The sequence below is a fragment of the Patella vulgata genome, chromosome 6 (genome assembly GCF_932274485.2).
Source record: "Patella vulgata chromosome 6, xgPatVulg1.2, whole genome shotgun sequence".
Taxonomy (NCBI): domain Eukaryota; kingdom Metazoa; phylum Mollusca; class Gastropoda; family Patellidae; genus Patella; species Patella vulgata.
Window position 1 is genome coordinate 18,668,925 of NC_065884.2, and position 60,948 is coordinate 18,729,872.

At 35.9% G+C, this 60,948-nt stretch overlaps 3 protein-coding genes across 6 annotated transcripts; 2 read left to right on the forward strand and 1 right to left on the reverse strand.

Moving 5' to 3' along the window:
- The first annotated feature begins 10,872 nt into the window (after positions 1–10,872).
- On the forward strand, positions 10,873–31,847 carry LOC126823998 (excitatory amino acid transporter). 3 transcript variants are annotated; one of them, XM_050553072.2, is made up of 11 exons: positions 10,873–11,153; positions 19,777–19,851; positions 20,380–20,502; positions 21,204–21,288; positions 21,687–21,729; positions 22,006–22,132; positions 22,673–22,799; positions 23,660–23,893; positions 24,323–24,517; positions 25,093–25,227; positions 28,548–31,847. In XM_050553072.2, the coding sequence occupies exons 1-11, from the start codon at positions 10,994–10,996 to the stop codon at positions 28,771–28,773; spliced, it is 1,530 nt and encodes a 509-aa protein (XP_050409029.1). In that variant the 5' UTR covers positions 10,873–10,993; the 3' UTR covers positions 28,774–31,847. The 3 variants fall into 3 exon arrangements, with proteins under 3 accessions (XP_050409029.1, XP_050409030.1, XP_055957993.1); XM_050553073.2 differs by lacking the exons at positions 10,873–11,153; positions 19,777–19,851 and having other exon boundaries at positions 20,439–20,502; positions 21,204–21,729; XM_056102018.1 differs by lacking the exons at positions 10,873–11,153; positions 19,777–19,851; positions 20,380–20,502; positions 21,687–21,729 and having other exon boundaries at positions 21,201–21,288.
- Positions 31,848–32,587: 740 nt separating this feature from the next.
- On the reverse strand, positions 32,588–50,128 carry LOC126824655 (nuclear transcription factor Y subunit alpha). Of its 2 annotated transcripts, XM_050553953.2 has the most exons (9): positions 49,903–50,128; positions 46,608–46,935; positions 45,152–45,319; positions 42,636–42,686; positions 41,024–41,150; positions 39,946–40,205; positions 38,887–39,060; positions 38,183–38,287; positions 32,588–37,818 (listed from the first exon to the last, which is right to left on the reverse strand). In XM_050553953.2, the coding sequence occupies exons 2-9, from the start codon at positions 46,878–46,880 to the stop codon at positions 37,594–37,596; spliced, it is 1,383 nt and encodes a 460-aa protein (XP_050409910.1). In that variant the 5' UTR covers positions 46,881–46,935; positions 49,903–50,128; the 3' UTR covers positions 32,588–37,593. The 2 variants fall into 2 exon arrangements, with proteins under 2 accessions (XP_050409910.1, XP_050409911.1); XM_050553954.2 differs by lacking the exons at positions 45,152–45,319; positions 46,608–46,935; positions 49,903–50,128 and adding an exon at positions 43,823–44,554.
- A 29-nt stretch (positions 50,129–50,157) lies between these two features.
- LOC126824656 (secretion-regulating guanine nucleotide exchange factor) lies at positions 50,158–60,430 on the forward strand. The gene is made up of 10 exons (XM_050553955.1): positions 50,158–50,357; positions 51,111–51,243; positions 51,973–52,140; positions 52,905–52,987; positions 54,566–54,650; positions 55,087–55,188; positions 56,838–56,900; positions 58,296–58,460; positions 58,874–59,026; positions 59,607–60,430. The coding sequence occupies exons 1-10, from the start codon at positions 50,283–50,285 to the stop codon at positions 59,771–59,773; spliced, it is 1,194 nt and encodes a 397-aa protein (XP_050409912.1). The 5' UTR covers positions 50,158–50,282; the 3' UTR covers positions 59,774–60,430.
- The last annotated feature ends 518 nt before the right edge of the window (positions 60,431–60,948 follow it).

Genomic DNA, 60,948 nt, shown 5'->3' on the forward strand with positions numbered 1-60,948 from the left:
ACTTTACGCTGTGATCAATTAGGAACTAACGTCCACTTCACGTTGTATATAAAACTATTTCCAAGAATCAATTGACTCTGAAACACTTTTTTGGTTTAACTATGTTTATATATGAAATACAGGAAACTACACACACAACTATGGCATTAACTATAAGCTAATTATAAGTTCGCTAACCCCTAGCTTGGGTTTTACGGCGTTACACTCTTCTTTCTAAGTCTACATGATGATCTCATTCGGTCTGTAAGCCGAGGAGGCTGTGGGTATGTTGTTCCCCTAGAAACTCCGAATGATGTCGGTATCCCAGCCTCTAAGCCGAGGCGGCTAGTCGTGTAACTAGGAACGCCGGAAATTTAACATAGCTCGTTCTCAAATAAAAGGATTTGGTGGGGAACAATTACCATTTTGGGGTAAGTGTTTCGTATGGGCACCGTTTTACGTCAACATTATTCTGTTTAATTGGACTAATCTGTTCACGTGATGACTGGACGATAGTATTATAACCTACTTTCAGCAATTGATGATGGCAGGGATTGTCTAGCTGTGAGTTAGTCTAAGAAAGTTGAATCTTGCATAATACCTACTTAGCCGTTTTCTCGTCACCCATGTGTTTAACCACTTCAATATATTTAAAGGGACAATAACACTCTTGCTGGCTTGAAAGATCCAGAAAAATAAATAATATCTCTATCTAAGTACTAGATGTTTAAGTGTCCTAACTGTTGTGTAAATTATTCATTACATCCTATTTTACTTGTCCAGAGGGTTCGGAAATATTTTTAAATCGAAGTTTCGTTTGAAAAGGTTTACGTTAGACGTTTCAAACCATTATGTTGAATTTTTCAAAATTTTTAAATAAGGTGTGTTAAGATGAAATTTGTATCATCAATTAATTGAAATATTGTAAAATAGTACAATTTGTTGACCAGAATAAAGATTGGGACATATTATTCAGTTACAACAAGAGTGGTATTGAGCCTTTAACAGAGCACCTTTCACAGAACTAAAATAACTCCTATAGTATTACAGAAGTCGAAATAAGAGTAGGTCGTAGCGCCGTTGCCGGGTAAAATTTTCCTCATTGCAAACTGCATGGTCTAAGCCCGTATTCGGTAGGCCAGTCGGTGCAGAAAAGTAAAACGTTAAATCCCATTTCATTTCATTCATTACGTATCCACTATGGTATCACCCAGTCTCGTCAATTTTAAACTGATTTTAGCTACAAGCCAACATTATGTTTTGGTTCAAATTCCGAAACCTGAGTAGATCTGTATAATCCTGTATCACCATTAAGATCATAATGAATTATGTTTTTATTAGACTTGTTAGTGTTGGAGATAATACGATTTCTGCTAATGATACGCTATGTACTCATGATGAACCTGGCGGATTCCATGGCGTGAAGGTAATCGCTTAATAATTACCACAGTTAATCTCAACAAACGCCCTCATGAGATGACCAATCATGTTTATACGTCAGGAATAATTAAACTACAAGGACAATGTACATCCACCATGTGATTCAGTTCAAGTCTATATTAATAAAAGACCATCAAATTTGCACTTCAAGCCAGTGGAAAATCGGCCATAATAGTCAGACTAAAGCTATTATACTGATCTCTGACAAGAACCGAAAACAAAACCAACAAGAGCGGGGGTTTTGGATATGATATGTAAAATATGTGCAATCTATAACATATATTTCCTTGTTAGTCACTTTTTCGAATACTTTGGGTGCTATTGACAGAGAAACGCTCTTACCGGTTCTTATCAGTGATTAGTAGGACTGTAATTGTAAAATGGATTTCCAAGATAACCTTTGAAATCAAATACAGTAAAAACAATATATAAAGTTAAAGTAAAACTGTCTGATTTTTAATAACTGGACGTATTTATCTACCGTAAGATAAAAATACTTGTACTTTATCTAAAGAGAGAGAGAAATGGGGTTTAACGTCCATTCGACACAAACTAGGCCATTTCGGGACTAACACACGGTTCATTTTTATTTCAATAATTCGCTTGCGCGTAGGATATTTAGCAGTGGGAGGAAACCGGAGTACCCGGAGAAAACCTACGAGGTTGGAAGGATACCCTACTCCTTGTCACGTTGTACTTTATCTACTTTAATCTATACAAAGAGCAATACAAAATTCAAATACAGACAAACCCTTACATGAATATGATTACAGATGATTCGTCTCATCTCTTACAACCTTGAGCTTTGCCAAAACAATACAAAAAAAACAAAACAAGGGACGCAAAGTTATTGTCTTTGTCAGCCATGGTGGCTCAGTGAGTAAGAGGTTGGCTCGCCATCCTGGAGGTCCCGTGTTTGATTCCTGTGTTGACCGAGAAAGTTCATCGGGATTTTCCGACGCGGTCCACTCTTGTCAGCAGTGCAGGACGAAGGACCTCGCAAGGGAGAACTAATAGTCCTAACAACGTATAGTCGATCGGATGGAAAGCAAAACCGAGGTCCCATGTACGCATTGGCGTGTACGTAAAAGAGCCCCTGACAGTTGGAATTCAATATAAGAGTAGACCGCAGTATGGTGTATGCCCGTCTTCATTATCCCAGTAGGTGCAGAAGAGTATTCCATTAAACCCCATTTCATTTCGTTATTATTTATGTAGTCTGACTTTAACCATTACTGCGAGTGAAACAGGATCAAAGATGAAATCAATGGGCCACAATTAATGAAAGATTTTTGATGTTAAGAGTCTTGTGTGGATGTACCGTGGCTGTCATTTTCTACCGACAGATTATTCCATCGACTCCCCATGCCTTGTATTTCAATCAGACTTGCTTCAAACTCAATATCCGTATTTTCGTTATCTATAAACCAATTTATGTTTGATCTAGACACAAACATAATCATAAATTCTGCTAGAATCAGACAGTAAATAAGTGATTATTTCAATATATCTTGTTTGTGTTAGACTACACAATTATATACTGCCGTGTCTATTGGTTCTATGGTGTTCGGCACATAGTCTACAATTAAATCATATTGTATACACATTTAATTCCAAGGATATCGCATTCAGTATAAAGGTTTATTTAATTGTCGTCGATTGAACCGTATTCCTCCGTTTAAATAAAATCATGTTCAATATCAAAGTCCCGATGCGCCATTTTCAATTTTCGCTAAAATATAAAATTTCTCGCGGCTTAATACACGCTAATATGTACTCAGACTGAATTTTTAACATTTAATAATAAAATCAAAATACCAATCTCTGGCCTTGGATTCAATCGGATTTAAAAAAAGGCCTAGGACTAAATATTCGCGGACAACAATAAGCACTTGACCGTTGGAATTCAATTGCTCTTCGAGCAAAATTTCCCCATAATAACACTGTATGGCGTATGCTTGTTTCCACTATCCACTTTGGCGCAGAATAGGGTCAGAGGGCCTGGCAATTCTGTACGGGCAAAATTTCCTTCATAACAGACTTATGGTGTGTGCTTGTTTCCATTATGCACAGAACTAACACAGTTATATACGTTGGTACAGAACAGGACGAATGACCTGGCAAGGAACAGCGTATACTCCTCATTCGGATGGTAAGAAAAAACGAGGCCCCGTTTACACATTGGCGTGCACGTAAAAAATCCCTTGTCAGTTGGAATTCGATATAAGAGTAGGCCGTAGTGCTACTGTTCCTGGCAAAATTAAGCTCATAGCACACTGTATGGCGTATGCCTGTCTTCATTGTCCCCGTTAAACCTCATTTCACTCATTCATTTTATCTTATTTATTTTAACGAAAGCAGAGTGTAATCTTACAAATCAGATCAATGTTTAAAGTTCATTGAAATTTCTAAATATCATAAGGCACCACCTCAGTACAATTTTGTTATGTGTAGGTTTCGCGACGAAATAACCATCCCCAGATTTGACGAAGTTTAATTTTATACAGAAAAAAATAGTAAATTTGTGTATAGAATGTTTCGCGAGGTCTTTTTTTTGGAGGTGGGGGGGGGGAGGTGGCACCCACCGCTAGATTTAACTATGTCTTATTTTATGCAGGAAAAAAAACAGAACAAAAGTCTAAATAGCAAAATATACCACCTCACTATGGGGCAGGAGAGTGCACACGGTTTGGTGCAAAAATACTGAATAGTTTTCGAGTTCTAGTCTGGAAACAAAAGGGGGGAAACGTGCGAACGGAAAACAAACGAGGGTGAAGGTTATATGCCTTCACAGTATATGCCTGCTGGGAAATAAAAAAAATCTTAGTCATGCGTTTTGAGAAAGTTTTATCTTCAGGGGACCAGATTTGAGAAAGGTTAAGAAATAAGCAGATTATTTGGGGTTTTTTTTTTTAAAGAATTTCTATCCGTTCTGCCAGTAAATAATTTTGATACATGTATTAGGATGACAAATGGCTTGTCATCTATAATATACAATCTGTAAATACAAGTCCCGCATTCAAGACAGTTTGTTATAACACACCACTTAATAATATAAATAAATGATTTATTGGACACGGGGTCTACAGAAGAAAGAGATAAATGCCAACATGTGATATGACAGACAAATATTGATGTCCACTATTAGACTTTTGTATTCCTGCTTCAGTCAGTTCTGGCGCTATTCAAAGGAACTGGCAATCACCCTGAAAACAAATGTACGTACCGGTTGTTGAATGGACAGAGTTCAGATGTATTTAACCCATTAAGTGCATACATCATCACCATATGGTTGGACAGCCAAATGGTCAAACACGTGCGCTTTAAATCATAAGGCCTGTCTTTGACTCAAGTGTTTTGGTTTCGATTTTAAGCGTGTACGTGACAAGGAGTGGGTCACCTGCCCAACCTCGTGGGTTTTTTTCCGGGTCCTCCGGTTTCATCTAACTGCTAAGCTAAAGACCCCTATGCGCAAGCGGATTATTGAAATAAAACTGAACCATTGTTTGAGTCGAGTGAAGGTTACATATCTCTTCAGATTGAGAATGATTGTAGTTTCGATTCATTCAAACCTGGCAGTGTGAACGATGTAACTAGGCTCGTCGGTGAAATGTCTGCCAAAACATGCTCGATTGATCAAATGCCAACTAATCTAGTCAAAGATTGCATAGGCGTTTTAACCCCCATTTTATTATCTATTATAAACACTTAAAATTTGTGTCAGGTGTGTTTCCTGGTGACCTCAAAGAGGCTATAATTCGACCGTTGATAAAGAAAATCGGTGTCATTATCACTCGCCATGGTTTAGACCTATGGAAAGGCTTCTCGCTGCCAATATTAAATGCTCTGCTAAAATGTCTTTTCTATTGATTACGTGTAAAAAGTGCAATGTACAAAGTCTTAATACCGGTAATGATAAAGTCAAATTACCCCTAAGACCAAAGTTAAATGAAAAACGTCAAATTCAATGTGTCAAATGTCAAATGTTTTATTGGAAAATGCTGTTTTTTACGTGCCTACTTTTGACATTTCCCTCATCGCATTTTACATTTGCGTTCTGCCGCATCTCATTTGTCCTTCACGCTTTCTACATAACATCTTACGCAGAGCACCAAGTTTAATATGCAAATGTGGGATATCACGTGACTTAACATATACGGAAACGAGGTCGAGATCAACCTGGCACACTATAAGCCAGCTCACAATAAGATATTTACATTGTTTGCGATATCACCTCGGTGGAAGCGGATGTTAAATAAAGCTATTTCACACAGTGGAGCCATGGACGCACACATGTTCTTTAATAAACCCCCTTAGACCTTAGTCTTCCACAGTACATTACATTGTAAACTATGCTTAATGGGAAATAACACCCGTATAAATGTATGTTAGCTGTAAATGAGAGTATTTTCCCTTTTTGGATAATCAGACTTCTAAGAAAGAAGCATGTTTCTTTTATGAAAGAATAGATGTATGAAGATAATAAATGTATGAACTATAGAAATATCTTCATTGTGTACACCCCTACAACATGGTGGGGATGCTAAATTGGCGACATTAACCTTCTATAAAAGGAATTATTTAGTATTTAATGGTCAAATAACTTGTATTGAATATTTCAAACAGTGATTTTATTTTCATAGATTTAAATTTAACCATGCGTTCGACAAATGATTTAATAGATTTCCAAGAAGACAACACTACTTTCACGACTGATAGCCAGAATCTCCATTTGTTCATGGATGTAACTACACCAGATTTAGTGTCTACATCCCAATCGCCGCAGAAGTCGGGGGGGGGGGGGGTGGATGGCTGAATGGTTAGCGTGCGCGCGCTGTATCATACAGTCTGTCATTGAGTCGACTGGCGTGGTTTCGAATCCCCGGTTGTACGTGGCAAGGAGTAGGGTCGCCTGTCCAACCTCGTGGGTTTTCTCCGGGTCCTCCGGTTTCCTCCCACTGCTAAAGACCCCTACGCGCAAGCGAATTATGTAAATAAAATTAAACCATATGTTAGTCCCGAAATGATCTAGTTTGTGTCGAGTGGACGTTAAACCCCATTTCTCTCTCTCTTTCGCCGCACAAGTCTTCTGTACCAGCTGCGTTTTCTCAAAACAATGATTTGAAATATGCTGCTGAAGGTTGTCCCAGTCGTTGACCACAGTCGACGCCGTTCCTTTTGGACCCACCCTTGACAACATGCGGAATACCACCAGTCTTCCAGACCCATCAGCAACGTCCAAGTTTTAATTTGCATAAAAATGAACACACCAACGACCCTGTAGGCCTATCTATGACAGCCAACTATCAACCATTTGCCACACGATTTAATGGCTTATATTCGAGTGATGTCCATTCATTTTTAGCTGTATTTGACTCGTATACGTCGTTATCTCATGGTATTGATACAGTAGCCAAGAAAAAGGCGGCCTTTCACCTTCAGTTGGATGGTCCTGCAAAAATATGGGATGAACAGTTGACAACTGGCGATCTACAGAAAATGTCCTGGACGCAATTCATTGAATGTTTTAAAAGCCGATTTCATCCGTTACATAATCCAGCGCTTATAGCCGAATTCGCGAAGTTTGACTCTCTAAACTTACAACCACACACATGCCAATTGAATTTTTTCATTGAAGGTGTACATCCCCTACAACACACATTCATTCGTTGAAAGGCTAGAATTATGTTGGTCGATGTCTAAAGATTTTGGTGACGAGTCTCCTATCTACTGAAAATCACATCTAATGTTTTCTTGCGAGTGTTTCCTCCGAGTCTTCCGTTTTAATCCCACTATTAAAGGTCCGTGTGCGCAAGCGAATTACTGAAATAAAATTGAACCATATATTAGTCCGAAATAGCCTAGTTTGTATCGAGTGGACGTTACCTCCTCTCTCACTCTCTCTGAAAAATGACATTCCTGTTGTGTTTACTGTGCCAGGGGAGATAAATCCATTCATTCTCGCTTAATGTCGGATGGAGAAGCGCAACACAAATTTATAAGAATTCTTCCAACGAGAGAAAACGCATCGGGTGAGTATATCCTGCCTCGTGCACTTCACCTTGCAGTAATAGTTGAGACGTGTATTTCAGATGCCAAAAGACGTCATGGTGCTTTTGTTTAACCATAAATGTTAAATGTTAGGTCTTGGCCAATAAATTTTCTAAAAACACTCTCAGTTTTTGTGAAAGCTTAAGTAATTAGACTATCAATGCCGCTATTGTTTGCGTAGGTATAGGGTGCAGGGTTTCCCTTGTGCGTAACTATCACTCACATAAACTAAAAGATAGCTAGCTGTATCGGCTGTCTCTAATATAGGTTTCCATCACACGATTCGTGCTACGATTGAAATCGTGGTTTTAATCGTGGAGTCATGGGCGTCACACATGGGGGGCCGGGGTCCCCCCCAATTGTTTTTTCTAGCAGGAGGGGGGGAGGGGTCTGAATAAACTTGGACCCCCCACCCCCGCCAAAAAATTTTTACATAGTAGGCCCAAACTCCTATTTATTTACAACAATTATTAGGATTAGTTAAAATTCTATCTGTACAAAACAATGTACAAATTAAAACACAAACACTCATGTTTACATTTTGTAATCCCTTTACAATACACAAAATGTACAAAATACTTTAAATATCTATACAACTTTCTTGTAAATGTCAATGTGCATCTTCATAAACTAAAGTTATGTAATCAAGTTTTGTTTCATTTGGATCCTCCTCATAAAAATTCCCCTATTAAACCCTCTTTGTCGTGTTGTTCATAACTCAAGCGTAACATTCAATATGTAAAAGTCTTCAAAAAAATATGAATACGGCAACCCCTTACTTAAACATGATAAACATTGTATTGGTGTGATGTTTTAGTTTAACCCCGTAAAATTTGCCAAAACAGTGTTTACAGAAGACTGAAACTTTAAAAAAAAATTATGGGGGGTGCCCCCCCCCCCCCCCAGTGGGAGGATGACTCTCCCACACTCTCCCTATCGCGCTACATCTGCTGCTGCGCAGCCTCGTGCCTTCAGCGTCACAGATTGTCAACATTTTATATAATTTCATTTGCGCCCCCCCCCCCCCCAATATATATTTCACGGCTACGCGTCTGCGTGGATTATGGTATCAGGTTTTATCGTATACTGAGGTCAGTCGTGGCAATCGTGTCGAAACGTATCCGAATGGATTTGTACGTAGCAGATCGTGGATTCAATAGGGACAATCCTATCGTAACGCATCGCACAACGTTGGGAACCTAGCATTAGTTCATAATGGCGGTTTCCTTACTGCCTTTGGCAAATCTAAATCCCAAGACATCCAAACCCTTGTAAACCAAAATCGAACGGGCAGGGAAGAAGAAAAAATGGATGGGGTGTTGTACATTCCCTTGTGCCAAGAGCTGCTGCTGATACCTAATGTGGGTCAACGTCGATCGTAGTAAGTCGCGATTTCTTACCCAAAACTAATTAGGTTGCGAATTTGTAGATAAACAAAATGGCAGGATTGTTAATTTGTTTTATGTAGTGTATGATTACATAGTGTATGATTACATGCTTTATAATATTAAATTAGTAAAGTTTTAAGTGGTAGTGTTATTTTATTGTTCATAAATATTATTGTTTCCCTATATGTAAGTTATATCAGGAAGAAAACTAACAGAGGACCAACAGGGGGATTGAAATTAATTTACAGAGGGAAAGAAGATATCGTGGGCAACCTAAATTGTTTTGACCAGATGCGTTAGTCAGTGTTGTCTTTCCGTTATTAAGAATAAAATATCAAATTACTTTGAAAACAACAACTCACTTGACCTTAAAAATCATTGCACATATTTGATAATATATTCATACTTCGAACGATTATCACAACAGGCCATTCTCCGAAATTAAGATCATTGAGATCAAGGAGATTGTGGCAATAGACAGAATCGGTTCTTGGCCTTTGTGGACTATAAACAGCCTGTGACATCAACGGGACCTTTTTTGATTTTCTTTTATATCCACGTATAAGATTCTGAAAAATTACCGTTTTTTTATAATTATTTATTTACATCCATGTACGTATTAACATACTCCACATTGTGTAAATACTTTTAAAGGAATCTCAGTGTAGAAAAGTCGGACGTTGAACCCCAGTTCTGTTCATTTCATATTAAAGGAATCTACAATGTCATAGATTTATTCATGGGCGTGAAACAGGGGTGTGTGTTAAGTCGTGTACTATTTAATATATGTATTAACGACCTGCAGTTTTATGTCACTAATGTAAATACACCCCCTCTCTCTACAATATCTTGATACCGCCCACCTGTTCTTTGCAGATGACCTGGCCGTGCTCCCCACTATTTAATCTGGTTTACAAAATAGTCTTGGCCATCTTAACAAATGCTGTGCCGTTTAGCTTATCACCATACCCTAACTAAATAAAAAAAAATCACGATTTTCATAATTGATCAACAGAAAAAAAACCAAAAACAAAACATAAATTGTTTCGGCAATTATGTGTATCTTGGGGTCTGCTTTTCCAACAACTCCGAAAAACAAACATCCAGACCAAACTTGGTTTGTCTGTGTTAATGAAGACGGGCATACGCCATACGTTGTACTATGCGGGGAATTTATTTCGAACTGCAACTATCATGGGTTCTTTTACGTGCACGCCAATTTGTACACGATGAACTCCACAAGGCTTTCCCCATAGTAACCTAATCTGCAAAGCAATACTATTACAACCATCAAAACATTTACATTTTCAAAGAATAATTTGCTAATAATAGAAATTGTCCTGTAAAAGTGATGGATTGTGGTATACTGTAGGTGCACATAAAATGTTAAAATTTGAAGTCATCCACTATTATATACGTTCATCAGGCGCGGATTTAAGCCCCCCCCCCCCCATAACAAAATCAATAACGATCATAATTTGACATGAACTCGATGTCAACTTGAATAAAACTGCTTTCAGTAGAGATAACGATCGGCGAACAGCTGTATTGACAATATGATCTGAATTCTACTGGGATACTTAGTGTTACTTTATGCATTTTATTGCGTATATTACGTATTTTATCTAGGTAATCACCACTGATGTTTTTTTATTAATGCCGAGATTGTACGCACAGGCCCATTTCTATGTTTAATTCTAGATTTTAAAAAATCGGCCCCTAAACTCGTTGTGTAACAAATGACACGTGTGACAACACCATATGATGTTTTTGAGAGAAGCGCTTTGTGGCTTTTTAATCTGTAACACATGTGGCTTAAAACGACAACACCGTGGTCCATTATTATCTCTAATAATCTTGACCTGCGTCTTATATTATAATTTATTCCATCCTGTGCGGCTAACGTTTCTCATATTCGTGATAACTTAAACAGTTCATTGTATTTCTGGCTACACCATATTGTAATACTAAACGGTCTATGTATCACGTGACAGTCGAAGAGGATCTGGTATGAGTACTAGTCAATCTGTGTTGCTCTAATTTCTGAGACACAATCAGCTTGTGCTGGGAGTATGAATGACTGACTTCGGTGTTACAACTTTTACAACTAACTGTTTTAAACTCAGGACAACAGCATGGCTAGAGGTGGAGATGCGTGCACTAGACAATGGTGGTTAGGAGTATTGCAGAACAATCTATTAGTGATTTTAACGGTCCTTGGAGCTACAGTTGGGTTTGCTCTCGGAGTTGGATTAAGGGAAACGGAAATGTCTCAAGATGCAATAATATGGTTAGGTAGGTAGTTGTTGTTTTTCCCTCTTAAATAGAAAGTTAAGAATGGAAGTAGAAACTATAAAATCTCTTAGAGGGATAGGATACATGCCCTCAGACATTAGACCTAAATAAATTGTTTTGTTTGGTTTATTATGGCATAGGTCGTAGGCCTGGGGTTCTTAGCTTGGTTTTATGTCGTGTGGATCGTAGGTCTTTTTATATGTAAAATATGAAAATGTAAATCTCATAGCAGGGATACGCTCAAAAACTTTAGTAAATTTTAACTTTAACTTTCGCTTTTGCTGTTTTTTTGGGTTTTTTTGGGGTTTTTTTTTTCGATTTTTGTTTGGGCATGAAAATGTGTGTGTATGGGGTGGGGGGGGGTATAGTGAAAGAACAAACTCACTTTGGCAAAGGTAGATCTCAAAATGACGACTCTCGATTTTTACGTAAAGGGTCTGGCAAACCTCCTCCTGCAAAAATTTCTGGATCCGCCCCCGTTTTACATTTTAAAAAAAAGCTTGATTTATTACATTTTTTTTTTAAAAAAAAGGGCGTTCGCTCGAAACTCGGTGTTTTCCTGTTCTTTCAGGAATATTGTTTCGCCCATTTTTCAAACACACGTGGTTTAAGTTAAATGAGGCGGTGGCTCACTAAGAAGGAGGTCCGAGGCTCTCTCCCAGTGTTCACATAGTAAGTTGCCCGGGATTTTCCAGAGTGGTTTTCCCTTGTCATGCCCGGGATTTTCAAGTGTGGTTCTCCTTTGTCATTGGTGCAAATGACCTGGTATGAAGAGTATGTAGCGGTTCGGATGGTACGAAAAGCTATCTTTTGTTGAAATATAGAAGCTGCAATAATAGTCATTGCCAATAAAACCACATTTAAGGCTTAATCCTAAAACTGTAAAACGTATAAAGGTCATAAGGTTAACTTATGTATTTATTGCCGATAAGTATCATTAATAAAACGGTCATGTTTACTTCCACAGGTCGTTAAGTAATGATGAAATACTTAATATGACAAATCGTTTAACAGTGCATTTAAACGTTTGGCCCGTTTATGTTAACGACAAAGGCTCAGATCGCAGCATAGACGTAAGCCATTGGTTAAGTTTGGTCTCCTAATATCTGAGGATGTTTCAGAAACTGTTATGTTTTAGGTATACTTCCGGATAACATATTATGCATTTGTTGAGTTTCATTTTCTAATAGCACATTTGGGACATTTTAGACTAAAACTTGTATTTCTATGATTGTCTATATGTTTAACGTCCTACTATTCCGCACCGACTAGGCGAATGAAGACGGACGTACACCACTTAAATGTATACACGAGGCCTCAGTTATCCGTCTAATCCATACACAATATAAGTGGAATTTTGCCCGGACAGCGCAGCGGTGCTACATTCTACTCTTATTTCGAATTCCAGCTGTCAAGTGTTCATTTACGTGCACGCCAATGTGTACACGGGAACTCGGTTTATCACACCGGAAAATCCCGCGGATCTTTCTCGGCCAACACCGGGAGCCAAAAGCCGAGACAGCCTGGTTAGCGAGCTAGCGTCTTACTCATTGAACCACCGCGGCTCCCTTTTACCTCTAAATAGTAAGTGCAGGAGGACGGCACTACACGTAAAACAAAATTCTACAAGATAAACCTGCGGACAGGACAGAAAATAGACATTGCACCAAATATCAAATCAAGTGAATTGATCCGGGAGCCAGCCGTAAGCGTCCACTGCGCTGTACAGTAGTGACACAGACTTCACTCAAATTTGAAAACAACCAGGAATACAAAAGTAACAGTAAAATCTGAAGGACAGTGTAACACGTGTCGTCACTACTGGTTTTAGCAGTAGGGCTATTGAGAGAGAGAGAGCTCAGGTAATCAGTCATGTTTATCTTTGGCTGGCCAGAGTGATTGCTCCATTCCCATTCCCGGTCAAGTTTTTTGAACTCTGGGCAGATAACATTAAACTTTAAAATAAAACACCAAGATATAATACGTGACGACAATATTACTAAGTGTTCAGGGGTGTGTAGTTAGTTCAAACCTCACATTAAACTTACTCTGTCAACAATGAGACACTAAGCTAGTTGACCGACATTTTAATACCTAAATGGACGATTTTAGTCGAAACAACAATTATGTATACTTCGAGAATTTATTGAACTATTTATTCCCCTTTCATTTTATAAAATTGAAAAGGTTTATTTTAGTCTTTTTGTGTATGGTAGACATGAAACGAAGTAGAACCTCATAATTATATACTAATTTTTAAATATGGCGGCCATTTAGGAAGGAAAGAGATACATTCACGAAGTAGATATTTCATGATGTGCCGAATGGTTCAATCCTATGTTTTCAAACGCCCTCAAGTTTCTTCAAATTCATCAGCTTTCACGTAACTTCACTAATGTAAACAATATGAATTTCATACGATATGTGGGTGTGTTTCTGCCATCAATTTTTTTTAAAAAAAATAAACGATGCTTTATTCATAAATGAATTGAGTTGGAGAAAATGCATGGCATATGTAACCCCTCTTCTTTTATTGAGACGAGTGGTGTGGTTTCTATCCCAACATGTCCTGTCCCAGACGTCGTTTCCCCGGGTTTCCCATCCTCTGATTGGGACCAATGCGCCTAAGTATGGTGGCTGATTGGTATCATGTCGTAATGTCGTGATGTCGCCTTTCATAACGCGACAACCCAACTACCCGACAACCCGACATCACGACATTTCTACCCGACATTACGACAACCCGACACCACGACATTTTTACCCGACATCACGACATTTTTACCCGACATTACGACACTAAAAATGTCGTAATGTCGGGTAAAAATGTCGTGATGTCGGGTAAAAATGTCGGGTTGTCGTGATGTCGGGTTGTCGCGTTATATCTTGACCATGTTGTACATAGAGGATATTTGTCGTTTTAGAGTGAATAACATATTTTATTTCATCGAGAAGCAAGAAAACTTATATTTTCACGAATGCGTAGCATGAGTGAAAATATAAACGTTTTCTTGCTTAGAGATAAAATAAAATATGTTATTCACGACAAAACGACAAATGTTCTATTTATTTTATGATTTTACAATCATTTTAGGTAAAAACAACATGGACTACTGCTAGCCAGTGGAATAACACTTTTATTTCACTGATAAATCGCGGTATTCCACTACTGATCATAAAATAAATCTCTATATTCGTTTAAAAAACAACTTAAAACACATTTATTTAATCAGGCTTTTAACTGACTCTGTATACAATCGTTAACATGTTCATAATCTTCTTGTTTATTTATGATTTTCCTAAGGCTAAGCAGAGATAAGCAATTTGATTGGTCGATGTTTTGGGACACAATAACCTCTCATGAGAGAGAGAGAGAGAGAGAGAGAGAGAGAGAGAGGTTTAACGTCCACTCGACACAAACTAGGTCATTTCGGGACTAACATATGGTTCAATTTTATTTCAATAATTCACTCGCGCGTAGGGGTCTTCGGCAGTCGGAGGAAACCGGGGGACCCGGGGAAAACCCACGAGGTTAGACAGACGACCCTACTCTTTGTCATGTACAAGCTTGGGCTGGAAACCACACCACTTGACTCAATGACAGACACACAGACAAGGGCGGCTTCATAATATGTTCATATTATGAAATGAAATGGGGTTTAACGTCCTACTGTTCTGCTCCGACTGAGCTAATGAAGACGGTTCACATTATGAATGTGGACGTATACAAATGGATACGAATGCAACTCAAACTGCACTGTGAGTGTCATAGGCGTCCGTGGCCGAACTTGTTTGGGGGGCCAGCATATTTTCCCGACAAATATATTTCTTTAGAGTCCCTGGGCGCCGGAGGCGCTAAGCGTCCGACGAGGGGTCTGGGGGGCCTCCCCCATAAAATTTTGAAAACCAGACGGCCGTAGACGCGATTTCCAGGCATTTCGAATACTTTCTAGTAATTTGGAGTGGGTAGTAAATTATGTCAGTTGCAGCATAAAAACTGGTAAAAGTCATCTTTAAAATACAAGCTCTATTACTACGAAAACAAAGAACAAGTCGAACGATTTACTTTTGCCACATTTTTCATTTTATGAGACTTCACATTTTTTTATCAGGGAAGGCATAAACAGAGAGTTTATACTGCTTTTCAGATCACTTCTATCACTGGGCTCGTCCGGTGCATGGAGTTGGATGCCAGTATACAGGAACACAGTCAAGAACTGAGAAAGGCCATGTGTACGTGCTAGTTCTATTCAGATGGCGTACGTGTTCATCATTGACTGGACTGCTTTCTTTCCGCTTCCATATTATTAAAAATATTCAAAACCCGACAGACGGCGCGACGCTTCCCGACAAACTGAGCATTCATTCCCGACAAGACCATAGCCTTCCCCGACAAGGCCATACCCCTACCCCCACCCCATTTTCAACAACTCCTCGGCTAATGACCGATCTCACAAGATCTCACAATTCTGAGCTCTTTTCAGATTTCTATTTTTTTTCATGAAAATATTTCGGGGGGGGGGGGGGGGGGCGCTGCCCTCCCGCCCCCCCCCCCCCCCGCCTCGTACGCCTATGGTGAGTGTGAATCTACTTCCACTTGATCAACCATTTTCTTAATTGCCAGTTTTTTGTTATGAATATCATCGTGGCCGCTTATAACATTGATCATGGAAGTCGACAACTCGACATCACGACAACCCGATAACACGACATTTTTACCCGACATCACGACATTTTTAGTGTCGTAATGTCGGGTAAAATGTCGTGATGTCGGGTAGAAATGTCGTGATGTCGGGTTGTCGTGTTGTCGGGTAGAAATGTCGTGATGTCGGGTTGTCGCGTTATGAAAGGCGACATCACGACATTACGACATGATACCAATCAGCCACCATACCCAAGCGAATTACTGAAATAAAAGATATACAAATTTTAATGTTAGTCCCGGACTGATCCAGCTAAACTCCTATACCAATCAATCGTCCGCCGTAGCCTCTCCAGTCGATAGATTTGGTCGACGAATCGACGGGTGAAACTCTGTGTTTAAAATAACTTGATTAGTGATACAAAATAGTTCTATATTTGTTTGCACTAAAATATAAGAACAATTCGTTTGTCTACTGAATAAAGTCTACTGTTATCATTAAAGTAATCTGATATCCACATGTGTATATGAGAACACAAATAACTGGTTTAGTCGGTTAAATCCGTTGAGCGGCGCGGTTCTACTGTCGCCTGGATTGGACGAGAAACCTCAGCAAATGATAAATGTATCCACATATATTTGAAAAAAAAAACCCCAGAAAACATCAATTTCAAGGCATAGAAATTCCTTAGTGATATAAATAAACCTTGTCCTCATAAAGTATAAACAGGAAGGAAATGTATACCGGTTGGTTTAATCTTACAGCCAACACTGGTGCATGTTTCATTTAGAGGCAATCTATCTTTTTTAAAAATGGCCTACATTGAAATTTGAAATGATATAATAAATAACACGTGTTTTATAGCAAAATAATATGGTTGGTATTATTTGTTTCTCCACTGACCTAATACAAATGTTAAAGCGTTATGAATTTTCACAGTGGATATACCCCCGTCAGACCGGATTAGTGTCCTTACTGCTAAGATCGCCATACGCGTGGTAAAAGCATGGTGGAAACGCCAGATATCGTGCTGTGGTATCCATGGTCGCCAATGATCGCCGAGTCACGGCGTTTGTTTTAAGCATATTCAAAGCAAACGCCAAGGTTCTGAAATCTGGCCTGTAAGCTGTGACAACGGGCCTTTTTTCAAGTTTGTAATTCTTTGGGACATTTTCTCGTATTGTCTTCACGTTTGCCGGCGATCATGTGTATTTTTTGGTCGCCTTATGGTCGCAGCAGCGCAGTAAGGACGCCACCCCGGTCTGACGGGGGCGTTATCTAGATAGTTACCTGTAATCACAGGAATACCCAACCAATATCATAACATGAGTATTCCCCAACAGTTGGTCGTTGGGATACTACGAAAAAAAAACAACCCCGTGTACACATTGACGCGAACGTAAAATTACTTTTAACAGTTGGAATTAGACGAAAAGTAGTCGAAAACGCCGCAGCCCAGGGCAAATTCTTCTACCTATCATTGATGTTGTTTCTATGTCACATGTACTATCCCAGAGGTAATAACTGCCGGAGACTCTTGATTCTTGATTATTATGACTATTCTCTCATGAAACTGGCTGGACATACGAGGTTTTGTTCAACATTTGAGAATTTCAGACAAATGAAGTACTCTAAAAAGGCAAAGCCCCACTAACCAACAGATCCGGAGTTCGATCCCGGTGTTAGATGAGAATGTTTCTCGGTCAATGATGTAAGACGGGGGTCCTGGCAAATATAGTGTCTAGTCGTTTGGATAGGACTAAAAAAGCAAGGGTCTACACAGCGTGCTCATAAAAGAACCATTGACAGTTGGCATTAGGCCTCATAGTCGTCTTCATTTTACTACTTTACAGAAATCAGATGTTCTAATTTAATCTAGTACTGATCGCTGACGGTCATGTGATCAAAACAAAACATTAATGTCATCATAGTGGGTCTTACATGCGACGGAAACAGTTATGCTACAGCTGAGCCGACGGATTTTAAAGCAGGGTGGCTGTCATTATAAAGATATCAACAATTATCTGTGAAACATTTATTGGGTTAATTGGTGACCGAGAAAACTACGATACATAACTAGACAATTAATTATATACTCGACGGGAAGCATTGTGTTAAAGGGATAGATATATATTGTCTAAATTCTAAAAATAATTCAGACATATTTACTGTAATTATTGACACCGACAAGGGTGTTGCTGGCAATTAATAAAGTGAGTTCTCAGTTTTAGAAATACAGCATCGAGCGTATACACCATGGCAATTCCGTATTCTAGTTCTTTGGGTGAACACTACAGAAATAGATTTTATTTGCGATGCTTTTACAATCATTTCTAGTTTGTTGCCAGAGTTACATATTTCTAAGACCCAAAGCCTGGCATTCCAGTGACCGAGATTTTTAAATTTAACACTATTTTCACCATGTATCCTCCACTTCTGCTATCACTCTCAAGTACAACATGGACAAATGAAATGAAATGTGGTTTTATGGCACGTCAGCTCCAACCCGGCTATATTGCGACAACATGGACATGGAAATAATGTAATTTTAGTAATCTATAATATATGCAATGTGTTTATAAGCTATGCAAGTTGAAGACGAGAGGGGAAATTTACCGTCAGATGTAGGAGAATAACCTTGCATGCTGGTGTACCGTTTGTAGGTCAATGCCATAAGCTGGTAAATAACGATATCCATTAACATAACAGTACAGCAAGGTCATATAACATATATATTATAATAGGTCATTACATGTGAACCATCTATCCATTTGGTTAAAGCTCCCTTCACACATAGCGAAGACCTCGCTACGCGCTTGCTACACGCAGAATTTCGATAGAGCGCCGTGTGGTCGCGGTGAAATGCAGATAAAACCGCCAAGTCTTACTGTGAAGGCAGCCACGCTATCCGTACGCGCAAAACCTCGGAAATGTTCACTCTTTTCCACGTTCTCAGAAATGTTCACTCTTTGCTACGTTCTCACTAAGCGTATATCACGACCCACACAGATATACAAGCTCGTTGCTTTCTTATCACGCCCCCTCCACAATTACACAGCCTATTACACGTCCTCATTATTGTCGTCTCCCACGCCCGCTCGTCACCCACAAAGGTTAAAGATGTCATCCGAAATTTGTACACAATTTCAAACGACTTCCCGCAAGTACATTCGGAGCTGTGGCCCTTGATTATTTTGCAAAGCCTTATCATCCGATTGACTTGCGATTTACACACAGTGTTTATGTTCATGAGAGAAGACTCCTATTGATTTCTGAATAATTAGTTTTGATAATTACTTCATGGTTTGTTACCCTTGACCAGTTGAAAGTGTCATGTAAATGCCTGGCAACCTTTGTTACAGAAAACTTCCAGAACGGTGTTTATTCCAATCTGTTCAAAAAAAGTTGTTCGTAGAACATTATCCTTGGGTGGTGCCCATTCCTATTAAATAGGTTACTCGGTCTCAAAAGAAAAGATCAAATTTAATGATTATATAAATTTGCTCAGCATGTATCGTGGGATTGTTTTTGTGCTACCGTATCCTTGCAAAATTGGTAAAAAAAAATCTGTTTGTTCCCATCCGTAGGGATATGGACATTTTCTTCAAACTTGAATGTAAAATTGAGAATTTATTAATATATTGATTCGCTTATCATGTATTTGACCACTGGTTAGGATTCAATAGTCAGTACCTGTGTTGGCCAAAAAAGAAATCCTCGTTTTTTTCCTTGGTGGTTTCCCGTTGTCAGTGGTGCATGATGGATGGCCTGGCAAGGTACAACGTCTAGTCGTTGAGATGGGACGAAAATCACGAGGTTCGATGTCCAAATTGGGACCCCTAACAGTTGGAATTTGAAAGAGTAGAGCCGCTGTCCGGGCAAAATTGTCCTTACAGCACACTGCATGGAATATACCCGCCTCCAATGTCTAAAGGTATCCCAGGAGAAATTCATATCTTATATTGTATTTATATTTAAAGGTATCCCAGGTGAGATGTATATGAGAAGTTTAAAGATGATGATTTTACCTTTAATTATTTGTAGTGTTATAGCAGGTATGTAATACAATAAAATTAAGCATTCAATTTTGTAAAAACATATTCGGGTATTTTAGAAACTGCTTTTGATAGCAACGAAGTTTTGATTTTCTTTTTATAAGCTCACATTGAAATGTGGTCGCGTATTATTGTCGCCCCTGTCCATCTATCTCGCATCCATAATTTCTTGTGAAAACTCTACAGACTACATTTATTGTCCGATCCTATAGTTTACATTACTGAGAAGATAAGGCTTACTGAATTTCAACAATTTCCGTTAATTACTTCTAGAGTCGTGTCCCCTGTTCTCCTTGTAAAATCTTGTGAACGCCCTAGCAAAAAATTAATTATCCTATCTACTTTCAATTATTTATGATAATTAGTTTAAGGGTCGTTACTCTTGGTTACGTTTTAGTGCCATGTAAATGGTCCAACTGCCGACAAAAATAATACATATGCTGCATCCTTTACGGACAGCGCGGGCGTATGTTTCGTTGCCTGGCATGAAATCTTGTATACAATACATATGTTATTCTATTCATACAGGAACGGCGTCACTGGATCCCAAGTCAAATGGCAAAATCAGTGTGGTAGCGCTGGTTTACATAATTATTACAAATTGTTTACCGTGTCTGGTTGGCATGGGGATGGCACTAATTATAAGACCAGGTAAATGTACTTTATTACATGTTATTCCTGGAAATCACTGACGTTTCTTATGACGACAATATTGTCTTCTATGCAGTTCATCAGATAAAATGCGTTGTTTTTACATGAAAGACAGTCTTGTTCTTTTGCTGAGTTATGGCAACATTGAATAGCTTGTAGACGCATTCATAGAAATACTGACTGTTTGGGTTAACGACCTCCTTCACAGAGATAATGAATAACACTACTCGTCAAAAAGTTCCGACTGCTTGCTTAGTAACGACTGTCAATTTATAAAGCCGATCCCGTTTTACATTTAAAACCAAAACGGCATATTAAATATCACTGCTTCGGATTCAATCTGATTAAAACCCAGATTCTATTTCGTTTCGCATTTTATAGGTTAAAATTTCGTTTTACTTGTCTTTACTTCATGTAGTAGAGGCCATCGAAAGTATAAAAAAAAACGAAACGAAATATAGATCTGTATTTTAATCAGATTGCTTCGGATTTTATCCTGAACTAATTGTCTCTAGAGACGGACGTTATATTGACTCTAAGCTTGGTAGCGAGTAAGCTACGGTTAATGCATGCTAAGACTAAAGTTCAGTTGACCAACACGGCTAGTATAACTAATTAAAACACGATTCACCACTTAAACCAATAAATTATTGTTTTTATCATAACACAGAATAAAGTTTTAATGATGTATGATTATACAGGTGAAGGCGTGTCTGCATCAAGTAATCAAAGAGAAATAAAGGCACCTGTCATGGAAACAGCTGATATATTCGCAGATTTACTCAGGTTAACAATATAGTTTTGTATCGGTGTTGTTAGAATTTCTGTAAATAGTTATTTTATCACGATTAGTTATTTTGATTTATTTACGTTTCCTAATTTAAAGTGAAATATTAGTATTTCGCTGGAACAGTTGCATGATATTATATGTGAAATGCCATAAGTGTGTCAAATAGCACCGTGTATATTTTCGTGTATATTTTTAAACAGTAATTATTAGAATAAGTATTCTAAAATACTAATTAAAAGGGTTAGAAAGATCAAATATTTCAAGTGGTGAACTAATATCAAGATGATATATCTAACTTTTGAATGAAATGAATATCGTTTGTTAATCATCCACACCGTTCCTTCTTTTGATTAGTAGTCATTAGTGTTGTTTATGTATAATGTATCTTCTACAGGAATGTTTTTCCCGACAATATAGTAGCTGCTTGTTTTCAGCAGGTAATAAAATAACAGGCCTTAGATAAAGGCCTACAAGGCCCTTATCCGCTGTTTACATTACAATAAGTGTGGGTGTGATTGTGTGTGTAAAAAATAGCCTTAAATAGTTCTTTAAAAAATATATAATATTAAAAAGAAACACAAAAACAAACTTGATTTCAGTGAGTTCTTTCAACAAGTGGTTGTATTTTTCATTAATGTGTTTGAATTAGCATTATATTTTTTTAAATTTAAATTAAATCTATTTTGAATATTTGCCTTTCTTTTTATTTATAGTCACAAACAAAGTATGAAATATTAGAGAAACAAGTACTTGAAATGAATACAACAAGTGACCTTGTTAATTCAACTGTAATCACTAAACTCAAGAAAATAGGAATCGCCTACTCTACCAATGTACTTGGTAAGTATAACAAACAGGCTCAATATTTCTAAATGACATTTATTTAATAGAAATATTCCCCTTTTTGGGGTAATAGTAAAACGCAAATTGAATAGAATGGGCCAAGCATAGAACCCCGTGGAACACCACGGGAAATGTGGGTTATACTGCTATATCAGTACATATATATGTATCCAAATATAAATGTCCACAACATGTCTAAAGGTAAGATGAAAGACTAAAAAGAATCGATCCCAATGAAACACCGAAACGATTACCCCCTCCCCCATACCCTACCTCTCGCCCACCCAGTAGATTTAAATCAGAATTATTTATTATTCGTGTGAATTATAGGTTTCTCGCATGCATGCTTTAATGATATGATACGGAATTCGGTGGGTTCTGAAAGTTAAAATGAGCCTTCAGTGAACACGTGTTTCAACCATTTCAGTTAGAAGGGAAACGTGGGGAACTAATCTTAATGGATTCCTTTCATCACAATCGAAATGTTTAGAAAATTCCCCAGCACTCTTTACCTAATTATCTTGTGTTTATCAACAGGTATCGTGGTGTGTTGTTTGTTTTTTGGCATCGCAACAACTTCAGTGGGTGAACTGGGTAAACCCTTCTTCTTGTTCTTCCACTCGGCTAGTGAAATAATTTTAAAGATCCTTAGAACAATGGTCTGGTATGTATATCGCTTGGTCTCAGCCCCTCAATCAAACATTTTACACCATTGAAAACCCTTGAGCTTACGTAGACGTAACTGTATATTTCGATAGTTCAATTGAAATGTGGTCGTATTTTGAAACCCCATATCCGTCCGTCTGTTCGTCGTCTGGCTAAAGTGGTTATGGTCATGAGATGAAAAAGAATTTTGGTTTCAGATAATTAATGTCGCAGTCATTAATGCCCTTGATTACATATTGTGATCCCTCTGGATGGCTAGTGTTCTAATCTGGTGTTCAAGAGATAGAGAGTTTTATTTATTATTTTCGATACCTTCTAACAGCCAAAGTTTTCAATATCTCTGATGATTACTTCATGTGTAGTAGCTTGGTAGCTTTTTGATGTCTTGTAAATGTCCGGTATGTGGACGTATGTTTCGTTGTCTGGCGACCTTTATTTGCGATTTGGATGGTAGAGTTTGGTATTTGAGTGTATGACTAGATGAACATCGCGGAATCTGAACAGATTGTTTAAAGTTCAGTTCTAGTATCTTATAAATGCTCCCATTACCTACTAAAAAAATCTTTGCGGAGTGTTCGAGTCACTGAACCGATGATGTATGTTTCGTTGCTTTCAATAATTGCTTTTGAATTTGGTAGGGGGGGCTGCAACACCCCGAGAAAACTTACGGGGTTAGCTAGGCGACTCTACTCCCTATCCAGTGCAATACATCGATCAAACGCATGACTTGCATAGATAACAATTATTATGATCTGCAGCACACACGTTAACCCCCCCCCCCCCCTTCACTCTTCTTGAATAGTATTTGATTTTTGTTTTAATCTCTTGAGGAATTTATGTACGTGATGTTTATTTCAGGTCGACTCCTATTGGTGTTGCCAGTCTTATAGCTGTAGCTCTAGTTAAATCTAGTGGATTAGAGGACACGTTTAAATCAATGGGGATGTTCACCTTGACTATATTTTGTGGTATTGCTATATATCAACTCCTGATCGTACCATTGTATTATTTTGCTATAATGCGAACTAATCCCTATAAGTTTTTAGCCAGTATGTCCAGGCCATGGATGGTTGCCGTTGCTACAGCTAGCTCGTAAGTGTACTTTACTTTGGATTCGTTACTTTGGAGAGTCCAGAAAATAAAAACAGCTAGTATTAAGACGTAACAATACAGTAATAAGGATATTGACACAAGGATAAAGGAACCCCTAGCAGTTGAAATTATATATAAGAGTAGACCGTAGTGACGCTGTATGGGCAAAAATTCCCTTATAGCACACTGTATGGCGTATGCTATGGGGGCGCAGAACAGTAGGACGTTAAACCCCATTTCATTTCATTTGAGAAATGGAGAGGATAACACATAACCACGCAACAATAATGATTTTAACACACAACCATTGAATAAATAGGCCCATAACCCCCTCATCGTAAGTCATACTTGTTAAACATCTGATGTTTAATTCCCATTGACAAATTATTATAATGTCTGTTTTATGTTAGGTGTTATTTTCTTCTTCAGAGCTGTGGCAATTCCAGAAACATTAAATCGTTTAGAGACGACTAATAAAGTAGATAAAAGAATTTCTAGATTCGTAGTACCTTTAGCTTCAACTATAAATCGTGATGGTAGTTCATTGTATATCACTGCAGCCTGTATATTTATAGCCCAACTTGCAAATCATGATTTAGATGCTGCTAAAATTATGCTTATATGGTGAGTAGTTGTAATTTATCGTGTTTCGTGTCATAGACCAGACCACAGAACATATATTTTTATCGCAACTTAACACTGGCTCAAATTCGTGTATCATGTCATTTACTAAAGCACAAGACCGCAGACCTATTTTTATTGCAACTTAAGAATGACTCAAATTCGTGTATCATCCCATTCAACAGGGCACAGGATGATCGACTTATTTTTATCGCAAATTAAAATGTGCTTAAAATGCAATTTCTTCATCTCATTTTATCTGTGGTGTTAACACCATACGGGATTAAGTCGTTGTCCGCCATCTCTTTTTCTCGTTTGTCGCCATGATAACCGTTTATGACCAGTCTCTGGTTTATGCTCTAGCGACAAAAGTTTTCATCTTATCTGTTTGAAATTTCTTTTTCATTATGGTCTGTGCTTTTTTAGAACATTCTACCGAATATGGTACATGAGTAATTTTCGTGACATCCGTATTCTTACCTTACTCTATCTTTGTGCTTGTGTAGAGTTTATTACATGAAATATACACTATGCAATTGCAAGGTTTTGTTTGCATTGTCTTTGCTTTTGAATTTCAGGATTCTAACAACGGTGATATCACTAGCTGTACCATCAGTACCAAGTGCTGGTGTCATGGCCGTATTAATTAATCTAACAGCTCTAGGTATTCCTGCTGATAACATCGGTCTTCTGTTTGCTATGGAATGGCTACTGTGAGTAAATCATATGTATGATACGCTTTGATATGTAACAGTGTTTCCATTCATTGGGTTGATATTTAATGGACAGTCTCCGAATTTACAGGATATTTTAAATAAAAGAATGTAAACCATCACTATAGAATATGGCGATATAGCTTTTTATACTTTGTCTGAAAATTCCAAATGAAAATATTTGGCCGTTCGGAAATGATCGTTAGATTTGCTTTTAATCGAGTTACTTAAATCATATAAGAAATTCCGTGAGTGACTTAGAACTATATAGACATGGTTGTCAAGGCAATTGCACATACCGAAATTCGTGAAAACTGAAATGGGGTTTAGCGTTCAACTTTTCTGCACCAACGGTGTTCATGAAGACACAGTGAGGTGTGATAGGAGAACATTTGACCCGAGCAGTGGTATCTTGTCAATACAGAGATCTATCGAACTTCTTGGTTGGTTAGTGAATGAGTGTCTTACTCATTGAGAAGCCGAGGCTCCCAGGACTTTTTGCCAAACCCGTATGCAAACTGAAAGTTAGTATCATGAAACTTTAGACAGTTGGTCTAATAGGATAATGATTGGCAAAGGGTCTTCCAACCAATTTTGCCGTCGCCTTCGTCCGTCTGTCGGTCTGTCGGTCCGTCAGTCCGTCCGTCGTCCACAATTTCTTGTGAACACTCTACAGACTACATTTATCATCTGATTGTTTTGAAATTGATATATGTTGTTTGCATTAGTGCGATGAAGAAGCCTATTTAATTTCAATAATTTCGGTTTATTTATTCTGGAGTTATGGCCCTTGTTTCACTTTGTTGCACCTTGTGAACGCTCTAACGACAAAAGTTATCAACCAATCTGTATGAAATTTATATGCATCATTTAGATTAGTAAAACAAAGAAGCCTATTGAATTTCAGCAATTTCCGTTTGTTACATCTAGAGTTATGGCCCTTGTTTCACTTTGTTGAATCTTGTGAACGCTCTAATGACAACAGTTATCATCCGATCTGTTTGAAATTGATATGCATCATTTAAATTAGTGAAACGAAGAAGCCTATTGAATTTCAGCAATTCCCTTTAATTACGCCTTGATTTCTTGCCCTTGTTTCACTTTGTTGTACCTTGTGAATGCTCTAACGACAAAAGTTATTTCCGATCTGTATGAAATTTATATGCATCATTTAAATTAGTAAAACGAACAAGCCTATTGAATTTCAGCAATTTCCGTTAATTAAATCTAGAGTTATGGCCCTTGTTTCACTTTGTTGAATCTTGTGAAGGCTCTAATAACAGCAGTTATCATCCGATCAGTTTGAAATTGATATGCATCATTTAAATTAGTGCAACGAAGAAGCCTATTGAATATCAGCAATTTCCGTTAATTACGCCGTGAGTTCTGGCCCTTGTTTCACTTTGTTGTACCTTGTGAATGCTCTAACGACAAAAGTTATTATCCGATCTGTATGAAATTTATATGTATCGTTTAAATTAGTAAAACGAACAAGCCTATTGAGTTTCAGCAAATTTCCGTTAATTACATCTAGAGTTATGGCCCTTGTTTCACTTTGTTGAATCTTGTGAACGCTTGAACGACAAAAGTTATCACCCAATCTGTATGAAATTCATATGCATCATTTAAATTAGTGAAATGAAGAAGTCTATTGAATGTCAGCAATTTCCGCCAATTACTTCTAGAGTTATGGCCCTTGTTTTACTTTGTTGAACCTTGTGAACGTTCGAATGACAAAAGTTATCATCCGATCTGTATGAAATTTATATGCATTATTTGAATTAGTAAAATGAAAAAGCCTGTCGAATTTCAACAATTTCTGTAGATCACTTCCAGAGTTACGACCCTTCTTTTAGTTTTTAGAACCTTGTGTGAACCCTCAAACGACGAAAATTGTAATGTCATCTGTGTGAAATTGTCTATTGAATACCCCTAATTACCTACAAAAGAATAAATATGCGACAACCCTTGTCGACCGCGCGGACGATTTAGCTGCTGTTGGCGTATGTTTTTTTGCCTGGCAACCAATCTTATTTACTAAAATATATTAGGGTCTACATTTAACTCTGTATTTGCAGTAACATGAATTGATGAATTAGATGTTTTCACGATAATTATACAATAGTTACATGGAATTAAACGATTTATTATTCTAATTTAACTGATTTAAACTAATTTAACCCCACATCTAAATTATTGTATGCGTATTATTGTTTTCATTTGGGTTATCTAAATGCTATGTGCACTATCCAACCTTTATTATTATTACCTTTCTTTCATCGGTTGGTCGGTCACTACGTATTTAATCATTCTCACTTTTAATATGTCAGATTAATTATGGGGAAAAAAATAAGCAGGACCCCTTTGATTTGGCTGAAAATAAATGAAACTTGTTCTGCTACTTTGGAACAGCATCTGTCCTGCAGAGTACAAGGGGTTCAGCCTTTCGATAGGATTCATTTCTATACGTCCACATTGACATATGGTCGTATTTTGTAGTCATTTGTCTGCTTGTGGACGCTCTAGAGACAACCTGAGTGACTCTAAATCTACTAGTTTACACAGTGTTTAAGATCATGCATCGAAGAATCCTATTGCATTTTAACGTATTCCGATTATTACTGCCAGAGTTAAGGGCCTTATTCACTTTTAAAAATCTTGCCGAACTCTAGAAACGAGATTTATCACCCGATTGAATTTAAATTGATACACCGTGTTCATTATCGTGAGATGAAGATTGGACAGATAAATTCGTGATATTACATGGTTATGTGATAAACGTTAACATGGGGGCCAAACAAATATTTAGTGTCAACGAACGAAAAATTTGGGACAACTCTTGTGGATTGTCGGGACGACTTGGCTGCTGTGAGCGTATGTTTCCGAAATGACCCAGTCCCGAAATGACCTAGTTTGTGTCGAGTGGACGTTAAACCCCATTTCTCTCTCTCCCTCTCTCTCTCTCCCATGTTTCGTTGCCTGGCAAACTATCTTTCATAACAACCGTTGGAATTCTAGCATGGTACTCGAGATACCCAGTGGGGAATATCAGTTAAAAGCAAATTAGTGTAGTCGCGAAAATTAGTTTGTGGTATTTCCGATACGCGAGCAGACAAAACATGTTATAATTAAAGGATAATGCTATACAGTTGTCATATATGTATATGTACTAGTATGTAATTATTTAAGTAGATATATATCAAAGGTTATTTATCATAACGGTATCAAAATATGTAATTTCTAACTATTTAATAATTATATGTTAATTTTCAACTAGTTTACTATACATGTATATTAAACTATTGCCATTTCTCTTTCAGTGATCGACTTAGGACTGGATCAAATATGTTAAGTCATGCGTGTTGTACCATGGTTACCTACAAATTATGTAAATCATCCCTTCCGCCATTATCAGAGAAAGGTGATAATATCGAGATTATAGTAGAAAATTCAATAAAACGTCGACTGTCTTCAATGCATAATGCAGAACATGCGCCTTTAAACTATCCAGAAGTAAATGAGAACAATGAACACACGGTACTATAAGTAGAAGACTTTAATGCTACAAACTTAAGGCACCTTTAACGTGTGATCAGAATTGCCTACAGAAATTTGCAGTATTAATATAGAAAACAAGCAGAATCCATCCTATAGTATAGTTAAAATACCTCCAGTGGATAAATTCGGATAACTTTTGTAAGAACAAGTTATTCGCCATTAGCAGCATAGCCTATACATTGACTTCCTAGTGCTTTTAATATCGGTGCTATTATTTGTTTGAAGATTTATGTATGTTTTTATACGCCCACATTGAAATGTGGTCGTATATTGTCGTCGCCCCCGTCCGCCCGTCCGTCCGTCCGTCGGTCCGGCGTCCACAATTGCTTGTGGACGCTCTAGAGACTAAAGTGAATATCCGATTGACTTTAAATTTATATACAGTGTTTAAGACCATGAGACGAAGAAGCCAATTGATTTTCAGCGATTTCCAATAATTACTGCCAGAGTTATGGCCCTTGATCACTTCAAAAAATCTTGTAGACGCTCTAGAGGCCAAAGTTAATATCCGATTGACTTTAAATTTATACACAGTGTTTAAGGTCATGAGACAAAGAAGCCTGTTGATTTTCAGCGATTTCCGATAATTACTGCCAGAGTTATGGCCCTTGATCACTAAAAAAAATCTTGTGGACGCTCTAGAGGCCAAAGTTAATATCCGATTGACTTTAAATTTATACAGTGTTTAAGGTCATGAGACGAAGAAGCCTATTGATTTTCAGCGATTTCCGATAATTACTGCGAGAGTTATGGCCCTTGATCACTTCAAAAAATCTTTTGGCGCTCTAGAGGTCAAAGTTAATATCCGATTGACTTTAAATTTATACACAGTGTTTAAGGTCATGAGACGAAGAAGCCTATTGATTTTCAGCGATTTCTGATAATTACTGCCAGAGTTATGACACTTGATCACTTCAAAAAATCTTGTGGACGCTCTAGAGGCCAAAGTTAATATCCGATTGACTTTAAATTTATACACAGTGTTTAAGGTCATGAGATGAAGAAGCCTATCGATTTTCAGCGATTTCCAATAATTACTTCCAGAGTTATGGCCCTTGATCACTTCAAAAAATCTTGTGGACCTCTAGAGGCGAAAGTTAATATCCGATTGATTTTAAATTTATACACAGTGTTTAAGGTCATGAGACGAAGAAGCCTATTGATTTTCAGCAATTTCTGATAATTACTGCCAGAGTTATGGCTCTTGATCACTTCAAAAAATCTTGTGGACTCTCTAGAGGTCAAAGTTAATATCCTATTGACTTTAAATTTATACACAGTGCTTAAGGTCATGAGACGAAGAATCCTATTGATTTTCAGCAATTTACGATAATTACTGTCAGAGTTATGGCCTTGATCACTTTGAAAAATCTTGTGGACGCTCTAGAGGCCAAAGTTAATATCCGATTGACTTCAGATTGATACACAGAGTTTAAGATCTTGAGACAAACAAGTATATTGATTTTCAATGAATTTTTATGACTTGGAACAGCTAAATCCATGATACAGTATTAAAAGTTTTGTATACAAAACGTTAGCATGGGGCAGAACTTTATAAAAACCAAACAAATTCTAATGGTTTTCTAAGTTATTGCTCTTAATCAGATTTTAGTGTATTATAAATGTTTCATTACCGAAAAAAGTAAAAATATGCGACAACTCTTGTTGACTGCCCGGACGATTTAGCTGCTGTGGGCGTATGTTTCGTTGCCTGGCAACCTATCTTTATGATATTATGATGACGATAATAGTATTATTTGACATAATCCCTAATGGTTCAGAAAATTAGGACGTTAAACCCCATTTTATTTTATTTTTGTTATCTACAAATTATAATGAAATCAGACCTGCACTGTATGAATATGGAATACACTAAAGTGACAAAATCATCATTTAACACCATCAATGAAAACTATTTTTTAATTTTTATTTTATGAAAACAATATGTATATAAAATGTAACACCAATAATATTTGCTCAGATCAAAATACGCCTATGTTGTTATTACATTCAAGGGACATACAATGGCTCGTGGGCGCTCTAGATACCAAAGGTTAGCATGGGGCAGAATTAGAAGCCAAACAAATGCTTATGATAATTACTTAATGGGTTGTTACTCTTAATTAGAGTTTAGTGTCTTTCATTAAAGACGAAAGAAATATTCTGCGTCTGTACCGAGTGAGCTAAAAAGAATTCCCCACGACCATACCAGTAGGAACTTGGATAGTAGATTTAAATTCGAAACACCACTATTACCACAATTACACAACACACCATATAGTTAGGCCTACACCCCTGCTACAAATACATTCAACTATTGATATTGAGCCAAGCAAATCAATTAAATCATACAAATAGGTAATCTTTTAAACAATATACTATGATTCATGCCAATATTATTCCCAAAGTGTGTCTTCGCTAAGGACGTTTTGATTGTGGATACGTGTTCTAAACATTAAAATGGCAATCTGTGTTTTAAAAGAAAACACGATATGGTAAACCCATGCATGGTCTGCGTGTACTGATTTCGGCAAAGAGTCATGGAGTATACAGTACTTTATAAAACCAGATGTCTCACAAGATCTGAGAAAAGTCTTAAACCCATCTAAAGCCCATGAGACTTTTATTTTTCGTCTACATTTTGTTGGACAGTTTTACTGTGGTGTTTGTTATTATTGATCAATCTTAGCTGAAAATCAAACTATGATATGTCATTGTTTAGGAATCTTAGCTAATATTCAAACTATGATATGTTATTGTTTATCAATCTTAGCTAAAATTCAAACTATGATATGTCATTCAATCAGCCTGAATTAAGAATCAAACTACGATATTATATCTTTCAGTCAGTCTGAACTACGAATCATGGTTTTTGGGGTTTTTTTTTCTCATTTTTGTAGTTATCAATCAATCTTATCTGAGAATGAACTTATGATATCTCATTTTTGGTTATTATCCATCAATCTTAACTAATAGTCAAGTGATGATATCGTTTTGTTTGTTATTATTAGTTTGTTTGACATCACATTGTTTTTCCAACTGAATAAAGTTTTTAAAATACATGGTGTTGAAAGTTCAATTTTTCAATGGACAGTTAAGCTTTATAGCTGCAAATCACAATCTAACGCAGATTTAAAATATCATCGTGCTTCTACAGACAATTATTTGAAAATCTAAATGGTACAAGGAACATTGGTTTGTACGATTCGTAACCCAAATTTAGATAACTTAGAAATCTTAGAAATAACCGAACAATTATTATTAGATATGAATAAAATAGAAATGTTACAAAAAGTAGAACGGGTGGAATTATTTCATAAAAATAAAATCCATGTAGTAGGTTTTTCTGATAAGGGGTAGTGGCAACCCACTGGGAAACGGCGGACGCTGGTGTTTTACAGTAAAGAAATGCTCGCTGTGATGACACGGCATTACTGAAAAATAAACCCACAGAAGTAACTAAGCGTTTGTTATACGCTCACATGGAAATGTGGACGTGTATTGCCGTCGCCCCCGTCCGTCCGTCGTCCACAATTTCTTTTGAAGAAGCTCTAACCGCAAAAGTTATTATCCGATTGTTAGTTTGGGTTATTCAAAGTCGAGAAAGTCCGTATGTGCCGGAGCATGACAGATTATTGCAACTCCTCCCACTCCCAGTGCAGGGCTTTAGGGATCACCTCAGGATCTATTAATGGGCCCCTTAGGGTTCATGGGCCCCGGAGCGATGTACTGGTTGCACCCACTCTCCTTTAGCCGGTGAGCTGTTCAATCAACACCGACTCAAACACAAACACAAAAACAATTTATAAAAAATATAACATTTATTTCCTAGTATATTTATCTCATAAATTACACTGTTTAAAAACTGGTATACAAAACAAATATAAGCACTTATAATAAGCAGACAAATTAGATTCTCTTTTTCGGTTGATCAAATTAGCTCTATATTTGTATGACTATCATTAATACATATACAGACCTCCTCTCATTTGGTACCTCACACTAGTGTATTATTAATACATACAGAACTCCTCACATTTAAAATAAACTGACATCACACTATAATGTGTATTATTAATACATACCTCACAACATGATGTGTATTATGAATACATACAGAAATCCTCTCAATTAAATAAACTAAGCTCACACTGTAATATGTATTATTAATACATGCGGAAGACCTCTTATTTAAATAAACTGACCTCACACTATAATGTGTATTATTAATGCATACAGAAGTCCTCTCATTTAAATAAACTGATCTCACAATATAATGTTTATCATTAATACATACTTAAGTTCTCACATTTAAAGATATATTTCCTCCGCCATAAATGGTTCATGTGTTAGATCCTATGAACATATTTGTATCTAATAGAATATTTATAATGAACAGAAAACATCAAATTGACTTAAATTCATAGTTTCTGAAAAGATATGATGCTTTTGGTAACAAATATATTTTTTTTCTGATTAGGCCAAACTAACTTGATTTTCTGTTATTAAATTGTCTTGAAAAATAAATAGACACTTGAATCACATAAAATGATATTTTGTTTAAAATCTGGAAGTAAAAGCCTTTGATCAGTGTAACTAAAGGCTTTTTCTTTGGTCCTTATTCAAAACAAATTTGAACAGGCGTTAACTAAGAACAGAAAATCAAATTGGTGTAGCCTTATAAATGTTATATTTGCAGGCCTGGAAATAATGACTCTAGTTCTAACATTTTGAACTTTATACCAGATATGTGTTACAAATATCAATAAACACACTTATTAAAGACAAATTTCTCCCTGACAAATTCTGAATTTATGTCTGACATTGCCTATGACAGGTGCCTTATTTCCAGCCTTGCATTTGTGAGTTAAGGTCAAAGATACAATAAGCTAAATAAAGTACAATGGGGAAAATAGCTTAGATCCAAACAGAGATAACAATTTCAATATCATATAAATATATTATACTAATATGTAAATACTGGTAACATTGGTAAATTAAAACATAGACTGGGCGTGTCAAGTCCACTATACAATTACCAGCAGCAAAGTTGTCTATGCTAAAAAAGAATAGCTGACAGATTTGACAAAGAAAGTTTTAAATATTCTATTATGAACCCTGCACTAAGCTTTAAAAGTAATAAATATGTGAACAGAAAATCAATTCTGTGAAATTTGTTCACAATTTAAGATCCTACAATTCAGAAATACAATAAGATTCTTCCTTTGCCATGTATTGTGTTTACAATCTTTAATAAGTTTGAATGTAAATTTGTGATTCAAATGATCAGTTTCTGTACAGGTAATGACAATATGTCCTCATTAAATGTGTGTATATACATAAAATAACAGAAAATTACAACAACTATGTTCAAATTAAATATTTTCTTAAAAATTAAAGGTTTTCTTTATTAAGTCACATCTTTGATGCCAAGCAAATCTTGACATAGTAAGCAATAATGTTTTGTAAATAACAAATAGAGAATAAACTGTGATGTTTACCTTACTATTGTCTGTGTGTTGTCAGTGTCACACACGTTCACTTTATTCTTTGATGTGGTCCTCCAGCACTCAATATAAGTTAATAATGCTTCTTTTTTCAGTAAGAATGGTTTATATTAATTTCCTCTGGACAACTGTGCAAGTTTTTACAAAGCCACACAACTTAGAAGATTTTAAAACAAATAATAATAATGACAACCTAATAATAATAATGCAAATACAAGTTCATTCCGCTTTAAACACAAAATGAAAATAAACAAATATATATACTGTACTTTGGATTTCAAAATCAACTTTAATACTTTATTATAATATGTGATACCAAAAACATTCACACAACGTTAGTAACACTATCCTCACTTTAAGTGAAAATGAGCTGTATTCTACCTATCATCCAGCCTTGAAATAAAGATTTTTAATTATACCTGACAAAATGTCAGGCACTATCATGAACTAGCAGTACCTGACCTCTTGAACTTGTATTAAAAATATGAATAAAGAATCCAAACCTGTGCCAGACAAAATGACAAGACACCAGAGAGATTGTACCTTATTTCCAGTCTGGTGTATATTATATAATCATATTCTTGTTCATTCACCTCTGTAAGGCACTTCAACTAATTTATTTTGATTTTTTTTGTGTTGACACTTTGTGCAATCACCGTTTTTTTTTTAATTCTTATTCATATTGTGTTCATGTACTGTTAGTATTGTCTATGTTTCCTTCAGCAGTTGTCTTGACATTCATTGTCTATTATAAGTAAGCCTACATTTGGCTACTGTACAGATATTTCTAGCTTAAGTAAATAAAATTAAAATATAATGGTACTCCTCATAATCTCTACATGCAATTTCAGATTCATATAATTATCCTCCAAATACAGGAGTCAATCTGTATCCTATATCTATGATCATTCACTATTGTCCTGTTATCTTTGTATAAGTTTTATATGTATTTACATGTCAATTGTATTCCATTCCATAGTAGTCGATTTGATTCAATAAAATCTATAAACAATGACTCATGAGGATTCCTTAAAAAAAAAAAAATTAATTATCTATAACATCAGCAGTAGTTCTTACCTTTTTTTAATTTTTGCAATGTAAATTAATCATTTTTTTTTCGTTATACATCAACTAAAATGATTTAATAAGAATCGAGGTGCAAATGACATTATCATTTCATAAAAGATACAAAATAGCACTAACTAACAATAAAACAAACATAGTATATCAATTCAACATAAAAAGAGTAAAAAGTAAATTGGGCAGCAATAGCTTTGGTTGTGCTATATAGGATGGTATATAGTTAATTATGAAATAAATACCAGTTTATATCACGTTTGTATTAAAGTACAAGCAAGGTACACCTAGTGGTCATCAAGACATAAAATACTACCTGAACAAATATGTGGAGGTTTCCTTCTATTTTTTCTAAACCAAATGTCTATTAGTTATAAATAGACTGCATCAGAGTGTCAGATTGAAATAAAGAAAAAACCTAACTGGATAATTTCTTAGATCCATTTATACCTCTTTATAGTCATATATATTAGTTTGCCAACATCGTGATTTTTTAACCTTTAGTGTGGTAACCTCCACGACGTTAGTATGTCACAAAGTCTTGATAACCTAGACTATAGACCTGCCTTGTATAACATAATACAAGAAAACTTAATGAGAAATGAGTGAGATATAGATAATATGATTCTATTCAAGGGTCATTCTGTGTCAATTCACCCAGTGAGGTAAACCATAGTCCCTCGGTACACACGCTTGTTCTGGCTGAAAAAATGAATATTCCATCTTTTACCTTGATTGAACTAACGGTACCTGAAATACAGCCCATGGGTTCCAATCTTCAAATCACCATAGATCAGAGTGAGAGAGAGAGAAATGGGGTTTAACGTCCATTCAACACAAACTAGGCTCAATTTCTATTTCAATAATTCGCTTTCACAAAGTGGTCTGGTAGGAAACCAGAGGACCCACAGAAAAACAACGAGTTTGGACAGGCGACCCTACTTCCCATAGATCAGTAACTAACTGATAAAAAATGAAGGGGATATGGTTTACATTTCCCATTTGTTTACGATGATTTGACATGGAATGACGCCCAATTCTAAATAATTTTGAGTTATAGGTGATAATAATATAAATATTAAAAATAGAAAAAGCAATGGATATGATAAATAAACAGAAATATGTTAATAATATCAAAGAAAATAAATAGATTTGAAAAATTCTGATTGAAGTATTGACTAGTTTATAAAATTAAGTATAAATAAAAGTAAAAACCATTTCATAATGTATCTTTAAAGCAGCTGATCATCATTTGATAGATTTTAAATCCCTTGCAAACTACAATACTGTAAAAGCTTAATCTCTGAAAGGAATATCAGTTCAAAAACTTAAATATGGCGGACCTAGTCTAATCCACTTAATATCTAAGCCATCTGATGTCCTAGAAAGTTAATTATGGGCTTGTCATGTGAATAAATGTCTAAATAATAATTTATCTAACATTTTAAGCCAGAAAAAAGGCTTGCAATAGGCAGAATTAGTTCTGGCATAACGTCTCTTTCAGCTGGCATGAAATATAAGACATTATCGGAAGAATACACAACCAGGATCATCGACTTTAAGCACAGTAAAATATGCTGCATGCAATGATTTTGATTTCACAACTAACTCTGAATGCAGCATTATCTTTGGAATTAAAACATTTCATTTGGGATTTCATTAAATTAGGTTTAAGGAAAATAAAACAACCACTTTTGCGGAAGCAGGCATTAAAGAAACAAGGTACTGCTACATAATTTAAAAATATTTGACATACATCTTAACACAATAATAATAATAATAATAATAATCAGGTTATTGTCTTATCTATTTCATTTACATGGAACTGACTGTGACAGGTTTTGTTTTAAAAAAAATAATAAATGAGGCAATACACAATAAATTCTTCGTTTTTCAAGCAACAACGATTTTAAGGGGCGATGGCGAGACAAATTACAGGGGAAATAACTCTAGTTTTCATAATAATTACATACCACTATCTAATGGACTCGAATGAGGGTTTGGCAGGACAAGAACATTGCTTGAAAATCTAATCAATTTATTTTGTATGGCCTTGTACAAATCTTGGGAAACTCAGTCATGAAAATAAACAGTATAACAAGAAACAAGTGTAGACAAAACATAAAAACAAAAATGAGGATTTATTTTCATGACCAGGTAAATAAAATAAATGCACTCAAATTAATAATAACAACTAAAATATATCAAAGATAAGTAGTTTATGTTATGATACCAATGAGTGGTCATGTATGTGTGTTGCCATGGCAATAGATGAAATGTCTGTGACTAATGTTGATTGGTTGAATTGATCTGATGATGTCATTGGCGGGTCTTCTGGTTCTAACTTTGGAACAAACGGTAATGCACAGTTAACAGTTCCAGCAAGATTCATGGTTGAAAAATGATCGTTTTCAAAACAGTATGGATTGTTAGATGGACTCATTGGTTCCTGAAAGGGAGAAAAATAATTGCCTTTGTATAATTAATATTATAGCAGTCTTCAAGCTTGTTACAAGCAAAGTGTTGTACTACATGAGGGAATCGGCAACACTACCTGAAGATAATCTTTCAGAGGCATTTAGTAACTGGAAAGAGCATAAACTATAACACATACTTATGGAAAAACAGCTGCTATTTTATTAGGGCAAAATCTTGATGAATATTCTCTCAACATTATCAAGATAATACAGTAATACATATCTTGGGAACTGTTGGATCAAAAACTCAAGAGAGAGTAGACTTAAAAACGAAGATATAGCCGCACAAAAACTTTTAAGATAACAAATCCCTTTTAAGAACATCATAAAACAAACCTGTTTTATAGCTATTTCAACTTCTTTCTTCAAAGAGAAAAAACGACCACCATTACCCCGTACTCTTTTCAAAGCATGCTTATGACGAGATTCATGTAAATATTTCTGTAAAAAAAACAAAAAACGACAAATTGTTTTAAATTATGGAAAATGAAATATTTATTTGTATGAAATCTGTGAGGGTAGTAGATAAAAGATGACTTACATTTTATTACCTTGATATTCTAATATTCTGTAGTATACATACTAGTATCTGGGCTACAAATATATGGGAGCCGTGGTGGCTCAGTGAGTAGGTGCTGGCTAGCTAACTTGGAGATCCCAGGTTTGATCCCGGCCGTGTTGGCTGAAAAAGTAACTCAAGATTTTCCGCAGTGGTTTCTCCTTGTCAGTGATGCAGGACGTAGGCTTGACAAGGATAGCGCCTAGTCGGTGGGATGGTGTTGAAAACTAAGGTCCTGTGTGTAAAAGTTGGCGTGCACATAAAAATTCCTTGACATTTGCTCTTCAGACAAATTTTCCTCATAGCACACTGTATGGTGTATGCCTGTTTTCAGTAGGCCGGTAGGTGCAGAAAAATAAGATGTTAAACCACAAAAATATTTGAAAATTCAATTAGTTTTTCAAGGCTATTTGCAGTGATGAGACATTTACTAATATTAATTCAATAAAAAAAACTCATATCCCAAAATAAAATGACATACCTTTCTATATCTTGATATTTTTCCCTCAGCTTCTAGTTTTGCTCTAGCAATACGACGCTTTAATATTCTGTGATATTGTTTGGCATTAACATATAGTGGTTCATCAACAACATCATCACAGTTTGGTATTGGTAAACGATTAACAGTAGTTGTATTAGTAGATCCAGGTACCATCTATAAAAATTTATAAACATATACATTCCTTTGGATATTAAAATGTGGGTCATTTGGAGACTAACATGTGGTTTAACCCCCCGGAAAAAATCTCGACCCACCCAACTGCGCCGACGTAGTAAAGTAATGTAGACACAGATGGATTTTGATGCAAGTTTAAGACAAAATAACCAACATTTAATTTATCATTTTTTATTCACGGTGTTGTTCAACCCACTCACTATCAGATTAAAAACTGAGGACAAAGCTAATCTGTTAAATTTTGAAAACAAAGTAACATAAGGTGGCCTAACACAATCCTGGTATTTCCCTGGCTTCTTATGCAATACCAATGACTAAATACACTTTTCTTGATCAGCATTAAGAATAATGCCCGGGCAGAGCCTCGTTTAACATGGTGATTAGGCGGCGCCGCCACTGCGCACTGGCCAAACTGTGCCGTCTACTGAGCCCAAAAGTTGAAGATTAGGTGGCAACATACATACGTTTTGAAAATCGCTGACAAGGTTTTTCCCATGTGCCAAGCATGCCTGAGGCTGATAATCTGTCATGTCCCTGGCTTGAAACTGTACGTAATACTATATGATGGTTCATAGGTTTACAAAATCGTCTTTCTGATTGTTTTATGGGTCAGCTGCAGCAGTGTTTTGATCTCGATTTTACAGGGTATTAATCAATCCATGGTTTAACAAGATGCCAAAACTAATAGTGTATCAAATCTCCGAAACTATTTTTTAAGTGCTCAGATATCGAGTCTAAGGGAGTCAATTTTCAAAATTTTCTGGGGGAGATCCCCCAAGATGAGGCTCTGTGCCCGGGTGATTCTCATTGTGAGTGTAACGTCCCAAACACAACCCTTTTAAACAACACAAAAACATGACATACCAATAAAACATTGCCATTGTCATTATCTGTAGTTATTGCTGTTGTTTGGTTGTTGTTGTTTATCAGGTTTTGATTGTTTGTATCGGTTGTTGTTATGGCTTGTTGATCATCTGATGATGTGGTTTGTATTAGCTGACCATTTTGATGATAAAATGTACCAGTTGGTGTTTGAACTTGTTGTAAAAACTGATTGTTAATCATCTGATTATTAGCAGGAATAAACTGGTTTAGGTTTTGTGGATACTGAACTTGAAACATATCTAAAATGAACATATAGGTAAAGAGAAATAAAGAAATAAAAAAAAGGTCCCTTGTTTTGTTAAAAGATACACTGTTTAAATTGGAGTGTAGGATCAATTTTTTATCAAATTTAAAATTTGTATCCAAGTATCCATGCTCGTACTTGGGATGCTCGATTGTCCGTCCAGACTGTCTCGAAGTGAGAGAAATTCAATCCTGTCATAGTTCTGTCAGTCCCGACAACAAAGGTCGTATAAGTAGAATCATGACGTAATTAAACGAACATATTTCAGCTGTTCTGATTGGTTGAGATATTTTTCTTATGCAGTCGACGCATGCTTTGTAGCCCAAAATTCCATATTTCACTCGATTATAGCTATTTTATGGATTAAGATAATTAAATTCCGGAACCTTCAATCGAATACCCCCACTGTCTCATTCATAGCAAGGTCAGGCCAATTTAAATTTTAGTTTTTTGGAAATACTTGTTAAAATTTGGCTCCCTATTTCTTGGGAAAAAAATGAAATTTAGAACGGCTCAATGACACAGGCAACTAAAAATTAAATTGATTTGTCCTAATGTCTCATTAACACACAGTACAAATACTCTGTTCATTTTGAGAGTTGATTAATATGGGTAGTTTTAAGGCAAAAAAAACTACTCCTCTCTGATTTCCAACTGGCATTATTTACCAAATACAAGTTTTCAAAACATATCAGGATTGAAAACCCAGATATTCTAATTGTCACAGATGTTGTGTCCGATCCACACAAATACTGTGATGTTTTATTAACACAAAACAAGAAATTTCCAAGAGAAATGGTAAGAACTACATACTTTGTGTCTGTAGTTGTTGTTGATTATTATCTCCTGTTATTGGTTGTTGCCATATTATCTGACCATTAGCCGTCTGTAGAAATGAATTCATCAACTGATTCTGTCCATTAGGTTGTTGAAAAATAATCTATTAAAATAGAAGCAAAACATTAATTCTATGCTGTTAATATGTGAAATACAGTAAAATAACCATTAAATATTTATGATATTGTATTTGTGATGATAGCAGTGGTGTGAATCGATTTAAAATAGTGGTGAAATGCATTGGCAAATTAATCTTGTTCTGTGGGAAGTGCCGGATTTAACTTGAAAGATCCCTGGGGCCTCAAGATCTAAGGTGCCTCCGTTCAAGGTGTAAAATATTTTGGACGCTGTCATAAGTCTTTCTTACATGCCCTGTAATCTTAAACATCTTTCATCATTCCTCTAGTCATGGGGGTGGCGTATTCGGAGGGACCAGGGCCTACCTTCATCTAAATCTGGCACTGTCTGTGGGAATGTCCAAAAGTGTGGGGATTAGGGGCGGAAATGTCCCCCTACTGATCAATGCCCCTCAATATGTACATGTAAAAGTAGAGAGTCATGTACAAGAGGACATGCATAGTAAAATGAGTTTACATTTAAAGCCGCTGAACATAAAAGTTGAATCTCTAATAAGAATAGCAGTGCTAAAATGGTTCATTTCTGTTCAGTATTTATAAAAACATCATGAATTACGAGAGATAGAAATGGGGTTTAACATCCACTCGACACAAACTAGGTCATTTTGGGACTAACATATGGTTCAATTTTATTTCAATAATTCGGTTGCATGAAGGGGTCTTTTAACAGTGGGAGGAAACCTGAGAAACAACCACGAGATTGGACAGGCAACCTTACTCCTTGTCACGTACAACCAGGGAATCGAAACCACGCCAGTTAACTCAATGACAGACCTTATGATACAGCACGCATGTGCTAACCATTCGGCCAGCCATCCCCCCCGCCCCCATAATGAATTACAACATGAATTATTCTCTGCAGACAATATAACCAAGCCTGTATAATCAGTAGATTTCAAGTCTCTGATTTAAGCTATATATGTAGGAATCGCTTGCAAACTAAAATATTGTAAAAGTTTAATCTCTTAATAGGAATACCAGTCCAAAAATGGTTCTGTTCCATTCAATATTGACAAAAATATGACGAACAGAAATTCCATCGATCCATGCTGATCCATATGTAAATGGCACACTCTACTTCTTAGATATTTTGACAGAATCTGTCAACAACATGGTCGACATTTCTTTGAATTTAAAGTTTTTTCGCAATTTTGCAACGTATGCTAATCACCAGTTACCAGTCCTATATTGTAGGATAACGTCATATTCCAAATATTAGAGTCCTACTCCCCTCTTTATGTTTTGTGAATCTAATTGATAGCTCTGTTTTGAATCACAGCCAGGAGATTTTTTAGCATTGACATTTTGATGTTGTTTTCTTAATTAAAAAAATCAATCTGAGTACATAATAGCGAGGGGTAAATACACGAGAAATTTAATATTTTTTATTTGAAAAATGCAAATCACACACAGTTACTTTAAGTGGGTTTTATAGATAGATGATGACTTACCTGTTGTGGTATTGCTTGACCTTGAAATGATTGATTAGTTATAAAAGGTAACTGAAAATAAATATATAAATTATTATCTTTCTAATTCATTTTATTTCAGATTATGTTATGCCTGTTATGGGGGAAGAGTGACCAATTAATATTCTGTTTGATAACACATATTGCATAAAAGAATTGTTCTGCAAACAGTGGAGTTTTTTTTTTCTTTTCATTCTAATAGCATAACAGATATCAGAGGCCAGTGGTGGATGCATCCACTCTTTCCTATTTCAGTAAGATAATCTCATTACCAGTAGCAGAGACCAGTGGTGGGCACATCCACTTTTTCCTACTTCAATAAGATAATCTTAGGCGTTTTTGTGAGTCGATTAGATTAGGTTTTGATTTGCTAGTACGATTTGGTATGATTTCGATTTGATTAGCTATGGTCCACAAATGTGAAATTTTATAATTACAATTTGGTAAGATGGCTGCCACCACGGACACCGATCAGAAAAAAAATTGTCTCTGCTAACAAGACGAGGGGGGCGTGTGTTTCACGTGTAGTCCAAGTTACCTACAGATTACAGTGACACTGCTGGCACCCAGAGGGCCTAAAATTGCTTAGAGCCAGAGGTGATCTAACATTCTTGTGGACTATAAAGTTAACATTAAAGGAGCTAAATCGCTAACATTTGGGACCTAGAAATTGACAAAAGTGGGTCGCAATGCATATAATACTGTAATATGAATGTATATAAACTGATTTACATTCAATGGTTTCCGTTTTTACTCCAATTTCAAATCCTTTATGTTCGGCGAAATAAGCCAGCAGTCTCAAGCGAGTGCAAATTTCTAGCGTCTGGTTATTCCAGTTTACATACGCCGTTTGATTTGGTGCAATGTGTCTAGCCTCGTCCCTCGAGTCTCTTGATACAACTAGGGCTGAAGCGCATTATGGTACACGATTCGTGTACCAATGGTAAAATGTTTATTTTGTCTTAAATATTGGATATCAAAAGCCCATCTTTTCCCGTTAAGATCACAACATGAATGTTGATATAATTTGACAAATAAATCGTGTTTTCAATGTTGAAGATTTTGGATGATATTGAGTTAGAGACTTAGCTACTTTAAACACATCAAATGCGTTTTAAAAAAACATTTTTTATGGCGAAAAACAACAATAAGCATTAAAAATTACTTACGATGTCGAACATTCCGCCATTTTGAAAACGTCAAATCTAATCGCCTAAACACCTCCTGGGACGATTAGGTCGATTTGCCTAATCAGTTGAGTTAAATCGTCTCACAAATGTAACGATTAGCATAATCAACTTGGTTCACAAATGCGTATAATAGCTAATCGGTCTAATCTAATCGGTTCACAAAAACGCCTCTTATTACCAGTAGCAGAGACTAGTGGTAGGTGCATCCACTCTTTCATACTTCAGTAAGATAATCCCATTACCAGTAGCAGAGACCAGTGGTGGATGCATCAAATTTTTTCCATTTCCAGATTATCTTAATTTTATGAGGGAAAACACACATGTGATCAGTCAATAAAACACCTGAGACTAATCCGGGGTGACAAGTTGTGAGTGTTCATCCATATAATTTGCATGTTAGGTAAAACTAGCAAATATAACAGGAAATGAGAGCTATGGTTGAGAGACTTATACATCTTAAATGAAATGAAATGAGGTTCAACATCCTACATTTCTGCACCAACTGCTCTAATGACGACAGGAATACACCATGCAGTGGGCTATGAGGGAAATTTTACATGGAGAGTAATGTTTACATTTATGTTGAAATTCCAAATGCCAAGGGTTCTTTTCATGTGCACCCCAACATGTACGTAGAATCTTGCTTTTCTATCCCATCCGAAGGATTAGACACTCTTCCTTGCTATCAGAGGCGTAGCCGTGAAATATATATTGGGGGGGTCCGCAACCCTAACCACTAACCCTAACCCTATTTTAAAACCTCTAAAAAATATAAACAAACACCATGTGGCCATGCTGTCTACACAACTCGTTTGCTGATTGGCCCACTGTGTGCAAAGTATTATGGTTACGTGGCTGGCTGAGCGGGCGATAAATATTTGGTTTAGGCGATAATGTTTTTGGGTACCTACATGCGATTCACTCTGATAAGTGGCAGAAAAAAATTAACTAGACACAATCTAATGGAACACAGTTACTTTTCATTTCACACATGTTTCAAGGATGATTCTCTCTGTGTTTTATTTTAGCAATGTAAACCATATTGGGATATGTACAGGATTTATACAGATAGAATCTTATCTTAACTAACCCTAATAATTGTTGTAAATAAATAGGAGTTAGGGTCTACTATATAAAAAAAATCTTTTTGGGGGGGGGGGGGGGTACAAGTATATTCAGACCCCCCAAGAAAAAAAATTGGGGGGGGGGGGGTCGGACCCCCCCATGTGTGACACCCATGTTTGCTATCCTGTACTACTTGAATCCTATGGAACTTTCTCTGTGTACGTTCATAAATATTGTTTTTACCTGCTGAATTTGACCATTTTGTGTCTGTATTTGAAATGTTTGACCATTCTGACCCTGTATTTGGACCTGTTGACCTGTCTGACCAGATATAGGTATTGCCTGATTCTGTATCTGTTGTAACATAATAGGCTGACCCTGTAATACTTGATTCTGACCTAACTGGAACACCTGCAAAAGTAATTTATATATAATGATTACAATCATAAAATATTTTGGACAGGAATGGGGTTTAATGTCTCAGGTCAAACCAATTAAATTTTATGTTTTTCAGGGTCCTGATCAATAAATTACCCAGTCAATTCTTGTGTACGATGGGTTTTTTTTAAATTTCAAAACTTATTTATTTGCAATTAAAGCTTTTCGGAAGAGCAACTAAGAACATTTTATTATACACAAGCCTGACGTTTCGATAAGTATTCTCTTATCGTTATCAAGCACAATGAATACTTATCGAAACGTTGTGCTTGTGTATAATAAACCAGTGATTGTTGTCCCATATAACTGTGTCAGTTTTGTTTGTTTCCAATTGCTAAAGGATTATAAGTACATTTTGTTTTAAAATAAGTTTTTTTCCTTAAGAAATTGGAGGCAGAAGTTTTAATATGTGTTCCCAAAGAACAGAAATTCAAATTGGTATGGCCTTATCAACACAGTACTTTAGTTATTTTCAGGCACATATTTTTAAAAGTGCTTCTAAGGTTCACAAAATAATAAAAAAATACTCAAATCAATAACAATCATAATATGACATGAACTTTATGTCAACTTGAATAAAACTGCTTTCCAGCAATGATAACTATTGGCGAACAACTAAATAGGCAATACGATCTACTGGGTAGTGGTATTTTATGCATTTTATTACCTATTTTGTTGACATGTATTGTGGGGTGGAATTGTCGTTGGCACCCTCTTATTCACAGTTTCTAGATCCGCTATTGGTCATTTTGAATTTTTATTTCTATGGCTGTCTTGAGAGCTAAAGAACAATGAACAAATTGCCTTCCCTATGAGCTTCTTGGACCACTTTAAACAATTAACTACACCAAACAAGTGTTGTGTGACTTTGCATAATGAGTGATATATCACCAAATACTTTCATATCAAATATAATTATCTTACCCTTTGAACTGTTAGCGGAAATATGTTGGTAAATTATGTCATATAATCGATCAATGTTTTTAAAATCTCAAATTCTTTTGGATTTAACCCATTAGCATAATTTTATGCTTTTATAAACAGAACAATTTTGAAGATTGCGAGTAAATTCTTAACAAATCTGTCAGGCAGTGAACGCCAGTTTCAATAGCTTTCTCATTGTAAACAAAAGATTCAATTGAGAATTATTGAAATAAAATTGAACCATTGAAATAACCTAGCTTGTGTTGTGTGGACTTTAAACCCCATCTCTCTTTCTTTTAAGTCACATATCAATAGATGTACAGTATAATAGACCTACCTGTTGCTGTCCACCTGCAGTTTGTAAAGGAACTTGAACAGATTGTAACTGGGACTGAAGTAAGTTCAGGTAACTCTGTGGATCAAATATTTGTTGATTTTGTAGATTCTGAATATCAACTCCAGCATTTTGAAGACTCTGAAGGTCTACAGGTTGTAACGTCTGGTTTGATTGTAAATTTTGTAGAGTCTGAAGGTCAACAGTTTGTAAGTTCGAGATGTTTTGAACATCTAGATTTTGTGTATTTTGCACTTCTTGTTCCTGTAGCTCCATTATCCAGTATCAAATAACATCTATACCTATATATGAACTCATTTATATTATTTACCTGGAATAAAGACCAGATTACATATTAACAATCACTGGCTTGTCATCTTAAAATCTCATTCATCATTTTAGCACAATAGGAATCCATTGCAAACTACGACACTGTGAAAGGTGAATCTCTGATAGGAGTATCAGTCCGAACATGGTTCAATTTCATTGATCTATTCTGCTCGCTATATAATAAGCCTGCTACCATTTTTTTTGTCCGCAAATAATTATTGGTGGGCCTATTTCAAATCTGATTGAATCCACGCCGGGACATTCTGTAGTGTTGGTACTGATTTTATTTCTTAATTAAATGTTAAACAATCAATTCAAGTACATATTAGCATGAATTGTGAAAAATTTGATATTTTAGTGAAAACTGCAAAAACCCTTTTGAAACCTTTCACAAAACGTGAATGGACATATAAAATACAATTACACATTTATGATTGTAATCAAAACTAATACTCAATAAACAGAGGTCTGATAAACTATTGATAAACGTGAACGGACATATAAAATACAATTACACATTTATGATTGCAATCAAAACTAATATTGTATAAACAAAGGTCTGATAAACTATTGATTGATTACTACGTTTATATCATCTACAGCCCAGAGGATACATGTATATAACTTGACAAAATATTGATATTTTCACTATAGCTACACTATAAAATGTATATACATAATCAAGCTTCCACCTTTTTTTATTATGTTTTCTAATTAAAGCTGCTCATTGTCATTTTGAATCCTTTTCAAACAATATTGTGAAAGTTAAATATCAGGCCAAAAATAGTATGTCTGATCAAATGGGAATTTCACAACATTCTACATCCTCTGCAGAGTATAGGCTATATAAAGGAGCAAGCTCAGGGCTGTAACTAGCTCAGAGCAACGAGGGGGGTGGTAAGTGTTCTCAGGGGGTGGTAAGTGTTCTCAGGGGGGAATGTAATATTGATGGACAATGTATATCTATTTTTTTTATGGTCGAAAATGTTTTCACAGGGGGGGGGGGGGGCAAAACTTTTTGCAGGGGGGTCTTTGCCACCCCTGCCCCCCCCCCTTAGTTACGGGCCTGAGCAAGCTTCTTTTGATGGGCCTTTCTTTAATTCAATTCAAGTCTGGAAATTACCTATAGTTGATATTTTGTTGTTTTGTTTTCTTTAATGCACTTCAACACGAATTAAGCAGTGAATAAACAAGACATTGCAGACGACAATCTTCACATTTAAGATATATTTCCTTAAACAGGTATTATCCAAGAGCCATATCTACCTATTGCAGGTTTTTCTTTAGGCCTTAAATGTTCTATAAATTATTAATTAGACATTTATTAATAAGACAATTAACTCTTGGTACCATCGGATTCCTCCGATTTTAAGCAGATTAGATCCTTTCGACTATTTAATGATTTAATTTAAAAATGGATAAGCAAGGCCAAGACTCGAATGACCAGTGTGGTGGTTACAATCAATGCACACATTTTGTCAAAACTACAACCATTGATAACTTTGCTAAAAATAAAGTAATTTGAATGAAATTTTCAATACAGTCATTTTGCATTATCTTTTTTTGAAATATTATAGCGAGATCGGCCAGCTCTATATCTAAATCTTACATAATGCCCCTTTAACATTTGAGATCCTACATAAATAACCATTAACCATAAATTATATTTTAACTACCTGGGAAAATATATTTGCAGCTAAAAATATATGTTAAGAGATATTTAAAACAGACGGAAAAATTTTAATACAGCAGCCAGTGTGGAAGAAGATCATTGATGTGTGCTACTAATATTGCCATGAAACACTCACTGAGATAACAAGGGTCAAAACACTGGTTGAAAACATGTATTTTTTTTAATAAATTGATTAATTTATTGTGGGCTTAATATGTAGTTTTAGTCTATAAACCAATTTTCCTGATCATAAGAAATTCCATGTTTTTAGATAAAAATAAGTTCTATTGGAAGGAAAAATAGGTGATCTAATTATTCTAGAGGGAACATAACTTTAAAATGTGAAATGGCAAAAATAAGTTGGCATGACTTTACAAATTCCTTTATAAAACAGCTCTATTGCTGAATGTCAGAAGATATAGCTAATATTCACGCTTCCAGTAGTGAATATATCATTGATATACAAGTAGTATATTGCAAATTGCACAGTAAAAATAGAACAAATTCATGGGGTAAATAATACCCATTACAGTATTTACATAACATTATTTTTATGCATTCTCTAAAAAAAAAAAAAGATTCCCAGACGTGTGTATAGGTTGCGTTACTCTCAGTGGTAATAATACCATGGTTAACCTAGAAAAATAACGAGGCCAGACAAGGAAATTAGCAGACCGAGGAATTGTTCCATGAAATGGCGAAATGTTATTGACATCATGATTTTGGAAACTTTGAGGAATCGAAGATGCGTTATTCTATAAATATATATAGGATACCTTAATTAAAGGTTTTAAAAATGAAATAATTTAATAAAATCACGATTAGCCCTATATACATTGCCAGGGAATTAATCAGAATCTCAAGCAATTCATGTACGCTGAACCAGTCTCAAAAAACAAAAACAGATTTGCATGGAGACGGCTATGAATATGTTGTAATTGTTTCTAGAAGTAAACAAGATAAAATCTCACACGAAAGGAATTATTGAACTTTTGAAAAAAAGAATTTATTCGAAGTTTGGTAGAAAAAGTACTGAAGTCAAGAACTGTCAATTTTTACAAACAAAGCATATCATTTTGCGAGCATCCCCCGCGTGCTGGTTAAACATGTACAATGCAACAAAGAAAATGACCTATATTTTTCCGTTATGTTTGGGTGAGTTTTCTTAAGTAATTTGCTGTTTATTTGTTGTCTAATCATATCAAACGGGAGGGGCGATTCTCACCACCAATGCGTTAACCGTATACAAAATGTTTAGTCAAGTACAATGAATAAGAAGATAATTTGCTAACTTACATTTGGGCCGGTACATGCGCTCTTCAGGTATTGGCTGCAGAAATCTAGAGGCTATGGACAACGAATCATGAGATGGTCGTGTTGGGGTAGCTAAGACTCCATTGGTCGGGTTAAACAAAGGAGTTGTATCTCGCCTAATATCATGAATAACCCGAGCTTCACTACATATGGTCCATCAATCGTAACCACCCATGCATTCCTTATTATAATGTACAGTTTACCGTTAGATTTTGACAAAAATGTTATCTAGAAACGCTTTATTAAATACCGAACAAATTACTAGACAGTTGATTCACGGAGGGTGTGCGACTGATAAATGGATCGGCAAAGCGTGGTCGAGAAACTGTCAATAATTAAATACACGTGAGACTCATGTGAAGATGAAAATGACCACAACGAAAGATAGTTGTGCTTCTAAAACGCCCACTGACCAACCCAACAAGATCCTTTGCTGGGTAAGTTTCGACTGAAACTTAAAAAAACAACATTTAAGTTAATGACAGTCGATCGATACGAGAGACAAATTTAATCGATAAATTAGGTCATGTGACATACTGACATGAGTATATTGTTGACAAACATCAAACTACACGTGGTCCAGATGAGGGTCGATTTTGGCGCCATAACGGTGAAGCAGGCTTTTCGAATAACACTATCTTTAATAGCGATAGATACTCCCGTAGCCTATAACTAAACAAGCCTACATGCTTTGGCCCTTTTAAAACAGTCATTATTATCATAGACATTATTATGTAAATATATACAGCATGGGTCTCTAGAAAATGAACCCCGAATTGATGAAATGACTATTTGAAGTAGGCCTAAACACCACATTTTCTCATTTCACGTTGGGTAGCCTATTAGATTCAGGCTATATTATAGTTATAGTACAGAAAATAGAAACATTTGGTAGGCCTATTAAAGACCGAGTTTAAATATAGGCCTATTTTTTTTTATTCAACTCGTTTGTGAGACATTCCCAATAGAGCATAGTTCAGGTTTTCAAAATGTCTATGTAATGGAGCCTTTATAGATGAAACAAACAATTTTTTTTTTTTATTCAAATGGTATTTTACTGTTTCTGTTTATAGCTTACCGTTATCTGAAATTAAAAGTATTAAATTCTTCATTAAATACATAAAAAGTAACCATCCACTATGCTAGTCCAACTGTACAAACAACAAATTGAAATTTTATTGTTATTACAGGGAGCTAATAGTTATGGTCAGTTAAGTCTGGGTAATAAAGATGATCAGTTAGAACCAATACCAATAGCAAATTTACAAGACACAAATATTTTATATATAACTGGTGGGGGTGGACATTCTTTAGCAATTACAGGTGAGCTTTAGATATCAGGACCAATGTTTTGGGAGTTGGGTGGTCTATAAAGAATGGTTTAATGCATTCGTTTTACATAATCATAAGGTTTGTCGATGAGTCTAGTAGCATGCTTTCAATCCCACATTTGTATGTGACAATAGTACCGGTAGTATCTCCTGCCTAAACTTGTGGGTTTTCAATGAGTCCTCCAGTTTCCTCTGACTCCTAAGGACCCCTACGTTCAAGCAAATTATTGAAATAAAATTATACCATATGTTAGTCCCTAATTGACCTAGTTTGTGTTGAGTGGACATTAAACCCCATTTCTCTCTCTCTTATTTTATTTGGAGAGAAAAATGTGCAGCACCCTATACAATTTCTACAAGAAATAAACATTAACTACCCTAACCCTGCTTAAAAGCACTTGCAAATTGGTACATTTAAATATTGATACCCCGGTTCCTGGAAGAAAATTAGAGATAAGCAATATATGTCATAGTGGTACTACTACTATTCCTTAGACCGCCTCATACCACCTGAATAATTTGAATAGCTAGTAGGGGTATATATATTATATACTAGCCCAAAAGAGCATTATTGTATAAAACAAATATACCACTGGTTTGTTAAGGTTGACAGTAGTTAAGTGGTTGTGGCATTAGAGTCTCGACTAGTTCCATATCCTAGACTGAAATTTTAGATTGAAAGTCGTTCGGATAGAATAAAAAAAATTTTGTTGTTTTTTAGATGAGAATAAATTATTAGTTTGTGGAAGTAATAGTAGAGGACAACTTGGATTAGGTCATACAGAAGATATAACTGTATTAACTTCTCTACCAGAATTTCATAATAAACCTATAAATCAAGTTGTTGGTGGATGGGATTTTACTCTTGCTGTATCTGGTCAGCCTCAAGGTTTGTATTGAATGAATTCATCAACTATAAAGTCGACATGGGGCTGGGTGGTCGAATAGTTTATCATGTACACATTAGGTCATAAGGTACACCATTGAGTCGAGTGGCATGGTTTTGATTCCCTGCTTGTACTGGTATGTGACAAGGAGTAGGGTTGTCTGTCCAACCTTGTGGGTTTTCTCGCACAGAACCCTACCCGCAAGTGAGTTTTTGAAATAAATTGAACCATATGTTAGACCTGAAAAGACCTAGTTTCACTTAAAGATACATTATGGGAGATTAGATAATGAGTTGGCAGTTCTCACTATAATAGTTAAAAACTAGATAATGTAAAGGCAATTTGCTGAAAATTTCAGTCAAATTGATCCACTATGAACCGAGAAATAAGCGATCGAAAGTTCCGCATAACCTCGGTCATCATTACTAAAGTCGGTACGAAAAAATCATAGCCTAGATTATCCATTTAATCATTAAATAGAGAAGGAAAGTTGTGCAGCAAATCGGATCATAATCCAACAATTATCGCATGCTAGCGTTGACATCGAGAGTTGATTATGGTCTGGATACGTTAATTAATGTCTAATTAATAGTTTATACATTTCATGCCTAAAGAAAGACCTACAATAGGCAGATTTAGCTCTTGCATAATGTATGTTTAAATGAACTTTAAACCCCATTTTTCTCCCTCTCTATCAAAATTGTTAAGTGTTGCATGGCATAGAGCTTTTAGGGAGTAAACCATACTATCCTATGTAATGTTTCAGGAGATGTTTTATATAGTTGGGGTTCTAATAGTTTTAATCAACTTGGTAGATCTTCTCAACCTAACAACTTCAGTCCTATACCAGTAAGTCTCTACCTTTTGCTTTATATGGGGGGTTTGATGGCCGAATGGTTAGTGCGTGCGCGCTGTATCATAAAATCTGTCATTGAGTCAACTGGCATGGTTTCGATTCCCCGGTTGTACATGACAAGGAGTAGCGTCACCTGTCCAAACTCGTGGGTTTTCTCTGGTTCTCCCATGTCTAAAGACCCCTACACGCAAGCGAATTATTGAAATATAATTGAACTATATGTTAGTCCCGAAATGACTTAGTTTGTGTTGAGTGGACGTTAAACCCCATTTCTCTCTCTCTCTCTTTTCTTTATATATAATATGATCAGTTCTTAAACAAGTACAACTTATATTAAATTTGACACAAATCTTTTATATCTCACCAGTGCACCTTATGTTCAGGGGCGGATTGGGCAATCGGGTGATCGCCCGAAGGGCCGGTCGGAAATGAAAAAAATAATTTTGTCCAATTCGTCTAAAAAAAACTTTTCTGCTGAACATTATATGAGAGGAGGAGGGGGGGGGGTATTGGACCGGTCATGGAGTGATGATGATCATGTTGTATGTGATCGGTGACCACGCCATCACTGGAGCCTGGAATGGGCTGGAATGGACTTTCTGGGCTGGGTGTGCTGGGTGTTGTGGGCCGGAATTCGGAACCCTGCAATGGGGATTCCGAATTATATCCGAAAATTTCATCGGATTCACCCGACACTGTCGTGGTAGCTATATTTTGCGTCCAAGATCAAATTTTATTTTTATTTTTATTTCCGCCCGCCGCTCCTGACAAAAATGTCGAGGGTAACGCAATTCTCATAATTAAATTTGTGTGGCCTTATACTCGAATATTCATTATCTGAACTAATGCTATGTTCATTAATCAATATGTAGTGTGTCAAATGTTCAAGTTCGGGGTCAAGGTAAAATAATTTACCTGGAACAACAAATCCAAAATTCAAAAAAGCAGCTTTCATGAATTTCACTTTCGTCACTAGGTACCAATGTGTCTCGTGGCCTTCCATCACAGGAGGAATCAACTAGCGCTCCCGGCAACAAACATGGGACATTTTTCAATGAAAATATTCCTAGTTATTCAATATTCCTAACTGGTTAATCAAATGGTCAAAATTTTCTCAACTAGTCCCATCTTTTAACCAGTTAAATTCTCTTGACTCTTGACGATACAATGATAATACGTTAATTAATAATATGACGATATGATAATTTCACAGGTTGATGGTTGTAAATAACTTGCAGGTCGTGGTTTGGCCTAAATTAATCGATTTATGAGATATATTATTTAATCAGATATGCCACCAAATCGCATATTTGAGGTTCATTTTTCAAAATTTTCCGCGGTCAGTAAAAGGGGCCGCTCCGACACGGGAGCCCAGGCCGGTTCCCGACCCCAATCTGCCCCTGCTTATGTTTTATAAAAAAAACAACAGGTCAAGGAGGTGATTTTTGATAGCTTAAAAACATGAAAAATTAGGGGTGGAATAGCTTTGTCTTATTCCTGTGATGATTTGTAATGCTTCTGATCAGCAGTTGCTAAATTAACATTGTGATTTTTCCAATTTCTACTTCTAGGGTATTATTAGTTTACCAAGTGGCACTAAGAATGTAAAAATAAAAAATGTAACAGCTGGTCTTCGTCACTGTATGGTATTAACAGGTATTATGTAATGATACAATATTTTAACTCTCTATTTCCAGATTATTTCTTAATCATTTGCATTTAAGAATTCTTGGTAGAATTTTAAATTTATTCTATGCAAAGAGTCCAGTATACTTCAAAACCCAAAATACCCCCACCCCTTTTCCTAAATATGCCTCGGTTAACATTATTTTTATTTAGTGTTTTATTTTATTTTAACAGACCTTTATATTTTTAGGAAAGTCTGTGTACCTCTCAAGTTCCCTTTCCAATAAACTGTTTATTCTAGAAATTCTTGCTTGATAAAGCTTAGGAAGAACAAACTAGTGTTTAAAAAGAGTTACTTCCCCTTGCTGTAAAATCCAGCACACATAAAAACTGAGATGAATAATTGTTTTTTTGCACACATATGTGATTTTTAGTTATATTATCTTTAATAATTTATTTGATTTAGAGCAAGGGTGTGTGTTTACATGGGGACACGGTAAAAAAGGTCAACTTGGCTACTTATTGCCAGATAAATCAGCTCCTAAATCTGTACAACAACCAACAAAAGGTAGGATTGTAGCTAAAATATATCCATGTCTAGGGTGACCCGTGCACCCAAAATTTTTCGTACAGAAAGTTGGACTCGACACGGCGAATGTGCATGCTTCAATAGCTTGTCTCAAACTGATTTCTCGCTTACTACGCAGTATGATAATAGTCAGCGGTAGAGTTTATGAGACTATAAATAGCCATTGCACGTGCAATTCTCTTCACATCTATCAACTATTACAGCTGTAAAAAATCTATTGTTGACGATTCTGAATAGCAGTAATATTAAGCTTATTGGTTATTACAGCAGCTTTAGAAATTATGTTCTTTTTTTTTTTTTTTTAAATTGCTTTATCATTAACTGTACCGTTAGGAGTGGCATCTTTTGTTTTTTTACAAATAATATCTCTGAAATACTTGCGTTGGGCAAGAACATGATACTAGCAGTAGTTTCATTTTACTTTTACAAGGTTCTTAAAACAATTGTTGAGTTGCCCAGCGTGCATGTTTCTAAATTCAATTTCTTGTTCCAGCTTTCTGTTATGTTTCGTAAAAAAGTAGTCTTGATTATTCCGGCCTATCAATCAAACGTAGAATGGTCGGTAGACTGGTTAAGCGAGACTACTTTCAAAGCAAGGGCATGAACCTATTTTTTACTCACATGTGCCCGGATGTTATGGCCGACACTCGTACCCATCTTTCAGTGTATTATTTATGGATGATTAAATGGTCATAGCTTATTAAGCACAACATGACCATTTATTTAGTGACAATGATTGAAGCTGATTTAAGGCTTGGTGTATATATAAATGTTGTGGTGTAATTGTCGAGATATTTGGAGATATTTATTTATGGTGGGGCACTTTGCTGCAAAAGGAATCTTAAAATGTCTTTCAAAGATTGGGAAAGGGAATGGGGGAACCAAGCACAAAATTCTCAAAAAATCCCATCATTATTTTAAGAAAGCTTCAACATCCTTCACTCATTAAATTTACCAGTCAGACTATTTTGTGAACACATACAGACTGTAACAGATTTATTTCATTCAAATTTGGTGGGAAGCATTAGGGTCATGATATTCAATGTTCTTTGATATTCGATGACACCCTTTTAACAAAAACCTTGCGAATGTAATAGATGCTATAGTTTTTAACAGATTCTTTTCAAATTTGTGGCCCTTCAACATACTGCGACTTCAAATTCCAGAGTTTTTCCCCTTTGCTGAAATATCAAATTGAGTCAATATCCAAATTTTAGGATAAGCTGCTGTCAAGACATAACTGCTGTGTTGGCGTATTCACACATGTTGTGCTTTTAGCATATAGAACTTTGACATTACAATTCGTAACATGATTAGGTCATTTAATAAAGCGACTAAAGAAAGGCCACATGGAAACACGCTTGTTTTGCATTCACAGCAGGTCGCATGTTGAACTTTAACAACAGGTTACAAAACCATTTCTACACCAATTAAGGCATGATTAAAATGACATCCCCTTTTTGCAATGATTTCCCGATCTGGCTTTGGATTATTAAGACAGGGTATATAGTATTTATTGAATTTACTGAACAGAACTGTAAAGTCTGTTATCATTTTAGCTGTGCTACACTGATGGAAGAAGCGCTGTTTACCTATTTTCTTCTCACTCTGAGCTGTTTATTTTTCAGTTGAATTACCAGAGCCCATTATTAAAATATTCTGTGGTTCTTATTATAGTGGAGCAGTTTCAGGTAACTATAACCTTTTGTATTAAGACCACTTGACACTGATCTGTATGTAACAACTCTATCGTCTTTATTAACTTTTTAGTCTCTCTATAGCCCTCCCCCCCCTCCACCCCATCTCGATCTCCTAGGCTGTAAAAATAATGTTATTTTGCTGGCATTTTAACACGGTATAAAATCCATTTGATTCAATTAATGTTATTTAAAGTTCTGATGCGCCATATTAAGCAATAGGAATCACTTGCAAACTTCAGTATTGTGAAAGATGATGAGAATCTTTAATAGGAATCAGTTAAATAATGGTTCAATCCCGTTCAGGTGGATTAAGGTGTGAAAAATTTGATACTGACACATCGTTACTTTAAATATTTTTTGGGCCCCCAATCCTTTTTGGAAATCCTGCATAGCCACTGCATGGCTCAAGGTATATAATTAATTTTATACTTGCCAAAAGCTTGAATATTTTTCTTAAGCCTTGCATTATATAAAATAAGCTTTAAGAAACATTTATAGAAAAATATTTATAAATTAAATATGAATACTGTGTGTGTGTGATATTACTATACTTTACTACAGTTAAATATGAACACTGTGTGTGTGTGTGTGTGTGATATTACTATACTTTATTACAGTTAAAGTAGCTAAGTCTCTAACTCAATATCATCCAAAATCTTCGACATTGAAAACACAAATTATTTGTCAATTTAAAACAACATTGATGCTGTGATCTTACCGGAAAAAGATGGGCTTCTGATATCCAATATTTAAGACAAAATAAATATTTTACAATGGTACATGAATCGTGTACCATAATGCGTTTCAGCCCCAGTTCTAGCAAGAGACTGGTGGAACGAGGCTAGACATATTGCACCAAACCAAACGGCGTATGTAGACTGGAATAACCAGATGCTAGGAATTTGCATTCGATTGAGACTGCTGGCTTATTTCACGGAACATAACTGATTTGAAATTAGAGAAAAAAGGAAACGATTGAATGTAAATCTTTTTATATACATTCATATTACAGTATTATATGAGTTGCGACCCACTTGTGTTAATTTCTAGGTCCCAAATGTTAACGATTTAGCTCCTTTAAATATGAACACTGTGTGTGTGTGATATTACTATACTTTATTACAGTTAAATATGAACACTGTTTATAATACTTCAATTAAATATGAACACTGTGTATAATATAATACTTCAATTAAATATGAACGCTGTTTATAATATAATACTTCAATTAAATATGAACACTGCATGTTATATTACTATACTACAGTTAAATATGAACACTGTGTGTAATATAATACTTCAATTAAATATGAACACTGTGTATAATATTACTATACTCTACTACTGTTAAATATAAACATTGTGTGTAATATTACTATACTTCAGAACAAGGTAATCTGTATTTATGGGGATGTAATAAATATGGTCAACTTGCACATGATGTGACAATTCTAACCTCATCCAGTTTACCAATTCAAATATCAAGCCATATATTCAAGACAGGAATAAAACAAATCACCAGTGGTTGGACCCATATTTTAGTATTAACAGGTATTGAAATACAGAATGATGTCACCCTTTGATGTTGGGTACCATTATTTTGAATTATGTAGGGTCTACATTCCAATCTTCCATTATTTTATACTAGATGATATATTGGACTGGAGTGACGATTTCATTGAAATGCACATGTCTATGTTTTAAGTTGTTTAATGGTCTCAAGCAAAACATTGCGATATATATTGAAATTACACTCAGGCCCTCGTGCAGTATCAATATATTACCTAATGTCTCGCTCTTGACCATTAAACCACACCTGTTTCGTGTCAGTTTTTGTACACCTATATGGTTGTATATTGCCATCACGCTGTCCATTCATATTATAATAGAAGCTACAATATAGACAATATTAACAGGTATTATATACAAAGTTTTGTTACAATAATATGATAATATTATTTTAGATGATGGTAATGTTTATAGCTGGGGTAGAGGAGATTATGGTCAGTTGGGTAGAAAGATCAGTAGAATATGTGACTTTACGCCATCCAGAATAGACAACATGCAACCAATACAATATATAACTTGTGGTTCCGAACATAATCTAGCTATAGACAGTAAGTATATTCATGTATTCCTATATAAATAAATATCTCCCAATATCTCGACAATTATACCACAATAATTATATAAGTAACAAGTTTTAAAGGACAATATTGGTGTCAGTCTTTATCACATATGTGATAGAACTTGTTAAACACGTTCCAAATATAATTTTGAGATCATTGCTACGATAGATGTGATAGATGCGTAATCAAGGTTTCTATAACCAGTTCTATCACATATGTTATAATGACTGACATCAATATTGTCCTTTAACTTACCATCTCACATTTATAGTCCCCTAAATAAACTGTCGAAGAAATAAGACTGTTTTATATCACGATATTGATGTGGATCAAAAAAAGGACCAAAACAATTTAAAAGTATTTGTGTAGTAATGGATAATATGTGACGTGGATAATTACTTACTGATGAAGCGACAAAAATTAAGATACATTAATTCTGCGTGTCGCAATTCAGTATGCAAATCGTGAGAAATGAATCGTGATACATCGATTCAATGATATCACGCCAGCACTAGTGCAAGAAAAGTTGATTATAACAATAAACCAAATAATTTATGAATCATTTTAGGTTCAGGAAATCTACTGAGTTGGGGATGGAATGAACATGGTATTTGTGGAACTGGTGACGAAATTAATATTTATAAACCTTCCGTCCCAAATAAATTAATTGGCATTAATGTCAGACATATTGGCTGTGGTGCTGGTCATTCATTTGCAGTAGTAGAAGAGACTTGAAAGCCTACTGGAATATATAATGACCTTGTGTTTCCATGTTCGATTTAGAGTTGGCTGTAAAAGTTCTTCAGGATTTTCCGGAGTGCCTTCCCCTTGTCAGAGATAGAGAGAGAGAGAGAGAGAGAGAGAGAGAGAGAGATTAACATCCACTCGTCCACTCGACACAAACTAGGTCATTTCGGGACTAACATATGGTTCAATAATTCCCTTGCACGTAGGGGTGTTTAGCATTCAGAGGAAACTAGAGGACAGGCGGCCCTACTCCTTGTCACGTATAACGTGCTAACCATTCGGCCATCCAAACCCCATAATTTCGATGGATGTAAAGAACCATTGACAGTTGCCTATTTTCTTTAACCTGGTAAGTGCAGATCAGTAGGACGTTAATCCCCATTTCATTCATTCCATCTAAACATTCATCAGTATGTGAGAGAGTGTAGAGGTCAAATGAGCCTATAAGATCGGGCACATAGAACTTCAATATAGTGTTTGCATTCATTTGACTGGAAGGTCAGTAACGACTTTACATCTGTAAGCTTGAACAGGGTTAAGTTGAACAGTATCTATAATACGGGTAAAAATTATAGAGCTATTAATAAAGAATATAAATAAATTGTGTTGATTTCCTAATTACCTAATGTGTTAAATTATAAGCCTAATATACTATTCAAAAAAAGTAGGGGATATTTGATTTTGGGGGCATAATACTAAAATATGCAAATGCCTACGAAAAAAGTCACTATAGAACCTAACAGAAGAAACATTTCCAGTTACATGTGATGCCCAAACGCACCAATAGCTACCGCATGGAATGCAGGTGATGCTTGGGATCATCATGGGGGTCCAACCCAAGATTTGCACGACTCTGACTTTGAATGTTACAGTCATTGTGGCATTGAATTCCAGGGTGGAAACATCAGTTTAATTGTTTTAGTGACCAGAAAACAAATTTTGATATGCGTCGGCTTACCCAAAATGAAAGGTTACGTGCCCTTGGCATGCTACAGATCGGCACAACACAGGCGGTTGTGGCGCGGACGATGAATGTTTCTCAGTCTGTCATAAGCAGGCTATGGTCCAGATACCGTGATACACAATCTGTACAGGACAGACCACGCTCAGGTCGACCAAGGGCGACAACTCAAGCCCAGGATCGATTTATCCGTACCTTGGCC

Bases quoted from the DNA above. Each gene is read 5' to 3' on its own strand.
- LOC126823998 (XM_050553072.2), top strand. From the start codon at position 10,994: ATGGCTAGAGGTGGAGATGCGTGCACTAGACAATGGTGGTTAGGAGTA. The intron at 11,154-19,776 runs GTAGGTAGTTGT...TTATATTTAAAG, and splicing joins AGATGCAATAATATGGTTAG to GTATCCCAGGTGAGATGTAT. The intron at 19,852-20,379 runs GTATGTAATACA...CTATTCATACAG, and splicing joins TATTTGTAGTGTTATAGCAG to GAACGGCGTCACTGGATCCC.
- LOC126824655 (XM_050553953.2), bottom strand. From the start codon at position 46,880: ATGGAGCTACAGGAACAAGAAGTGCAAAATACACAAAATCTAGATGTT. The intron at 42,687-45,151 runs GTAAAAACAATA...ATTTATTTTCAG, and splicing joins AAAATGGTCAAATTCAGCAG to TTACCTTTTATAACTAATCA. The intron at 39,061-39,945 runs GTATGTCATGTT...AAATTTTTATAG, and splicing joins ACAATGGCAATGTTTTATTG to ATGGTACCTGGATCTACTAA.
- LOC126824656 (XM_050553955.1), top strand. From the start codon at position 50,283: ATGAAAATGACCACAACGAAAGATAGTTGTGCTTCTAAAACGCCCACT. The intron at 52,988-54,565 runs GTAAGTCTCTAC...TTCTACTTCTAG, and splicing joins ACAACTTCAGTCCTATACCA to GGTATTATTAGTTTACCAAG. The intron at 54,651-55,086 runs GTATTATGTAAT...TATTTGATTTAG, and splicing joins TCACTGTATGGTATTAACAG to AGCAAGGGTGTGTGTTTACA.